This window comes from Tenrec ecaudatus, chromosome 4 (assembly GCF_050624435.1).
Source record: "Tenrec ecaudatus isolate mTenEca1 chromosome 4, mTenEca1.hap1, whole genome shotgun sequence".
NCBI classification, from domain to species: Eukaryota; Metazoa; Chordata; class Mammalia; order Afrosoricida; family Tenrecidae; genus Tenrec; species Tenrec ecaudatus.
The window spans coordinates 157,590,856-157,662,944 of record NC_134533.1 but is presented as its reverse complement, the minus strand read 5'-3'; the positions used below and the strand labels follow the sequence as shown (position 1 = coordinate 157,662,944).

The 72,089-nt window shown below is 43.4% G+C and overlaps 1 protein-coding gene across 1 annotated transcript; it reads right to left on the bottom strand.

The window, feature by feature from the left end:
- Positions 1 to 29,845: 29,845 nt before the first annotated feature.
- Positions 29,846 to 58,258, bottom strand: IQCJ (IQ motif containing J). Its single transcript, XM_075547875.1, has 4 exons — positions 58,193 to 58,258; positions 39,435 to 39,499; positions 35,122 to 35,202; positions 29,846 to 30,137 (listed from the first exon to the last, which is right to left on the bottom strand). The coding sequence occupies exons 1-4, from the start codon at positions 58,256 to 58,258 to the stop codon at positions 29,846 to 29,848; spliced, it is 504 nt and encodes a 167-aa protein (XP_075403990.1).
- Between the last annotated feature and the right edge of the window lie 13,831 nt (positions 58,259 to 72,089).

Genomic DNA, 72,089 nt, shown 5'->3' with positions numbered 1-72,089 from the left:
TTCCCCCTCCCTCCCCATTCCCCCCTCTCTCATATGCCCTTGGTAATTTATACATCGTTATTTTGTCATATCTTGCCCTATCCAGAGTCTCCCTTCCCCCCTTCTCTGCTGTCCCTCTCCCAGGGAAGAGGTCACATGTGGATCCTTGTAATCAGTTCCCCCTTTCCAACCCACTCACCCTCCACTCTCCCAGCATCATCCCTCACACCCTTGGTCCTGAAGGTATCATCCACCCTGGATTCCCTGTACCTCCAACCCTCATATGCACCAGTGTACAGCCTCTGTCCTATCCAGCTCTGCAAGGTAGAATTCGGATCATGGTAGTTGGGGGGAGGAAGCATCCAGGATCTGGGGGAAAGCTGTGTTCTTCATCGATACTACCTCACACCCTAATTAACCCATCTCCTTTCCTAAACCCCTCTATGAGGGGATCTCCATTGGTCGACACTTGGGCCTTGGGTCTCCACTCTACACTTCCCCCTTCATTTAATATGATATATATATATATACATACATATATACATATACACATATATACACATACATACACACACTTATATCTTTTTTTTTTTTGCATGATGCCTTGTACCTGGTCCCTTGGGCACCTCGTGATCGCACTGGCCGGTGTGCTTCTTCCATGTGGGTTTATTTGCTTCTGAGCTAGATGGCCGCTTGTTCACCCCATGTCAGAGTATTATCATAAGAGTATTTATCTTTTTATAGAGGAAGGTGATGAATGGGTGTGAAATGGTTAATTACACCTCCTTTTAAAACCTTATTTACCTATTTATTCTAAATTAAATGTGGCTTACATATCACATCATCGTGTTTGCATTAAACAACTTAAACACCTTTAAAAAAAAAAGAAAGAAGAGAAAAACCTAAGAACAAACAACAGTGAAAAACAAACTAGCTGCCGTTGAGCAGGTTCGCAAACACGGCCACCCGGGGTGTGCTTCCTGGAATGTTCCGTGGCTAAGATCTTTAGCAGCTGAGGGCCAGCCTTTCCTCTGGAGAAATGTCTGGCTGGATGCAATCTGCCTAACTTTAAGCTAGAAGCAAGGTTCTTAACCATTTGCATCTCCACCCCCCATCCCACCCCCAACCCCACCCCAGACTCCTAAAGAAGAGTATGTGCCTGCATAATTCTAAGGCAGAGACGTGGCAATGAGGTCATTGGGATCTTCAAAGAAGATGCCACAAGGGCAGAAGGAAGCGAAGGAGGCATTTCTCTGAGGCAGAGGCGTGGGAACTAGAAGTGGGCCTGGACTACAGGAAGGAAGAATTCCATGTGGCTAGTCCAGCAGGGATGGCGGAGGTTCCCTGGAGTCAGGAGAGGAAAGAGGAAGAGGCTGGTCAAGGGCCTGAGGGAGACCGGAGTGTAGTGGGTCCTGATGAGGTTAAAAGTGTATAGCCTATTGGGTGGGTGGAGGGAAGGTGAGGGAGAAACGGGGAAGAGATTACATGTTCAACATATAACCTCCTCCCTGTGGGACGGACAGTGGAGAAGTAGATGAGGGAGATGTTGGATGGTGTGAGATATAACAAAATAATAATAATTTATAAATTTTCAAGGGTTCAGGGGGGAGGAGGAGTTGGGAGCAGGGAGGGAGGGGAAAATGAGGAGCAGATGCCAAGGGCTCAAGTAGAAAGCAGGTGTTTTGAGAATGATGATGGCAACATATGTACGAATGTGCTGGACACATTGATGTATGTATGGATTGTGATAAGTATGAGCCCCTAATAAAATGATTTTTTAAAGTATACAGCCTTATTAGTCATTTTCCAATCAAGAATGAAATTAAATGAGAACCATTCTATACGCCCTTCACGGACTCATCTTATCTCTTATGTTAGGTGAGTTGTGGATTCGACTTTGAACTATCTGGGGTAATACAATGATACATAGGCTACTTGCTGTTTTCTTTCTTCTAAGATCTGACTGCTGGTCAGTTAGTAACAATCCAGGAGGAAGTGACTGCTTTCTCACAGGTTTGATCTTTGCTGAAATGCTTAGGAATAGTATTCTTACTTCTGCGGAGCCCGTCAGCCCAAAGTCCAGAAATGCTCCCTATCAAAACAGGGCAGTTCAACATGCTAAACCGCAATGTGTGGCCACGCCAGCCCTGCCATCGAATTTAAGACTCTGAGACGTATTTCAGGCTTCTCTGCATAAAGAAAACACCTTGGTGTTTTCCATCTCCTTTACCCTCTTTTAGAAAATCCAAGGTTGATTTGATAGGAGGTCTTTAAAAAGTTTGGAAGGCCGTCGCAGCAAAATAACTGTAAATGCATTTGGCAGGCCTTGAATAATTTTTCAACGTTCAGTAGCACATGCAGACAATAGCCAAATAAAATTATAAATCATGATGTGCCACTCGAGAGTTCTGTTGAAAGAAAAATGCCATCTCAAATCTCATCCAAAAGGTAGGCTGTAAATAAACGCTCTCAAGTTACAATTTCCAAAGTTGCTTCACCACCCAAAGGGGATATTTTTAAAGCATCTCATTGGCAGTTCCATCTTCTGAGAGCTCATTGCAAGCCCAAGTCAAAGGGAAGAAAGCAGTCTCTGTGATTTACCTTGATGTAGAGGCAGAAGTATGCAGACCCTGTGCTTACCAGTACAATCCCTTTTGCATAGTTTTCTTACGTTGCTAGGGAAAATAGTTATGGATTTTAGGGGCACATTTCTTGCCCTAGTATATGGTCCATTCAAGAGGGACAACCACCCAGCTTGAAAACCACGGCACCTTGCAGAGGACTGTCTGAGGAGTTAAGATGGACCCATGATCTTGTTGTTCAGTTTAGACCTTGACTTTGAAAGAAGAATCCAAATCAAACCTTTGTGACTTTGGGTTTTGGGAGGCCTCCCGTGTTGCTTCCGTTTTCCCGTTTTCCCGTCATTCTCTAAGCTGCTCTCTCACAAGGACTTGCTCGCAGTATTCTCTTTTTCTTCTATCCTCCAACTGAGAAAGAGGGAGAAGGTGTGGGGGAGAGGGAAGGAGGGAGACAAAGAACTGTTTTCTGTCCTGTAACGACTGAGTCAAATTACTTGAAAGACACCCAGAGAATAATAGTCTTTCATGTTCCAGCAGCTAATTTGATATCCATGACAATAACCAGAGGAAAGGCGCGACTGGGGAGAGACAAGATAAGTGCCTCCATTTGTCTGAGGTCCCTTTTGCATTAACCACCTGCTCTGTCTCTCATTTATAATTCTTCCAAATAGCCTGTTACTTGGCATTGCAGTAATGGCCTATCAGAATGTCGTTTCAGGTCACAGATTAGAAAGGACAGAGAAAAGAAACCAAACTATGACTTCTGCACCACCTTTTCACCTCGGCAGCACCTTCAAGTTGTCGTACACACTGCGGCTCTCAGGAGGATAGATAGATGGAACTGCTTTGGCTACCCAGACAAAAGCCTCTCCAAGACCTCACGTGGCCTGTGTTAGGATCAGACCGGCTTTTCCTTCTGTGTCTTTCCTCTGACCTGGTGCTGGAGCACAGCTGGGCAATGGATCTGGTTCAGTAGGTGCTAACAAATGGGCACACAGCACACTTCAAGGTGGTGGTTGTTAGGTGCCATCAAATTAGCTCCAGTCTAGAACGAGCCTGTGTGTGGCAGAAGAAAGTACTGCCTGTCCTCCGCCATCCCCACCACTGCTCCTGTGCTTGAGCCCCTTGCTGCAGCCACCGTGTCTGTCAGTCCATCTGAGGGAGGCCTTCCTCTTTGTCGCTGCCTCTCTCCTTGAGCAAGCACGATGCCCTTCTCTAGGGATTGCTCTCTCCTGGAAAGATGCATGTACCTACAAAGCATGTAACATGAAGTCTAGCCATCCTTGCCCTGAATGATCTAAAACGATCTTCTCAGGAAACGTGGTCACTGAACATAGGCTGCCAAGTCCAGCTTCGTAGGGTCCCATCCTCGTCAAGATTTCGGCAAAATAATCCCACCCTCACCTTTGTAAAGCATTAGCATCTTAATGTATTTATTTTGAACTGCTGGCAAACCCAAATGTTACTTATAAAGGCAATAATATATGTGTCTCTGTTGACTAGCCAACTGGCCCAGCCTCTGTGCTTATGTTACCAGGTTATAAATTCAATCTTCTTGTGTGTATGAAAATGTAAGTGTGCAAAGAAAGAGAAAGGATGCGACGATCAGCCCACATGTCCACCCCGCAGATGTAACTACTGTCAAAGGGTGCCGCACATCCTATGTCTTCCTCCTTCCCACAGCTCTTCCACCTTCTCGTCGTTAATGCTTTTCAAGTGAATTCCAGGTGTCCATCACTTCACCTCTTTACATTCCAGGATGCATCTCTGAACTAACAGGATGTTTTTATTCAATCATTATTGTGTAGTCACAGACATTATTGTAATGAAGAAAATAAAAAACACGTTGATATTATCTGTTACATTCATACTCAAATATTTCCAAATATCTCAATTCACTTATTTGAGTAAAGATATAAGAAAGGCTTATATATTTGAGCGATACCACTTAATCTAGAGTAGAATCCTCTTTTTTCTCCTTTAATACTTTGAGAAGAACCCTCTTTTTTCTCCTTTAATACTTTCATGCCATCAATTATTGAAGAACCTAGGGGGCCATAATCTTACAAAGTCTCACTGCACGGCTGCAGTTTTTCTGTTGGTTTCCTTCCAAGGTCATTTAACTCGATTATTTAATCCTCATAGTTTCTACTTATGTAAATTATCCACAAAGACTTGATTAGACTTGGTTTTTACCATTGTACTAAGAATATGTCATATGTGTGTTGTGTGCTTTGGGTTGAATTCCATCAAGAGGGTGCATCGGAGTTATGTTGTAATAGATTCATCTGGGTTGCCCAAATGATGACAGGCTGATATCCCCTTCTGCAGCTTCCTATCAGCCCTCATCTGTGGTTTCATTCACAGATGAGCATTGCACACATCTATAATTTAGTGATAGAAATGACAATGAAGATCTCATGAAGGGACTTTCTAAGTCCAATGACTTATTAATGGCAAATGCCCTTTGGGGAAACATAAATGGCAGCTATATATGTGCACTTCACCAGATGGAACATACAGGAACCAATCATGTCAACTATATTTGTAGAAAGAGACCCTGGAGAAGATCAATACTCCCAGCCAAAGCAACGCTAGGGCCCAATTATGTAACAGATTCTCAAAGGCTCATGGGCAAGTTGGGGTTGAAGTTGAGGAAAATTAAAATGAGGCCATGCGAGCAAAACTAGAGCTTTTGAGTATATTCAACCCAAATTTAGACCTGACTCACTGAACACTAATGACCAAGAACCAGAGAAGTTGTGGGATGTACACTGGTACAGACAGGAACTGGAAACATGGGGAATCCAGGATAGATGAACCCCTCAGGTCCAGTGCTGAGAGTGGTGATACCGGGAGGGTGGAGGGAAAGAGGGGTGGAGGGGGAGAACCAATTATAAGGATCTACATATAACCCCCTCCCTGGGGGACGGACAACAGAAAAGTGGGTGAAGGGAGACATTGGGCCATGTAAGATATGATTAAATAATAATCATTTATAAATTATCAAGGGTTCCTGAGGAAGGGGAGAGTGGGGAGGGAGGGAAAAATAAAAAATGAGGAGCTGATTCCAAGAGCCCATTCAGAAAACAAATGTTTTGAGAATGATGAGGGCAATGGATGTACAAGTGTGCTTTACACAACTGACATGTGTATGGATTGTGATCAGAGTTGTATGAGTCTCCAATAAAATGATTAAGAAAAAAAAGCTTATCAAACATAAAGAAAGCACAGGGGCATTAAAAAGATAGAAGACAAAGGAAAAGAGCAACCTGGATATCATAAAAAAATGCTGAAACTTGATGCTCTTGAGCATGGAGCAGCTAGTATGAATGGAAGATATGATGCTAAACAGAAATTTCTAAACAGAAAATACCCAAGGGCAGTCCAAGAAGACAAAGCCAATTATTATAATGAAATGGACAAAGACTTGAAGTTGGGTAAACAAAAGGGAAGAACACACCCCGCTGAAAGAATTGAAGGAAAAGTTCAAGCCTCAAGTTGCAATGTTGGAATCTGTGGGAAAAACATGGAATGCTGTGGGAATCATCAAAAGAAGGCGAAAGGAATAGACAGTGACTGGTCAGAAATAATTGGTCCACAAGCAGCCATTGCCAGAGGGAGCTACGCTCAAGAACTGATGGTCTGAAATAAGAAGGCTAAACTTCCATGAAAGCTTGGCCAAAAAAAATGAGTTAAAATGTTTCAGCAGATTAATGTTCCTCTGGAAGTGCTCAGTCATCCTAGGACAAGAAATTTGAAGGACAACTACCTGGCCAACTACCTGAAGGAGGTGTTTGTGTTTATTCCAAAGAAAAGTGACTCAATCGAATGGCGAAGCCCTCAGGCAATGTCATAAATATCACACCTAAGTAAAATTTTGCTGAAGATAGTTAAAAAAATGGCTGCAATCATATCTAGACAGGGAACTGCCAGAGAGACAGCCAGAAGAGATGAAAATGTGGAATAACTGACAGCATTGCTGACATCAGCTGGGTCTTGCTTACAGCAGAGACTATCAGAAAGATGTGTGCTTCTGCTTTATTGACTAGGCCAAGGAATTCAACTGTGTAGATCATAACAAGCAGTGGACAACACTGAAAAAAATAGTAAGGCGAGACCATTTCATTGTGCTCATGCAAAGCCTGCACGTGGACCAAGAGGAAGCTGTTGGAACAGAACAAGGCTGTGGGGTTTAACATCAGAGTGTGCTTTAGGGTTTCATTTCCCCACCATACTTCTTTAATCTGTCTGCTGAGCAAATACAGAGGCACAGTACTATAGGAGTAGAGGAAGACTCACTAACCGCCTGCACATGCAGGTGATATAACCTGGCTTGCTGAAAGTGAAGAGGGCTGGAAGCATGCACTGAGCACGGGTAGAGTATGATAAAATTTAGGTAAGGTCCTTTGTGCGTGGAGATTGGGGTCTCAGTGCAAGTGCTGAGATAGTGGGCCAGGTGTAAATGATGGTGATTGAGACCAGGGCGTTTGCAACACGGATGAAGAAAAGTGACAATCAGACAGGCATTATTGAAGGCAACTCCTAAGATTTGGGGCTGGATTTGATGTGCGTGAGGAATATGGGGTGTAATGAAAACAGGAGGGGGTCGTGGAAGCCTCTCTGTGTTCTTTCTTGACCGTCTGACTGGAGTGCAGCCCAATTTGCTGGCAGAGAAGGCTGAAGGAGAAACAGTGGCGGTAGCAGGGATCCTGCGAGCTTGGTGGGGCTGCACAGTCCTCTGATAAACTAGGCAGGACACCATTCACACCAGGAAACCATGCCCCTTTCCCTGTCACCTTGACTTCTGTGCTGCCTTGTTGTGTGAGCTGAAGTAGGTGTCAGCACCCAAGGTCCTCCTCCACCTTTGATTCTAATGTTTGTTCAGATCCGTCTATCTTCTTGGCAATGACTCATCAATGTCGGTGTGCATTTTCATCGTCTACTGTGGCTTCATGAGTATTGCAATGAGATGCAACTGCATGGGCATTGTTTGAAACAAGGAGTCTAGTGGTTTTAGAAGGAATACTGCTGAAGGTGGCAGCCCTCCCACGCAGGAGGGCAACTGAATTGTGAGCTTGTGTTTGAAGTCGGGTTTCCTTCAGACTCGGTATGGAATGAACAACACTGCACTTGAACTCATAGGGCCAAATGTTGAAACAGCGTCATTTCCTGGAATATACCTTAAAACCGAGTACATTAAATCAGATGGTATACATCATCTTGAACATGAGAATTTATAAATCCTGGTTGTCAACACGCTGGGCTTTCCCCCCTTTGATCCTCACATCGATCCATTCCACCCTCTTCCATGTTTTCGGCTTTTGTTTTTCAATGACAGTTTTTCCCACCTTTGCCATTGTTGTAGGATTGTTTGTTGTTGTTTCTTGGTTTTGTTTTTTTATGATTTTCTGTATACAAAATTCAAGATAGGTAAATCTATAGCGACAGCAGCTGGATTGATTATTACCTAGGGGCAAGGCAGGGGAGGTGGTGGGAAATGGGGAGCTGACCCCAAGGCGTACAAGAAAGAACATGTTCTGAAGTGGATTGCCGTGATGAATGCACACCTTTTCGTCACGGGATTGAACTATGAAACTGTAGGATATGTGGATTATATGTTAATCAAACCGTTTCCAAAATTAAAAAGAAGTTCACTGAAATGCTGGCAATAGGGGTGACACCCTGGTTGGACTAAGGCTGAGATGCATATTTTAACTGTCTCCATTTTCTGAAGTGAACACCCAAACCCAAACCCAACCCGTGGCCATCAAGTCAACTCCAGCCCCGCAGGGCGTCGTCACAGTGCTCCGCGGGTCTCCAGAGCTGTGAAGGTCCACGGACTCCGATGACCATGTCTTCCTCCCGCAGAGTGGCTAGGGGATCTGAATGGCCAACCTTGGGGCTAGCATCCGAGAGCTTGAAGCACCACGTGCCACGAGGGGTCTTGAAATGAGCGTAGATAAGATAGATATTATAATTAGAAACAAATAAGCCTTACTTTAAGATAAGTAGAGAATTGATTGCACAGTATAGTTTAGAAAGCGTGTCCTTCCTGCTAGTTTGACGGCATAACCGGTAACCTGCCATTACTGGTAGACGCCATTACCTGTGAATTTTCAATAGCCGAGTGGCCACTGCGCTTTACTATAAAATGCAAGTCATTCCCTTCTTCCGCCGGTAATGTGGTGGGGTCTAGGAAGAATCAAGCCCATTTTCATAAGTGTGAGCAGTGTCACGAACAACAGCAGAGTCCAACGCTGTATTTTTGAGCTCTGACACTGAACAATCTTAACCACTTTCCCTCTAACATCTGCACTGCCTATTATCATGTCGAAAGTAAATGTCAGTATGCATTTGAAACACATATATGGAAAGATATCTATTTGAAAATAATTCCTGCCCAAATAAAGCGAATTATTTAGTTTTTCCAACTAATTATGAGCACATAATTTAAATTTCAATCACAAGGAATTAATCGATGCTTCCCTAGATTCCACAAAGTCCCCTGCCTTGCTCTGCCTTCCAAAATCATTAAAATAAAGTTCAAAACTGTTGTAATTCTCTTCCCTGTCTTCTAATGAGCCCACTCTTTGGTCTCACTGGCAAATGTGTCAGCGGTAGCTCTCTTCCAGAGGACTGTGGTGTGGGTGAACGGGAATGGTAGGTTCGGTGACCGCCCGAGGGATCAGTCTGGCTTCTCAAGCAGAAACCACTCAGCCACACAGGAGTGTGACACACGTGTGCTTGGAACCTTCCTTTTCTATCCCCATTTCACTGCCCTAGCGGATTGGCTACTCACTGGGCTGCTTATGGCAAGGTCAGTAGTTCGAAACCACCAACTGCTTGTGAGACAAAAACAAGGGTTTCTACTCCTGTAAAGGGTTTTAGTCTCAGAAACCCGTAGAGCACGTCTAGTCTGCCCTGCAGGGTTGGCTCACTGTGGCTCAGAAGGACTCAATCGCAGCCTGTTGGGTATTCTGGTTTTTGACTGCTCTGGTGGTGTGATGGTTGCACACTTCAAAGTCATTAACTTAAAGCCAGCAGCAGCTCCAGGGGAGAAATAGGAGGTTTCTCTGTTCTCATAAAGAGCTGCAGCTCCAGAAACCTACAGGATAGTCCTGTGTGGTTGCGATGAGCTGGAATTGGCCTGATGGTAGTGCATTTGGGGGTCTATTATCACGAGGTAGAGGTACGGTCCCAAGTGTGAAATGTGGGTACAAACAGCAATTTACACCGTGCGTGTTGTCTTTTTGCATCTCTTGGTGACATGTCAGACAATAGGCCGGGCACAATTTATCCCTCACAAATGCTTAATGCCATCCCTGGGGACAAGAATATCACAAGCCTCCAGATACACAGCTTTTTAGCTACTTGGGGTTGAAAAAATTCCGGCAACGTTCCAAAAGCCCTCAAAGCTAATGTTGAATTGACAAAGTGCCAAAAATCTCTCTGGCATTAAATTTCCACTCTTTATTTCCCCTTCAGGCTAACAGCTTGTGGAAATAATAATGTGCTAATGCCACTCTGCCTTCCGAATCGCTGGAAGCACCATCGTGTTAAGCCTCTCAGTGTCCCTTTGAGACTAATGGGAAATCAGCCGGTTTATTCATTTTTCACATGAGAGCACCCCACAGGAGCATGTCACATGCCTGGGTGATGGCCACGCAGACTTATCACGCAGGTCAGAGGTCTGGATTAAGTTTTCCAAACAAGACCACGTTCTGTAAGAAAGAAAACAACCGAATAGTGCAGCTTGTATCAGAATGGGCCAGAGCAAGAGTCACACAGGGTGTGAGGCTGGATGGGGCAATGAACAGAAGTGATCAGAAGACAGCCCAAGAGAGGCAACAAGGCATATGGCCAATGAGAATCAATGAGAGCCAGTCGATCTAATGTGGCATTAGGGGCCCTGAGCAGTAAGAGCACAATGGGTTTCTCTGATTGTTTTACTTGCCCCGCATCTGAACCCCTTCCCATAATTATAGAATCTGCTGTAGTGGGAGTTTCCGCAAGGAACGAGGCTCCATCTCCCACTCAGAAGTGGCTTCCTTGCTCTGAATCCTAGCAGCCTGGTTTTGAACCCTGTTATAAAACCAATCATTGGGGTGGCCCTGCCTAAGACTTTGAATCTGGAGCAAGTGTTTCCAAGAAGCACGGGGAATTTAGAACTGTTCGTGGCCACTGCATCCAATGTTCACGAGTGCAGCAGCACCCCAAATGGGCTGTCCCCTGGGCTGCCTGTGCCTGGGAGTCTACTCACACAATTTGCTGCAGTTCCTCCAGCTTCTCTGAGTCAAATCTCCCTCTTCTGGTGAGGAAAAGTTCACTACTTTATGAGAAAGCCATTCCAAGATAGCTTTAAATGCTTTTAAATTGTATTTATTTTAGGTTTTTTTTCCTTCAATTTCCCCTGTCACTCAGAATTGGGATCCCTTGGTGATTCACATATTGTAGTAGAAAGGTGTTGCCCCCCATCCTCCCCGCCAGTCAGGAGACCTGTTTCCTAGCTCCACCTTTGCAGCAGACCAACCGTCTTCTAACCTTCTGGCACGTTTGCTCTCTTCTCCCGGTTGAACTATGCTCCACAATGAAATAGGCATATGCAAAAGAGTATATGTAAGATCACTGATAAAAATAGGGTTTATCAAGGAAACTATTTCCCTTCCCCAAGCTAACTCGGTATCTTTAGTTAATACGAATGTGAACAGACTATATTCAACTAGAAAAAAATTGTCAATTATTACTATGATTTCATTCAAGGAAAAATGTGTAAAGTCATCCTGAAGTCCAGATACAGTGCTGTCATTGCGAGGCATCATTGAGCCAGCATTGAATCATAGCCACCCAAGGCATGAGCCGATGAAACCCTGCCCTCCTCCTGCACCACCCTCACAAGCATGGGGCACTTGGTGCTGCCACTCATCAGTCAGTGCATCTCATGGAGGGGCTTCCTCTTTGTCACCTGGTCATATGTTCAAAGTATAGGACACAAAATCTCAGCATCCGTAAGTTGACGGATCATTACAGCTACACTTCCCAGACATATTTCTGTATTCTTCTTGAATTCTATGGTATATTTAATATTCTCTCCATCAACATCTGCATCTATATCCCTAGTGATCCCAATAAGAATTAACCATGGGCAAAGTTGTATGACTTCTAAATTAGCTAAGCCTAGTGTTCTCCATAATTCCTCTCAAAGAATTAGCCTGAGAATGTTTTGGCTATTTAATAAAGTATATAGATGTTTACTACATCCTAGAGAGTCAAGGGGCATGCTCTCTCTCGCGACACCATATTCTGGGCATGTATAACACTAGTAGAGGTCCACCCATGTAAATGCACCCATAATTGAATACGAGGTGGGGAGATGTTTCTTGCCTGCCATTATGTCAGAGATCACAAAAAAGCAGGGTCTGGGAAGTATGGTACGGGAATTCCTTCATAATACCAAATTTAAAGTGCGTGTTCCTTTAAGATCACCAGTCATCTCTCAGTTTGTCACACTGTGATGCCTTTCACTCGTGTGATGCCGGAAGCTGTGTCACTGGTTTTTCAAAGACCAGCGAGGTCACCTAGGATGGACAGGTTACACCTGAGCTTCCAGACGAAGGCAAACTCGTAATAAAGAACATGCAGACCACTTCTGAAAGGTTCGTTACTGAGACCTTATGAGCAGCACTGGAACGTAGTCTGAAATAGTGCCGAAAGATGAACCCCTTGGATTGGAACCCCCTCAAAATACAGCTCAGCAAGAAACAAGGCCTTCCTCAAAGTAGAGTAGACCCTGAAAGACAGGAATAGAGAAATTCTTTCAGGATCATTATTGGCTGATGGAGTAAGACTCATAATAAGAAACAAGAGCTGAAAACGTCCATTAGTAATCGAATGTACAAAGCATAAGTTGAGGAAAAATGGAAGCCATGAAAAATAAACTGGAGCACATAAAGATTGACATGCTAGGCATTCTATTGAACTTCCCTCTCATGGAGTGGATGCCAACTCCAAGTGACCCTATGGGACAGGGTAGAACCGCCCCTGTCAGCAAGTAAGACATCCGTGCACTCTTGAAGGCACTGGGGGAAAGCAAAGTTTCAGGAATAGAGAGGACGCAAATCAAAATGTTGAACTAAACTGACCTAGTACGAGAAGTCCTTGCCAAGAAAATTTCAAGGCAGCTACCTGCCCAACAAACTGGAAGACATCCATATTTGGGCGCATTCCAAAAAAAAAAAAAAAAGTGGATCTTGACTAAAAGCACAGAGTACCACATAGATGTTTACTGTGTGGATAAAAAAAACTATCAATAATATTGTGAAGAACAGGAATTCTAAAACACTTACTAATGCTCAGGGGGAACCTATACTTCCAACAAGAGCTTGTCATCCACACCAACAAGGTGATACTCCATATTAAACACCAGAACATGTATGTGGAGGGGGTGGTATCCATTCATCATGCCGACTCATTCTGCAGCCTGAGCAAAACATCCACGAAGCAGTGCTCTATCGGGATGAACATGACATCAGGATGGGAGGAAGGCTAACTAACAATCTTCAGTATGAAAATGAGCTCGTCTTATTCTCTGGACCCCTAGGGAATTGAAGTGTTTACTAATGGAGGTCAAAGATTTGACCTCGCCATAAAGAAAATCTCTCGGTTATGGTCCAAAACACACCATCATAATACAAAGAGAAAAGATCGAACATCAAAAGGCTAAAGTGACCAACACAGGGGCAAGTGTCAAGAATTTTATTTATTTATGTTGGGGATCCAGTATTAACACCCATAGAAACAGCAGTCATGAAATCAAACACTACATTGCATTGGGCAAATCTGCTACAAAAGATCTTTTTAGTGTAAGAGAGCAAAGATGCCACTCTGAGGACTCAAGTGTGCCCGACCTTACTTTCAGTCACCTCACATGCACGTGGAAGCCGACCGTGAACAGGGGAGATCACAGAGTGGATTATAGGATTGGTGAAGACTATTAAATATATCATGAATTTTCATAATGATGAACAAATCTGTTTTGGAATAAGAATAGTCACAATGTTGCTGAGATGGCACGACATCATCTCATGGACTCTGGCCATCTTCTCAAGAGGAGCCATTATGTTTGGTAGGGTCAAAAGAGGAAGATGTACACTAGGATGGATCGACACAGAGAAGACATTACAATAATAGACTCATAGATACCAATGAATGCCAGGTGGCACAGGACCAGGCAGTGTTTCGTGCTATCCAAATGGGGTCACTGTGAATGGGAGCCAACTCATGGCATGCATCACCAGTGACAGCATTCCCAAAAGACGGTTTTTGTTAATGGAATTAGGGATTGCTCCATGTAATGTGTCAAATGCTGAGGTACAGATGGGATGATGTAAAGATCTCAGAAAGATGAGTGTCCGGAGCACAGGATAAATCAGACAAGCTAGGAAACAAAAACAAACAAATAAACTCATTGCCATCAAATACATTCAGAGCAACTCTCCAGAACAAGGTAGAACTGCTCTTGTGAGTTGCTGAGACTGTAGCTCTTTATGGGAATCTAAAGTCCTGTCTTTCTCCCCCTGAGCAGCTGGTGGTTTTGAACTGCCGATGTTGCAGTTAGCAGGCCAACATGGAACCACTATGCCATCAGGGCTCCTGCAGACAAGCTGAATGTAGCCTGAATTAATGCAAACGATCAGACCTCAGTGTATGTGAAAGCGTTTCACATACTCGGTGTTCAGTTTATTTAAGTGAGAGAATCAGATTCATGTAAAAGGAGCTGAATTTGAAGGCCTAGTTAATATTTTAAAAATCATGATCTTCAGGCTGATTTCTTTGGAAGATATTTCCAGTCTTTCAGTCATGGGATATCTTCTTGGAAAGTCTTTAAGCAATGTCCAGTTCCCTGAGCTCTTACTAATTGCTCCATAGTCTTCAGTAATTTTCAGTGATCATAATATCATATATATATTGCTAGCACATGCTAGGATACACGTCTGTGATTTTAAAACTTACATTGTCCCTTTATGAGAAATCATATCCATTTCCTGCTGGTGGGTCATACTGTGGACAAACATGATTATTGTTACTCTATAGCACTCTAACCTAATGGATTAGATTATCCGAAGGGGTTTCTTGGAGGTTGAGTAGTTCAGTGGGGCCTGTAAAGTCAACTCAGAATTATAAGCCTTGGGGGAAATGAAACGAAAATAACTAAAATCATAAATTTACTCTTTCATATTACTGAGCTCTTTTAAATACTGACATCAAGCAAAGAAATCCCATTCTCGGACTTTCTCCTTCTAGAACTGGTCCGGGGAAGTAGCTGGAGAAGCTGCTTCTGGTAGAAAGCTGCTTCTGGTACAAGCTGCTTCTGGTAGAAAGTCACAGAATTGGATCGATGAGGATCTTACATAGGAGAAATATTCCAAGATGAGCATGTATCTCATGCAAAACCAAAACACCGCTGCTGAGTCCATTCTGACTCAGCGACCCTAAGGGACTGAGTTGAAGGGCCACATAGAGCTTCCAAGGCTGGAAATTTTCATGGAAGCAGACTACCGTATCTTTCTCCCACAGAGCCATTTGTGGATTTGAACTCTCAACCACTTGGTTATTAGATGAACATGTAACCACTGTGCCACCAGGACTCCTTCCTAATGTCCCCATTGATTGAAATCCGTAGTAAGAACAGCATCTCTCAATTCAGTTCATTTACTATCTAGCCACTCTATAGAGCATCTCAACAAGGTTGGTTTTCACTCAGTCAAGATGCCCCCTAGATCCTCTGCAGCCCAAACGTTCCAAACCCTTGAAGCATGAACAAAAAGATCTGCGAGCATATGCTTACATTGTGAAGAAACACAGAATGGCATTCAACTGATATAACACTGCTCACATGCATCTGCTACCACCAGAATGTTATTAAAAAATGAGAAAGAATAAAAAAGAATCCAGAGAATACACACATGAAAGAAGAAAAATGAAGAAAGGAGGGAGGGAAGAGAGAGAAAAAGAAATGTGAATAGCTCATAGCCTGGTTCTGGGCATGTGTCTACTGTTCAGGTGACTTATGCTGTTTCAATAATGATGGAAAGTCTATGAAAACACAAGTCAACACGTGTTTACAATTTGTCACATAACAACAATTCCTGGCTAAATAAATACATAGACACCCATATCTCAACTGCAAAACGTGCATGCTAGATAGCTGTGGTTGTAAATACATCACAAAAATGTTTGCAAAAGAGCAACAAAAAATAAAATGTTCCACTCCGACAATATCTCAAGTGAATCATATCCTTGAGAGATAGTGACAGAGATAAAGATTGATAGAGAATACATTTCTAAATCTGTTACATTTCCCCCTATCTCAGAACATAAAGCAGATGGGTGCTATGAAATGAGAATAAAATCCTCTAGATTAGAGGGCTATTGCCAAACCAACCAGAATGACTTGTCCAGAGCCTGCTACAAACAGACAAGGGACACAGTTTATCATAAGGGAACCATCTAAGAGTGAAACCGTGGATGTGTATGCAACAGTAGGCTAAAGGCGCTGCTTAGGTACCTGTGATATCAAAGAAGACTTATGAAATATGGGAAAATGAAACCGCAGTAACTGAATTCATAAATGTATACTTTCTTTTATGTTACTGAGCTCTTTTAAATACTGACACCATTAAGGAGATCACCAATGGCTCCATTAGGCAAAGCTGACAAAGATGTATGACAAGATCTCCTGGAAATGGAAAATGAAGTCAAATCCTCTAAAAGTATGCACTCCAGAGAGTGCCACCGTGTAAGCACCATTCATTGGAGAATCACACGCCAGATTACTGAAGAGCTAGAAGCAACAGCAATGCAGCAGAAAAAGTTAGCTCACTAAATGACATTTTAGACTGATACATAAATATATGGAGAACTACTGAGGGGAATGAATTTCATACTGTAAGAATACAAAGAGATATCTTCATTAGGCCTTAAAAATGGCTCGGCATAAATATCCTTTTCCAAATTACACTTACCTGGCTGGAGAAAAGAGAATTATTTGTTAAATAACTTTTTAGGATGCTGTCTTAGATAAAAATCAAATAATTAATCAAAATACCTGTTGGAGTCCATCTTAGTAGTAATTTAAAGTACTGATTCTTCATTTACTGTATGAAATCAAAGTATCATATGAACTATGCCTTCACGGTTTTAACAGGAGAGTTAAGAGACATTTTTGAAGAAATTATATTCTTCATTTCTGTATGAACAGTTCAATTGGGCTATTTTGAAACTAATTAAATATTTCTAATGAGGTCTTAAAATACCTTCTCAGTGGCCTATATCTGGTTTTATAAAGGACCTTTTCCAGTTCCCACAGGCGCTTCCCACATGTGTGTGTTTAGCAGTAAATTCAAGTGTTCCTAGTTAGTAAAGATCCCTCCTGTGCCCAGATATACTATTTAAACATTATCTCTTTAATGGCTGAAAGGATAATGTGCAAACCAAAGTTTAAAACTGGCTCATTTCCAAATGGGACAGAATCTAAAAACACAGAGCAGCAAATGGCTGATCTTTGTAAACATTTGGAAGTATTTCCATGTGCTCCTACGAACACTATTTTCAAATCAACTGTTTGCTCAACTGCAATGAATTACAATAAAAATGAAGCAGATTCTCAAAATGCAAAGCACCTTAGATTTTAAAATGGAAATCAAAGAAACATTCCCACCCCAACTAAGGCATCAGGCCAATTTTTTTTCCAATCACTCTCTTTATATTTTCTCATCTTTTTAAATGGTCAATCCTGAACGTATAGCAAAGGCAAGTGCTTTTAGTAGCGTACTTTTGACCTGACTCAGTTAGGCGTTAGTTTCTTCCCTCCATATGAAAAGTACGATGCACCCACGATAGATGAAACACACGCGGAAAAAAAAAACTTACATTGTCAGACTGTTTTCCATCTGGGCAGTCCCAAGCCATCACACGCTGCCCGGACCTCTCCATGGTGCTGAAGGGTTCCTCTTGCCCATTTGAGAGAGAAGCGTTGTTTATTAGAACTGGCTTAGAAAGAAATCCGTAGAAGGCTGCCTGTGTTAGCAAGTAAAGTTATCTGAGGAATTTCTAGAACGCATACTACAAAGGAGGTGCTTTTGCCATTCAGTTCTCAACCACAATGCTCAGGCAGCTCAAAGTTGATTCTGGAGCAGAAATCTTCAAGTATCCACACACACAAAAAGAGGAAGAGCTCTTTGGGAGATGAAGTTTGCTGATTTTTGTCAGTCAGTTTTCTCTAAAATAAACACACACACACGACAAGGCTACTCAGTGGGGGAAAAGGGATACTGGAAAAGTTCTTGACCTTAATGCAGAACATGACCTCCCCTTAGTCCACAGCAGCCAATTTGCTTCATCTTATCCCTGTATCTACTTTTAGATGAATATATATATATATATATTAAATAAAACTGAGAATTCCACACTGCATCGCACACACTCTATAAGCAGGTGTGCCTCCTCTGGCCCCAGCCTGCCTGCTGAAGATGATCACAGAAGAAATCAGGCTCTTGTGGCTTGCCCAGATTATCCCTTCCTGAGGCTGAAACATTTAAAGAGCCACATGACGCCCAGTGACGTCATCTCTAAAGCAGGTCACAGTGGCTGCTGTATGTAGATGAAGTCCTGCTAGTGAAGTGTTCAGCAGAGTGATTTTCTTGAAATTCTACTTGCATTAAATAGCTTGATCTGCTACCAATGCATTTAACCCTATCACCCAGTACCATGAAGATAAGATCAATTCACTGCTCACATGTGAAACAAAGAGTCATTTAAAGCGATCGTTACCGTCTGATTCAGCTTTAGGAAATGTATTGCTGAAATTAACACAGTGAATATAGTGAAAAATGGCTTATTCACCCCACCCCAGACACTGTGGGAATCTGAGGAGCTATACAAAGTCCCATTTCTAAAACATTGCTCAGAAGTTTAGGCAAGGTAAGAGGAAATTAAAAATTAATCCACAGGGCCTGCGAAATAAATATTATTGTACCTGCCTCTGACTCCTAGTAGCATTTTATTTAATGGGAAAGAATATGGACTATACGCATACAGGAAAGTCTTACTAACCCTATCTCTTAACAGATTTGAATATTTCATCCCTTGATAGGAAACTTTCTTCAATTCAAGGTTTTCGATTTTTTTTTTTACAGGTCTAGCTAATACAACAATGCAAGTTCAGCTATATGCCAGCTGATAGGTACACACAGCTGGTGATCAACTATAAAGAGGTATTAATTTTAAAGATTATGCTATGAGAGATTCTCACTTCCATTCTATGTAATATATTTCCTTTCTCTTTCTGAACTATGGAGGCACATGCCTGAATTTGAAATCTTCAGTCATCATTAACATTCCTGTTAGCTAACAGTTAAATCATCTAATCCTTTTCATGTCCACTAATTAATCTTCTCCGACAAAGTGAAGAGTTACTCATAATCAATCTTATCAGGGCTTATTGAATGTCTGAAAATAAAGAAACACATACAAAATGAATCAAACAACAGAAAACTTCTTTGAAGAGCACGGTACTGTCATATTTTTGAGAAAAGATCGTAAAACTGAGGGAGCAGATACATAGGTGACAACAATACTCTGGGGATATCCTATTAACACTGAAGAGATGGCTTTGGCACAGGGCTAGCAAAGTGTTGCTTCAGCAGCTCCTCAAGGCCTTTCTGTACAACACAAAACCGTCCAGATGAAAACGAGAAAAAGCATCTACCGGGGGCGTGGGGGCCAAGCAGATGAAGCCATGAATGTTTCCTGAATGGAATTTATTCTGTTACTTAGTGCAATTTCTACCATGCAGTGTTTTCCAGACCTGAACAATGAGCAATTGCCCAAAGGGTATGTTTAAAATATAGATGCTCAAGTTTCTCCCCTGACCCCAGATAATCTGATAGTACAGGTCTGGTATGAATCTTGACTTTTCCTTTAGGCTCCCAAAGTAGTTTTTATTTGAGAAGTAAAGAATACAATTCTATAAAATCAAAATAAGTAAAACTGACTTGATAGGTTGTTGTTGTGAGGTGCCATCAAGTTGGTTCCGACCCATTGTGACCAACAGAACGAAGCACTGCCCAGTCCTGCGCCAGCCTCACAATTGTTGCTGTGCTGGAGCTCGGTTTTGGATACCTAAATGTTCCATGCTGGAGGACTGCTTGTTATTATCATTATTATTTCATCAGGTTTCCATGAGGAAGCCCGTTCCTAAGGATTCCAGCCTCCATTGTCCACCCTGTACTTTTGTGTGGGTAGCAGAGTGACTTATCATTTCGTAAAACTCTGGATGTAAATGTAAATAAAATATTGAATATGCATAACACAGTGCTATGGTAGAGTTCCAGAAACTTTAAAACACACAGTTTGGGGCTCATGCTAATACATTAGCAGTAACATAGAAGGGCAATGGAAAAGAGGAAGACCCACGACCAGCTAGATGGACTGAGGCCGTGGCTGGGACAACGGGCTCAAACTTAACAACAATTGTGAGGAGGGCCCAGGGCCAGATGGTCCTTCCTTCAGTCGTACCTAGGGTCGCTGTGAGTTGGAACTCGCTCTACAGTACCCAACAACAACAACACAACAATAGCAATGTAGTCTTGAGCCATTTAGACAGCAACTCGAGCTTCTGGAATGTTTTTCCCAACAACTTAGAATGCTGTCTCCCCTGAGTGTTCCACAGATCAGTCATGTTCAATAGTAAGTTACTCAGAAGGGAAACGAATGTTCCACGGTCAAAGAAGTTTGGGATATATAAATACAGTACTTCCCCCCCAAGGATTTGTCACACGTATTATCTTAATAGGACTCTTAAGAAATTCTGAAGTAAACAAATTGGTTTAAATTTCATCCTTTTCCCAGTTACCGATCCTATGAAACTCATATTCTGAGTAATTCATTCTAGAAAATTCTGTTGTGAAAGATGTTTCAGCAGACAGATGTGCGTTCATAATACTACTCAAATTTTCTATACAACTTAATCTTATGTCCTATGTGTTACCAACACATCTTACAAGACCTGCCAACCATAAATGGGTAATTACATAAGGTCTACAAGGGAAGGGGTTATGGGTCATCACTTCTGGATTATCATTGTATTGTCCGGAGAGATCAGTCCCTGATAGAACATCATGCTTGGTAGAGCAGGGGGTTGGTGAACAATAGAAAGGCCTTCAGCAAGATGGATTGACACAGTGGCTGCAAGAATGGACTCTGACGTGACCACAATTGTGAGGTTGGTGTAGGACCTGGCTGAGTTTCCTCCTTCCTTCCTTCCATGGTTCATGGGGTCCATAGTAAAGGCACCTAGCCACATTGTATTGGCGGTGTTGGGCAAAAAGACTGTCACACTCACTCAGATATCAGTTGAAAGAATGAAAGAGTGAAGCATCCCCTCCTTGCCCCTGAAAACTACAATGTCTAATCCAGGAAAGGAAAGTGGACAAGAGGCTTAGGCCACAGAGCTGTCCGGATGAAAGGGGACACTGTAGCAGATGATGCACCAAGTTCATCGCATCCACTTTCTCTTTGTCTACACTGCCTTTCACACTGGTCAGTGAGCAAATGCTGGCCTGTTATAATGAAATGGGATGACCTGTATGTGACGGCGGTCTGCTACTGTCCCTTACCTACAGGGTCACTATGAGTGGGCTGGTTGGCTGTGAGTTTGAGCTTTAGGCTGGAGAATAAAGTTAGGGATCTCTCCGAGAACCAGACTTGAAGTGAAATGAAAAGAAAATAAGTTCTTTTTCAACTATCTTTTATCAAATCAGAGGAGCTTACTGCCCAGATTTTTGCATCTATATACGTACTTATTTTAGACTGCTAAAGCAGACTTCTGTAACTACAGATAAACAAGTCAATGATCCAACAGTGAATGATCAATTTTACATACCATTCTGAACACAGGTAATGTTTAATGTTATCACATGTTTATTTTTAAAATTCCAAAACAAAAACAATACTCCCTCTTTAAAATCAAGTTTTTTTCCAAAAAAACTTCAAACTATTAAGTTTAATGAATAATTTGAAATACATATATAATATTAGTGGATATTGAATGACATGGAGGAGATATTTGCGGTAGGAAGATATTTTTATAGGAAGAGTACATTTATGCACACTGTGATATAAGGGTTTTGGGGTGGTGGTATTAGATGCCATGCAGTCAGTTATGACGCATAATAACCTCATGAACAACAGACCAATACACTGTCTGTTCCGGGGCCATTTTCTCAATTAGCGCTATGGCTGAACCCATTGTTGCAGCCACTGTGTCAGCCCATCGCACCGAGGGTCTTCCTCTTTGCCCATCACCTCTATTTCATGAGCCATGTAGCCTGGTCCCTCTTGGGAACATGTACAAAGTACATGACATAAAGTCTTGCCACCCTCACCTCCCTGGGTCCTTTTATCTGTCTTTCTTCCAAGACAGATGTGCTGGCTCTTCTGGTAGTCCAAGGCATGTTCCCTATTCTTCACCAGCAGTATAATTCCCAAAGATCAATTCTCCTTTGGTCTTCTTTATACATTGTTCGGCTTTTGTATTCATATGAGATGATTGACAAGACCATGGCAGGCAGACTTCACTACTCAAAGTGACATATTTGATCTTCAATACTTTAGAGAAGTGTTTTGTAGCAGATTTTCCCAAATGCAATAGTAATACATCATCTGATTTGTTGACTGCTGCCTTCTTGGACATTGATTAGAGACCCAAGTAAAATGATGTGTTGATAACTTCAATATTTTCTCTGTTTATCAGAATGGTGTTTCTTGGTCCAGTTGTGAGGGATTTTGTTGGCTTTGTGTTGGTATGTAGTTCTTACTGGAGGCATCCCATTGAAGTCTTTTATCTTCATCAATAAATGCTTCAAGTCCTCTTAGCTTTCAGCGAACAGTGTTGTCTTACCCACATATTGTTAACGAGTCTTCCTCCAGTTCCATCGACTCATTCTTCTTCATACAGCTCAGCTTCTTGGATCATAGAGTCAGCATACAGACTGAATATGTGTGAATAAGAAAGAATACAACCCCGTCGTAGAACTTTCATAATGTGAATCGCATACTGTCCCCTTGTACCCTCAGAAGGGCTGCATCTTAGGGATATGTACAGGTTCCACGTGAGCACAAATAAGTGTTCTGAAACCCCTGTCCTTTGCGAAGCTACTCATAATCCGTCATGATCCACACAGTTCCATTCTTTTTCATAGTCAATAAAACACAGATGTTTATCTTCATGGGTGTTTTATCCTTTGAGCTAAAATTCCTCTGACATCAACAGTGATAACCCTTGTTCCATGTCCTCTTCTGAATGCAGCCTGACTATAGGGTGACATATTATATACCAAATTTCCAATACTTTGACAAATAAAACACATTCTGTAAGATACTAGTTTGAAAAGAAGAGAAATGCATTTGCTTTCGTGTAAATATGAAGAAGCCTTCTCTTTTGATATATTATTCCTAAATTCTTGGAACCCAAAATTGAGACAAATCAGCTGACCCAAAATGATTGTTCTAATTAGCGTCCTAAGAGGCAGAGAAGGAGACAAAGCACAGATGCTTGAACAACTCACAGAGCCGAGAGTTATAATACAGCTGAACATAACACTATCCCTTGCCCCTGACCTGGAAATTTAGGGTATTAAATTACAAAGTCACAGAAGGCTGGCATGCTTAAAATTTTATAGCTCTCAAGATAGTGTTGGAAGGAAGCTCAGGAAATGCTCATTTAATTAAGTCCCGAGTTCCTGTATTAGTGCAGGTAGACTAGAGGCACAAATCCAGAGACACTCATCTGTGTTTACGAAAGAGCTTTATATACGAGACCAATGGAATATTGAGAAAACATCCCAGCCCAGTCCAGATCAAGTGCATAAGTCCAATATTAGCCCACATGTCCTATACCACTTTATAAATTCCTCTTCAGACGCATGAAACGCATAGTGAACTATTTATCTCTGTGGCATCTCCAAATGGGGTCATCAAGCTGTGTCCAGGCTAGATTCCACCCCATTTGCAAGAGGCCACCAGATTATGTAAATACCACAATACCCCCCAAAACCGAGATCATTTTGTAACAACACTCTTTCGCTGGAGTCACCAGAGTTGTCCAATAGCACTTAAACCTAGATGTTATAAGCCTAAAAAGGGGCAGGAAAATTTGAGGGTGAGGAGGTTTGGAATGTAGGTACAAATGCCAAGATTTGATAGTATAGTTGATTGTGCTAAATTTTAGTGGTGTGTTTTGAAAGTTTGAGTGGTTTACATGGTCACCTCCTGGCTGAGTGTCCAACCATTCCTATTAAAAGCCAAGACCCCTGAGTTAGTTAGTTTATTGTGCCAACCTGGCCGATAAACACATGTGGGATTAATTGAAAGGCAGAGAGATAAATGGCTCAGCCAGCCTCACCTTTCTTGTCTCTCGCTCTTTGATCATCGGACCAGTGTGCGGCTGTCTTGCTTGTTCTTTGCTTCAATTTACAGGCTACACTGCCTGTGGGACACCTAACCCATGGACTGTGTCACTGTAATTTGAGGTTCCTTCAAGACCTGCTTCACCATGCAATTGGAATTTACATCTCTTGAGCTAGGGACTGTCGGACCCTGTCATCAGGCTGACTATTGGTGACCTGCCTTGCTGTTTGCTGCCTGTGCCCGGATACCCTGAATTGCTCTACAGAGGACTACCCAGTGGCCCTCAAGACTTGAAGGACTGCCAGTGTCTCACAACTGTCTCATGGGAGTGAGTTGCACTGAGCCATTTGTACTCCTTTATAATTTAACTGTTTATTTCTTATGTTATCTATCCATCTAGCTGTATAAATATATATAAAATTATTAGTGTTCTGGTTTTGTTTCTCTAGAAAACTCTGTCTAACACAGCCCCTCAAACCCGACCTCAAACTCACTGCTCTTGAGTCAGTTCTGACCCACAGAAGCCCTGTGGGTTTTGAAGACTAACTCTCTAGGGGAGTAGGAAGACTCATCTTCGTCCCGCAGAGCAGCTGGTGGTTTCAAACTGATGGCCTTGTGGTCAGCAGCTCATACCCACTACCATCAGGGCTTCTTCCAAGCGGCTCCCTAAATGTCATAAACAACATGGATGACACATGTGCGACCCTGTTTCCTAGGACTAGTAAGGAAACACAAGGAAACCCGTGTTAGCCTTGCTTATCAATCCTCACCCCTGTCCGGGATACATGTGAAAAGAAGCTTTGATTCTGTGGGAAGATGCTGTGGCGGTGGGAGAGGCATATGCTAGCCATACCTAGAAGGCGAATCTTTGATGTGTGAAATTGTCACCTACAGATTAGTGACTGGGTAAGTACAAGCGAACCTGTGATTACCTGTTTTACTGGGAAATCTAACACTCAAAATGATCTCTCAAGTAATATGTCTTGGACTCAAAGATTGTTTTAAACCTAATTGTTTAAAACTATTAAGTCAGGTCTTCTAACCGAGCCCAGCCTCATTCCGTGTGCCATACTGCCCCCTACAGGCCAGAACACAGGACTATGGAAACTGTGGGGAGAGAGGGAGGGATGTGGCCACAAAAGAGGGCAGGACAGAATGACTGGACACAGATCACCCGAAAATGGGAAGATTGCCAAACACAGTAAAGACCTTTCTGCATCTATCTGCAAGGATGTGCTTTCTGAAAGGATGGTCTATCCAGCAATTTAGAGTCTAAAATTTCTTTTAGTGATAGGATTAAAAAAAAATTTTGTTAAATCGCATAGTTTATTTAGATTTCTTTTTTTAAGATCACTTTATTGAGGGCTCTTACAGCTCTTATAACAATCCATACATCAGTTGTATTAAGCATAATTTGTACATATGTTGCCATCATTATTTTCTAAGTATTTACTTTTTATTTGAGCCCTTGGTATCAGCTCCTCTTCCTGTCCCCTCCCCCCAAGCCCCCTTGTGACCCCTTGATTAAATTATAAATTATTATTTTCATATCTTACACCACTGTCTCCCTTCACCCATGGTTTCTTCCCCCTTCCCCCTACCCTCCTTGTATCTCTACTCCCATTGCTGTTCCTGAGGGGTTTATCTGACCTGGATTCCATGTGCCGTGAGCTCTTACCTGTTCCTGTGCACATGCTCCAGCCTAGCCCACAGTGAAAGGCAGGACTGGGGTCATGATAGTGGAGGTTGAGGAAGCCTCAAGGAACCAGAAGAGCATTGTGTTTCATCGATGCTATACTGAACCCTCGTTGACTCATCCCTTGTGACACTTCTGAGGGGATGTCCCATTGTTTACAGCTGGGTTTTGGGTCTCTGCTCCAACCCTCCTGTTCTCAACAATATATATTTGTTTGTTTGGGGTCTTCTGATGCCTGTTACCAGGTCCTGGTGACACCTCATGATGACACAGGCTAGTGTGCTTCTTCCATATGGGCTTGTTGCTTCTCTGCTAGATGGATGCTTCTTTAACTTCAAGCCTTTAAAACCCCAGACACTATATCTTTTGATAGCTTTCGTCACCACATTTGCCTGTGCACACATTTTGTCTTCAGCGATTGTGCCGGGAGGGAGAGCATCACAGAATGCCAGGTTGTTAGCACAAAGTGTTCTTGCATTGAGGGAGGGCTTGAGCCGAGGCCCAAAGTCCATCCACTTCCTCAATGTATTGCCTTATAAACACATGTACATAGGCCAATAGCTCCACTTATGAAATAAAATATTTACATAAGTACACACCTATGTTTATACCTCTAAGTAATAGGCGTTTTTGAGAAATCACAAATTTCCTTGCGTGGACAATAAATGTGTGCGTATCTGAGCATATGCAAGCAATTACTAGAAACACACTACCAAGTCTTCCACTATCGCATGATTTTTAAGGTAAACATTTCACCTCTCCTCTTTTTCTTTCTCTCCTCGCTTTCATACCAAAGCTCTGGTCCCCAATAACAGCCGCTATTCAAAAGTATTCTTTCTGCGCCTTTTGTTTTCTGTTACCGCATGATACATTGTACTGTAAGGACACTTAATATGCAAATTGCTAACATAACTTCATATTACCGTCCCTCCTGTTGCTCTTTAATTTGGCTTTGAGCAGCAGAGGTTTGAGGCTTTAATCAAAGAGCGTTGAAGGTGGCAATTTATATAATCAAATGAGGGGGTGGGTTGGTTGTGCGTGCCCCCGCCCTTACTCCGCTCACTGCTTGCACATGGTGTGTGCACATCCTAGAATAGTCTTAGACGTGCACGGCAGGAACGCGCCTCCTAGAGTGCTGTCTGAATGTGGGCGTACGCCCAAGCGGTGCCGTTCAGTGTGTAACCCGGGGCAAGTGAGTTCTCTCCTTCGTCTCCCTTTCATCGTCTGTAAAATGGAGCTAATAAAAATAAGGCCTCCCTCACACGGTCATGGGAGGATTAAGTGCCACAATGCTGGGGAGGCATTAACAAGGGCCCCGCCTCATGACGATCATGAATCTGAGAGCTCGCGGAGAAACATGGCAGTTGTTGGAGATTGAAATGCAGAACGATCCTAAGAACTACAGCAGCCAGGCAGCTCAGTCCAAACAATCCACGGAGGAGCCTGCAGAAGTGTCATGCTCCCGCCAGCCCAGGGACCCACGCGACTCAGGAAGCTGATTTCCAATTGGGTGGGAGGCTGGCCAGGCAGCTGGTAGGGCCTTAGCTGCGGCTGTTATGGGGGCTGGGGGCAGCAATGACAAGCAGCTGGCAGAGCCCAGGCCTTAGGTAAGGGTAGGTTGGCCTCCTGCTGAGGCTGTTAGAGGTTAGTAGAGGGAAGTCAGGCACTGTGGACAGGACAGGCAGTTGATGAGATTCGAGAAGACAGACAGCGATGTAAGCAGTGGCAATGGGGTAGAGCAAGCCCAGGGGAGGAAGCGGAGGCTCACAAGCCTAGCAGGGATGGAGGAGCGGCTTCTCCAGTGGAGAGCTGGCCTAACTGACTTTCCTGGACACTTCTAACCCTGCCTCCCCAAGGGGAGCCCGTGGTTGTTAGGAAAGTTCATATTTACAAGACAAGCTTTGCCCACATGGGGCAAAGTCATCTGTATCCCCCACAAGCTGGAAGCCCACCGATGAGAAGTCCAAGTCTTCCATTCTGGGGTTCTTTGAAAGTCTGTTTGAAAAAGCAGGTCTGGCAGGGGAGTCGAGGTGGGAAAGTACCCCTTCCTTTCTGCAGTCACTCATCCCCAGGGGGGTTGCGCTGCTGGCAGACCTGAAGGAAGATGCAATTCTCAGGCTAAGCTATGGCCACGCGAGAGGAGACCAACTTGGCCGTTATAGCTGCAAACAACCCAACACGATGTTTTCAAAGATTATGACCTGGATATTTTACCTACCTGTCAAATTGGGACCACGGAAGCTTTCCAACATCTTACATGTTCATGTTTTAGTTCGTGTTTCACAAAGCCTAAAGTTCCATGATTCCCCTTTCCAGTCGCCTGATCTTTTCTCTCTACACGTTGTATTTTACAAATAAAGGACGGTCAGCCGATTCTTGCATTCCTTCACTCTGTGCTCCAAGGTCCTTAATCTGGCGGCCTGGGGGCCACAGGTGGCAAGCTTGTTTTGCTTGGCAAGATATACCCACCTGGATTCCCGGCATCCTCTGAAGAAAAACAATCTCCTTGGGCCACACCTGTCCTGCACGCCAACATGGACTCAGCTCTCTGCCATCATCGATAGCAAGGCCGCTGCTATATAATGTAATCAATAACCTCTATTAGGATTCTGGGCAGAGTCATTTGCTTCCCAACAGCTAATTCTAAGGATGCTCTTTGTTGTTGGTCTCACGTTTCAGGAGCCAGTCGGACCTGGGCACCATCCTGCAGAGGGTGGAGGTCATGGTGGACAGTGGGCTTCATCCAAGCTCAGGCTGCCCATTTGAGGGTAGGGAGAGGAACCAAATTACTAGGGACAATGGCAAATCTCCTGTACCACACAATGGGGCGAGCTGGGGCTGGCCTGAACTAAAGAAGGGGAAACTACCCAGTGCCAGTATACCTATCAAGGTGAGGACCCGTAAGGGGTGTGGGGGAGGACATTCTAGGATCAGTACTGCAGTGTGTCAGTGACACGCTAAGAGATTCTTTTGGGGCTTCCATAAAGCCAACAGGTCGACGGTCACACCACACCGCGGAAACCATGAAGCCTGGCTCAACTCCCTAGCCGTGTGTGTTGGTTTGGAGTGAGGCTGAGGGAAGGGACCCAGGCTGGAAAGTCCAAACGTTTAACCGCACGGGCAGTGTGGTTTCGGGTACACGGTCTCCATCATTCCAATCAAACCTTCAGAGTCATTGAATTGGCGCCTTATTGGCATTCCTGGCCGAGGCACCCTAGCGCTCACGTTCGCATTATTTTCTACGCACAGGGCCGCAGTGACTGGATACCTTGGTCCAGACCTCTCCCAGTGCGAGTCGCTGGCGCCCTCTGGCGAGGAAGAGCAGGTACAAGAAGCCCGTCCTCCAAAGAGCTAAATAGAAAGCAGTGCAGATCCAGGGAGCTAGAAATTCTACTGTCTACTCAAACAGACCTGCTGCTGCTGCTGCTATCTACGGACTCACCCCACTCCGCTTTCTCTAGAATCCACCACCAAATAAGACTGGTCACTGAAGAATATGCAACACCACCCCCTGAAACCTTTCTCCAGGGTCACAGTCGTGAACACTGGACTGTGAATGGCCGCACATCCGCAACGCAGCAACAAGCCCCACGGTAGCAAAGGCTCCCAGGAAGGATGTGCGTGTTGATTAATATACTTCTATACTTAGGTCACTTCTCTTTCTAGCTTCTCTGAGCATGCCAGCCACATAAAGCATCACTGATCAATCACAAGGCCTCCATGATTCGCATCCTCTGAAGAAAACCAAGCTCATTGGGCCACACCTGTCCTGCACAGCAACATGGAAGACTTACCCAGGGGCTGCGCAGGGCTCCCCTGCGCAAAAGGTTTGTCCCCGGGCAGCCAGTCACAACCCAGCCCCCACTTGTCATGTGGGCTAACTAAGTTACACAGCGACCATCTGAGTTGCAATCTTACACTTCTTGTGAATGCTCTCATGTCATCCTCAGGCCTTATCCAACCCGATCCCATGCTCCTATGAGGTGAGTACCAGAAACAGAGATAAAAGAGAGGGGGGAGTTCTTGCTCCAACACGAATCAAAACACACAAACGAGCAGTTTAGGTTGGTTTAAGTGCACTCCGTTCCCCCCAGACTTAGCCAAGTTGATGCATGGTTCTGCATCACGCGTCTTTGTTTCCAGATGACAAAACTCCTGCCTCAGGTTCCCGAGAGCACCAGAGATCCTCCTGATCACAAACCATCTGCTCACCACGCAAGCATTCGCGCTCAGCTGCGTGGCGGGTTGGTGGGCGGCGCAGGGGGAGTGGGGCACTCACGGGCGTGCTGCTGTCGGAGAAGGTGTTCATGCTGACCGAGCTGCTCAGCTTATCGGAGGACACCGACGGTGGGGATGGGCTCCGCTTCTCCAGGGGGTCCTGCCGCTGCAGATACTCGCGCCAGGCTCGTTGGATGCTGCAAAACACCAGCAGACACACGGTGACTTACCCTGGGGACTCACAGACCCCGAGAAGGACCAGGAGCCTCAATGCAGCTGAGTTGGAGACAGGGAATGTGGACTTACAGAGAAGGTGACACAGGTGACAGAAACACCTAAACTCAAAATTCATGTCGGCCCCTGAGACAGCCTCTCTCATTTTACTGGTTTGACTCCACAGCCTCCACAGGGCTCAAACCACATAGAAGAGTCAAGTTCATCAAAAAAGTCATCAGTCAAAGTCAAGCTAGTAGGTGCATGTAAATTCCCTTTGATTTATGGGGAATAGAAATCTTCCCATTTCCCCACCTGTATTCCACAGGAGAATGGCAGCAGGATGACATGTTATTTGCTCATTGATTCGCCATGTGGTTGCTGAGGGCATCCTGGGTGCCTCTGTTTGCAGAGACCTCAAGGTGAAGGGTATTCCATGGGTCTGCATGCTCAAGTGCAATGGCCCTGATTTGAGGTGGAACAGAAGGCCCTGAGAGCCCAGCAGCATGGGTTTAACACGCAGTGGAAGGAAACAGGTAATATGTATATAGGAAATAATGACATGAATAACTCACATTATCAGTCAGGGTAGAACTACCCCTGTGGAGTTCCAGAACCCTAACTAATTACAGGAGTAAGAGGTTGGTCTCTCTCCCACAGAGGGGCTAATGGTTTCCAACTACTGGCCTTGGCATTAGCAACCCAATATACAATCACCAAAGCTCCTTAATGAAATGAATCTGAACACAAAGCCAGAACCAAGTCCAATGCCATAGAGTCAGTGCTGACTCAGAGTGTCCCCTGTGGGGTTCTGAGACTCTATAGGAGTAGAAAGCCCAGCCTTTCTCCCACAGAGCCGACCGACCACCAGACGGCAGCCCAATGAGTAACCCTACACCGTTAGGGTTAGAGAAGATTACATGTCTGGAAGAGGTCAACACTATCTAGAGATAACACGTGATTTGGTGGTCACTTAAAGTCTCCCAAAGAAGCTCTTCTGTCCTGCCATCAGTGTCTTCCTCTTAGGCCCTCAGAAGCCCTTCCTTGGTGGAAGCGAAGGATGTCTTCCTCCCATGGACTGGCTTCTCATCGACGTCATCTTGGAGATTACCACCTGGATTTTCACAGTCAGTGCACACAAGGGACCTCACCCAGGCTTTACTAGGCCCACAGATCAACGTGAGGATCCAGCTCTCCAAGGAGTAAAATCATCACATCAATTCCATCGGCGCTCCTTTAGCGTCCTGGGATCCTCTCATCCCCTGTGACTCCTCCACACTCGGGGCAAGCATTTCAGCTGTTGCTGTGTGAACAAATGGATCAGCCACAATGGTTCAAGCCCGTTCGTGTTCTATGGCCAGTATCAGGAAGGAACACACAGAAAGCTACCATGTGCTGGTATGTGGCTCCTACTTCGCCAAGGCTCTGTGAATGAGCCCGCCGGGGGGAACGGTCCAGAAGTTACTATGAGACCGTGTCTTTCAGGGGCTCTTCATGGTTTGTGTAAAACTTGCCAGAGGAAGATCTCATTGAGGTTTCAAAACTGACCCTTGTGTGCACAGAAGCAGGCCTGGTTCTGCCTTCCTGTGACTGCGCACGCACTGTTTCCATCAATGCGGGCTCAGAACGCATGCTTATTTTCCTGGATTTAAAAATGCCCGGCAGGATGTCCAGCAAAGTCCTGAGCCTGGTAGTCACTGCGGCTTTTCCCTGCACACGTTTTGTTTGACCTCAGCCAACTTTGGGGAGCTGTGGCTTCCAGGACGCCTAAGGCACTGGCTGGCGGCCTCCCACCACCCTGCAGAGAAGCCGTGGGCTAGAAAACCATGTAGCCACTGAAAGAAAAGATCTAAAAGGTAAAACGTGTCGACCACACCGCATCTCCAGAAAGCATCTCTAAATTTGAGGTATTTTTCATACTATCCTTTTTTTTCCCACCTCATTTCTTTCTCTTTTTTAATAGCTTTTAATTTGAGGGGAAAGACTGACTAGCCTCTAGGTGGATTGCATTTCAGCTTCTTGAACACAGGAGGGCAGTATAGCGCCTTCAGAAAATCAATGTCAAACCAGAAGGGTCCCAGGTTTGAACTGGGGGCTCAGTCGTTTCCTTACATCGGAGACGCCTCATTTCCTTCATAGAGGACACGAGACCGTGACAATGTTCTGTCACTTCCAGATGAAGACTGCGTCTTAGCCCACCCACTTCCTGAACACAAGAAATATTGTAGTTTTTAAAATATTTGCTTTACCGTCTTTGGCAGCTACACACACAGAATGAACTTTACTGAGCTGAAAGCATATTACACTGTGTCTTATTCCTTCTTCAATGTGATATATTTACATTACAGCACAGATGGTTTCTATAATCTACTCAGCCTTTATACGTACAGTTTAACGGCTGTATTTAAGCCAGTGCCAGGGTTCTAGGTGGCTGAGGACTTAGGTTCCAGTAAGCTATCAACCCAAGGCCACACATTGCATTTCAAATGGTGGACCCATGCTATTGTGGCTCACTGTGTCAGAAAGGAGTGGGTACACCACACATGAGTTACTGTCCTTTACTCACACGCACAATATGGCCTGGGGAGATTACGTCGTTCCAAGTTCTCTGAATACCACCTCCAAAGGCTACTGTACCATAAGAGGAAGTTGAAACAAAATGCCGGAGCACCTCTGTCTCGGCCGTGAGAAATTACTCTCCTCCCATCCGGACAAGCTCCGAAGTCTCCAGGAGTGTGGGGTTCAGTGTCCTGGCCCCCACAACCCCAGGTCTGGAGGAAGGTCACAGTTCAGCTGGTCCCCAACAACACGATTCAGAAGACGTGAACAGAAGGCCTGTGTCCTTTGCAGGCAACCCTGGCACCTGTCATACCCAATGTTCCCCAGGGAAGGCTCAGCTGGGGGCCACAGCTCTCTCAGTGCAGACAAGGGATACAAGTTCAATGGGAGAGAGCTCAGTACCATCAGCGGGGGCTCAGGAGAGACCTACTGTCCCTCTAGTCCAGAGTCCCCACCCCTTTCTGGAAGCATGGGTGTTCACATCATGAGGAAACCTGGGGGAGGAGACAGCGACAGCAGCGTAGGAGGCCAAGAGGAAGGGGGACAGGAGGAAAGAGTAGACGGGGTCGGGGGCCGCCTATGGAATTGGAGGAAAGGTCGGACAACTATGGGAGTTAAGAGTTTAATGATCAGATTAAAGCAAGAGCACTGGACTGGACCAAATTCCCGATGAAGCTCAAAATCCTTTATTGGGCAAGATCAGCCTTTCTCTGGTGTAGTGATTATGTGATAGGCTGAGATCCCATGGTTGGCAGTTCAAAACCACCAGCAGCTCCATGGGAGAAAGTTACAGTCTCGGAGACCCACAGGAGCAGTGCTACCCGGTTCGGTTCTAGAAGGTTGCCATGCGACAGAACTGACTGAGTGGCAGGGAGTTTGCTTTGAGTTGTGTTTCTGAGTGCCATTTCTGTTTTAATACCTCAGATCAGCAATAGTTTATCATTGTTCAAAGTTACACTCTTTGTTTCTGTAAGATAACTTCTTGAACTTATAAAAATATAATAAAAATCCAATGACGTAAGCCAAGCTCGCCCATGTTTCCATTCTCCAGCTCATGCTTTTTGGACTGTTAAGTCAGTCTCTCTCTCTCTCTCTTTCTCTCTCTCTCTCTCTCTCGCTCTCTCGCTCTCTCGCTCTCGCTCTCTCTCTCCCATCATGTTATGCATTCTTTCACTGACATCTTGCAGGGAAGGAAAACCCAGATGAGTCAGCAACACAGGCAGCTGGCATGTGCCTGTTAGAAATGGCTTTCAAGGACATTCTGATAGGCCCCTTTCCTTCCTGAAAATTAAGTCTAAAGCATTGATATTATGGTCTGTAATAGCCTATCTCACTTTAGATCTTGGTTTCATGTTTTTCTTCATATCCTGTATGGTTTGAATTATTTTATGCAGTCAGCATGCATATTGGTGGAAGATGGCTCACATTTGGTCTTATGAAGAGAGGAAAATAAAGATGAGGATAAAAAGAGAAAATGAAAAAGAGATCTTTTATTTTTAAGAGAGCTGGAATGAAAATACCCTGTTTCCCTGAAAGTAAGACATCCCTCAAAAATAAGACCTACTTACAGTTTGGCCTCTTTCTGAAATATAAGGCACCCCGAAAATAAGACCTCCCCCAAAATAAGCCCCCTGGAGGCTACCATAACTCTGGACTGTAGCAGTGCACTGCCGCACAGCTCACTGTTGGCTGCAGCGCAGCCAGAGCAGACAGGAAGTGTGAGGTCTCTTTTCAAAATACAATAAAAATTGTGTACCATATTCTTATTCATGGAAAAATAAGACATCCCCTGAAAATAAAACCTAACGCATCTTTGGGAGCAAAAATTAATATAAGACACTATCTTATTTTTGGGGAATCGGGGTAGGAAGATGAGGAGAGTTTAAAAAAAAAGGTGTGTGCCTAATAAAGCGATGACCCAAGGTAAAAATAACAACGTTGTTCAAATGAAAATGCAAAATAAACACGAGTTTGAAGAACTATAGTTTGTCTGAAGGGGAGGGGGAAAACACCCAAACACAGGTGGTGCAGATGACGCTCCACCAATAATTCCCGCAGTGTCCACTAGATGGCGGTGTCTATCCAGAGTAGCCTTCTCTCTGCCTCCCTTTCACAGGAGGCCCTGCCCAACAGAGCAGAACTGCCCTCTGGGTTTCCAAGGTTGTAAGTCTCCATGGGAGCAGAAAGCCTCGTCTTCCTCCTGCAGAGGCGCTCCTGGGTTCAAACTGCTGACCTCGAAGTGTTCAATGTGTGAGCTGTGGCACCACTAGGCCGCACTGACCAAGCCCAGGGAGGGAAGGATGGGCACACTGTTCTCACCCCATTCTTGCATTCAACAAGCAGAGCGGCTCAGAGGTCACAGAAGAGAAAGCAGGCTGACGCCTGCGCATCGGCTTTGCCATAACTTACATTTTCACCTTTGATTCCAAGGGCTGTAGGTTGAGGCGATAGTGTTCAATGTTATCCTCCACGTCCATGGCCACTTGGTGACTAGAAGCAGAAACAGTGTCTCAATGTAGCACAATACAACAGAGGAACAACGCCCGCTAATTGTAACTACTGTAAATGAGAGATACTCAGTCAAATGTGCTGATTTTAACGAAGCAGCCCGGTCTTACACGTCCATAGAGATCGGGGGTGGGTCCATCTCCACACGGTAGGACAAGGTGGCCTGGCTCCGGGGCTTCAGAAGAAAGGCGGGGTGGCTCTAGAGACCCCGGGAACGGTTTGGCTCTGCCATGCTGGGGGACAGTGAGTCGGAATCCACTCACCAGCCTGGGTTGCGTTTTGGGTTCCCAGGTGATGCACTCTGGGGTTTATAATGACGTTTCATCATTTTCAGAAAGGGCAGCCGTGACCCACAGAATGACTGTCCAGCCCATCGGTGGTTCTATGGCGGCAAAGCACCACCCCCAGAGAAACACAGAGCGTTTTTGAGGACAGTGGATATGATGGATGGGCCGGGTCAGGATGGTTTGAAATGAGGGTGAAAGAGGTGAGTAATCCAGACTAGTATTGCGGCGATAGTTAGAAAAGAAAAAGAAATGTGTGCTGGAAGCATCTTTAAGATAAACAATGTATTTTTCTTCTCTTCTGAAAGAATAGCCAGATGATAAGATGATGGTAGATAAGATACCTTGCTCCGTGACCATCAGCCCAAGGTGGCTTGGTGGGGGCCCCGCCTGGCTGTGTGAGGGTAAGGAAAACCAGGCCCCCCTTGTTTCTCTATGCCGTTGGTAGTCCTGGACCAAGAATTCATTTTCTGTCACCCTTTGCTTTATAAATGTGCGTCCCTTTTTGTGCCAGATGATGCAAGACACAGGGGCTGTGGTGATGCAAATGCCTAATGGGGTTCTTGTACTCATGGTCTCACAATTTAGAAGAATATACAGTCAGTAAACCGGTTTTTAACAAGCCCTGGTAACACAGGAGTTACATGTCGGGCTGCTAACCTCAAGGGCAGAGGTTCTAAACCACCAGTTCCTCTGTGAGAGAAAGATGGGGATTTTCACTCTCATAAGGAATTACAGTCTTGGAAACTCGTAGGAGAAGTTCTGCTGTCCTGTCCTATTTGTAAGAGTCAGAATTGACTGAAGGACAGTGAGTTTGTTTGAGACTGTTATTTAAACAGTGATGGACATTAAAGAGGTAAAAGACAGATCTAAGTCAAGATAGGTAGGACAGGGAATGCGTCACTTTTTAATCATTCTATATTCACACAGAGATGATTGCTACAGAGGTGGCCATGATGGAGGACAACCCGGGCGCAATAGGACAGGATGCAGCTCAGTTTGTGGACCAGTCCATTGTGATTTACAGGACGTCCACTGGCTGATGTTTGGAAGCAGATAGCCAGGCCTTTCTTCCTAGTCCCTCTTAGTCAGGAAGCTCAGCTACAACCTGACGGACTGCTCATGAGGTGCACTGACCAGGAAGCAAACCTGCATCTCCCACATGGAAGGTAAGAATTCTATCTGGTAACCACCACTGCCTTTTGGAGGTCTGGCCGTAGTGGTGCAAAGGATCAGACTTGGTGACTAACCAAAAGGTCATTGGTTTGAGCCCAGCAGCCACTCTGAGGGCAGGAAGATGAGGCTGTGTCTTTTCATAAAGAACTATAGCCTCAGAAAGAACTATGGGACAGTTCTGTCCTGTCCATAGGGCCACTGTGAGTTAGAATCAACTCAACAGCGATTAGCTTCATTTAGTTTATACTAAGAATAGTTTAAGATTTCACAAAGTAACCCCTCTTATTGAGAATGAGCAGATGGAATAACAGAAATATGTAAGGGCAGCTTTAAAAAGTTTCAGGGGAAAATTCGACTACCTTTTCATTTCATTTCCCCACGAACTCTGGAAGCCCATGGTACGTGAGTGTGTGGGACCTTGTAAATGTGCAACACTGAGAGAAAACAGGTGTTTTCAAAAGGAGAAGGCACTTTTATACATCTAACCACTTCCCTACTTTGAGGTTATAATTTATGTATCCTTAATAAACTGCAAGTTCCACAAATCTGTTGGCTTGAAGCATATAACTTCCCCGTCAGCAACTGCCTGTGAGTCATTAAAATAAAAAAGTCAGACTTAAATATCACATGTGACTTGCAATCACATATTTCCTACCAGAAACTCAATTTGACTCCATATTCCCAAGGAATGGCAGTCAGCCTAAGGTCTTCCTTCAATGAACATATGATTATAAAAAATAATAGTTGTAGGCAGTCTCCTAACTAATAGCCTTACACATCACTCCTCGCTGTTGATGGACACACCCACTGAGTGAGCGGGTGTAGACAAACACAGTCCATTCTTGCCGCCTGGGTCTCCAACAGAACAGGGGTGCTGTGCCCCTGCCTTCACCGACTGTCGACCACCTAGTCCTGTTGAGCATTCCGAGTACATGCAATGCTCCATAGGGGAGTAACACGTCTACTGCTATGGCGCTGCGATCACTGAACTCACGGTCATGTCCAGGAGTGGAGATGATTTCCATCAGCTCCTAAGTCAGCTACCCGCTCTAATGAAATGCCTGATGTGGGCAAAGTACGCCAATTATTCAGTCAAATCTGACAGTGTTCAAGGTCATGGGCCTGCCTCAAAATTCCAGGAACATGTCCAGAATTCCAGGCAATGGAACATAGTGGCTAGGGTTTGTGGCCTCTGCTGCTTTCTCTGTGTTCTGGGCAAAGAGTAGAGGAAAGAGGAGCCCACTGGCCCATCGGCTCTGAGGGAGAAGAGACTGATGTCCTGCCCCTGGAATTCATAATAGAGGCGGGGGGGTGGGGGGGGGTGGGCACCGGGGCGCATCAGATGGACACACCAAGCAGACGGGGCCGTTCGTAGAAGCATATTGTTTTCCCAGTGTCTGGATAATGAGGATGAGGATGGGGTGGGTGTGTGTGAGCCCACCCAGGTATCATCAATCATCAGGTTGCTTCCTGAGCCCAGAGAGCTGGGAAAGACAGATGCCGGCATCGGTGAGAGGCTTAATAGAGACCCGTGGTCAATTAGCAGGGACAAACAGAGGCAACGCTGGAGTTCACTTCCTACATTAAAATCAATCACGAAAACGCAGCCTATCAAAATTTGATAAATAAAGGGGCTGAGTATCCCAGAGAAGGCAATTAAGCGGCACATGAAGCTGAGACTATTGGTTCTCAGCCCTACCTCCACAGCAGAGTCACAGACTGGAGCATTTGAATAAACGCTGGTGCCCGGGCCGCACCCCCAGTGGATTCTGTTTCAGATTTTAAAGCAGGACATGTTTGTTTTTCCCCTGCCCACCCCTCCTCCCGATTTAAAAACCTCCTGGGTGACTCTAAGTATCATTGCCATGAAGAACCTCGGACCAGACCCAAGGTCTTTACCACAGAGAAGGCCACAGAATACAAATCTTTATGCTAAGTTCACCCTTAAGTACTTCATTATTTTTATGTGGTGGTCATGAGAGGGAGATCAAGCTCTTTTATTCTCATTTATTTGTATTAATAAGACCAAGCACAGCAGACATCAGTTCACAGGCAACTTGGAAAATGGTTTCGATCCAAAAACTGGACGCTCCAGTCAGTGTGATACGTCAAGTTCCTAGAATCACAGAGATGAACGTGACACGCTGTCTCATCTCAGCACCATCCAGAGAAAAAGAACAAAGAGCCAATATTGAAGGTGCCCTGCCATCACAGGGCGTCTCAAAGAGGTGGTCAGGTCAGTACTGGTAGATTCAGTTTAACCATGAGGAGACCAGGACTTTAAAAACCAAACGGACTGTCATGAATTCCCACTCAGAGTGGCCGTGTAGGGCAGAGGAGAACTGCCCCTGGGGGTTTCCTAGGCGGTCACTCTTTACAGGAGTGAAACACCTCTTTGGCCTAGTTAAATATGCTGGGGGGGGGGGCATTCCTCAGATTCACAGAGCTAGGTAAAAGCAGAAAGGGGAATTAAATGCAGACAGGTGGTGCTAAGCTTCAAGGGCGCAGGCACGCCACCCGAGACCTGTCCAAGAGTCGTGGGACTCGTCATTCCCCAGTGCAGTCTGCGTCATCCTGCAACTAGCTGTCCATGTGCCGAACTAGCTCTCAAATGAGCCACAGCTCCGTGCCCTGACCACCATGATGTCACAAGAAACGGCCATATCTACTCATTCCTCTTTGCCACCCCAGGCAGTTGGTTGTTTTCATGCAAACTTGCAGACAATGTCACCTGTTTGAGTAACGCTGACTTACTTTTCAAGGACACATTTTCCATCCTTCACTGGGTCTAGAGGGTTCTTCAATCTTTTCAGCTCTTCCTGCGGAAAAGGAAAAGAGGTGTCTTACACGTGGGCCCGTACATGTCTGAGCAATGGGGCTGGAAGACACTGGTGAGCTGAATTGGGATAACACGCTTTCATGAGTCAGTCTGGATTTTGTGATGGATAAGTATTTAAACACACAGTGCCATTGAATCCATGATCAAAGAGGAAGACAGTACTGCCATTCAAACTGTGTGTTTCCTTTCATTCTTAAACATCATGCTTTCCATTATTTTCCCAGAGTGGGCTTATGCTTAGGTGGATCCACCCACATTCTTCAATAGCATCGGTCCCTGTGGTGGTTTCTGGGTGAGGGGCTCTAAATGAATGTGTGCTGGGTTTAGTAGCCAGTAGCCATGCTTTCTCATTTCTTGGGAACTGTACCCCTCCCTCTTGAATCCAAGTTCTCAAACACACACACACACACACACACACACACACACACACACACACACACACACAGTAGCCATGCTTTCTCATTTCTTGGGAACTGTACCCCTCCCTCTTGAATCCAAGTTCTCAAACACACACACACACACACACACACACACACACACACACACACACACACACACACACACACACACACACACACACACACACCCTCCCCTGAGTTTCAAACATATAGACTCCTTCTGTAGCCACAATATGATTGGTGCAGGGATGGCATGTGATTTAAAATAGGTCTAGTTTCCTGATGTTTTAAAAAAAATGCTTGTGTTTCATCTTCTCAATCAATCAAAGCCTTCAGAAACTCTGTTACTGAGGTTGGACTAAAGTGACCCAGGAAGAAGCCCCAATTAAAACGCGTGCCCTTAATGACAATCAGAACTATAGAAAAATGCACTTCAATCAGAAAGAGATGAATACCCTAATTAAAAAGTGAACAAATAGCTGACCAAAGACAACCTAGGAAGAAACACTCATGATCACTAGCCATCCAGGAGACGTAAATTACAGCTACCATGAGATACCACTTGACACAGTCAGTGACAGCCTGGTTTAAAGCATTAATCAATTCATCAACGCTGTGGAGCAGCAGGGAGACTGGAACCCGCATACACTGCTGGTAAGAATGCCATGCTGTGGAAAGTGATAGGGCTCTTCCTCCAACCATGGGGAATAGAAAGTCCCTACGACCCAGCAATCCCTCGGCTGGATAAACATCCTAAAAGAGTAAGAGTCAACACAAACTGATACACACACACACACACACCCATGTTCATTGTAGCACTTTTCACAGTAACAAGAAGATGGAAGTATCAGTAGAAGCAGGGAGAAAGAGACTTTGGCACACACACAACTCGAAACACAACACAACATAAAGAACAGTTTACCTCCATAGAGTCAAGGCCACCTCACAGCGACCCTATGGGGCAGGGTGGAAGTTCCCTGTGAGTTTCTGAGCCTGTAACTCTTTACGGGAGTAGACCGCCCTGTCTTTCTCCCAGGGAGTGGCTTGTGGCTGGTGGTTTCAAACTGCTGACCTTGCAGTTAGCCGCCCAACACTACCAGGACTACAATAGAATACTACACATCACTAAATTACAAAGATGAAACCACAAAGCATATCATGACTTGGATGGACCTGGAGAACATTATGTTAAGAGTGGAATTAGCCAATCACAAAAGGGTGAAATTACACAAGGCCACTGCTTCTCCTCCTCCCTTAATGCAACCCCTCCCTTCTGTGTCTCTCGTCTCCAATAGCTGCGTGTTGGAGTGCTCCCCCAGCCTGGTCTTCTCTCCTTTGATTGCCTCACTGAGGAGATGCCCATCCAGTACCGTGAATTTACATTGATATTTCAGTCTGACTCCTCTTCTAAGCACCAGTCTAACATACTCACCTGAGTACTCCACTAGTCTGTGCATACGAGGGGGCAACAACAACAGAAAATAATTTTTAATAAGCTATATATTTAGGGTTTTTTTTAAAACAAAACAAACTTATCACCTTCAAAGTACTCTCCATTACACTTTAAACATTTGTCAAACCTGTGATTCTATTCTTGGAAACATTTTAAAAACTCATGTTTGGATGGGTGACAGCACCTCCCTCGTTTTTTCTTCACCTCTTCTACGTCATTGTCACATCGCTATCCTTTCATGTCCCTCTTCATTCACAGGAACAAAAAGAAGTTGCACCGGGCAAGGTCAGGTGAGTCAGGTAAGTGGAACAAGAGAGACATGCTGTTTTCTTTTTTTTTTTTTTTCTCATTTTTTTTCTCTTTTCTTCTTTTACATTTTATTAGGGACTCAAACAACTCTTACCACAATCCATACATATACATACATCAATTGTATAAAGCACATCCATACATTCCCTGCCCCAATCATTCTCAAGGCATTTGCTCTCCACTTAAGCCCCTTGCATCAGGTCCTCTTTTTTTTTCCCTCCCCCTCCCTCCCCTTTCCCCCCTCCCTCATGTGCCCTTGGTAATTTATACCTCGTTGTTTTGTCATATCTTGCCCTATCCGGGGTCTCCCTTCCCCCCTTCTCTGCTGTCCCTCTCCCAGGGAAGAGGTCACATGTGGCTCCTTGTAATCAGTTCCCCCTTTCCAACCCACTCACCCTCCACTCTCCCAGCATCGTCCCTCACGCCCTTGGTCCTGAAGGTATCATCCACCCTGGATTCCCTGTACCTCCAGCCCTCATATGTACCAGTGTACAGCCTCTGTCCTATCCAGCCCTGCAAGGTAGAATTCGGATCATGGTAGTTGGGGGGAGGAAGCATCCAGGATCTGGGGGAAAGCTGTGTTCTTCATCGATACTACCTCACACCCTAATTAACCCATCTCCTCTCCTTAGCCCCTCTATGAGGGGATCTCCATTGGCCGACACTTGGGCCTTGGGTCTCCACTCTGCACTTCCCCCTTCATTTAATATAATATATATATACACATACATATATACATATACACATATATACACATACATACACACACTTATATCTTTTTTTTTTTTGCATGATGCCTTATATCTGGTCCCTTGGGCACCTCGTGATCGCACTGGCCGGTGTGCTTCTTCCATGTGGGCTTATTTGCTTCTGAGCGAGATGGCCGCTTGTTCACCTTCAAGCCTTTAAGACCCCAGACACTATCTCTTTTGATAGCCGGGCACCATCAGCTTTCTTCACCACATTTGCTTGTGCACCCATTTGTCTTCAGCGATCCTATCATGGAGGTGTGCAGTCAATGATATGATTTTTTGTTCTTTGATGCCTGGTAACTGATCCCTTTGGGACCACTTGATCACACAGGCTGGTGTGTTCTTCCATGTGGACTTTGTTGCTTCTGAGCTAGATGGCCGCTTGTTTATCTTCAAGCCTTTAAGACCCCAGTCACTATCTCTTTTGATAGCCGGGCACCTTGTCAAAAGCTGCTGCACTGAGATGGCTGCATGGGCAGGTGCATTTTCTTGGTGGCAAATTCACCTTCCCATCTGCCACAAATCAGCCCTTTTTTGTCGCACACTGTTACTCAATATTTCCTGAACCTCTAAATAGAAAGCTTGATTAACAGTCTGGCCTGGTGGAACATGCTGCAAATGCACCATCCTTCCCATCAAAAAAACAAATGAGCATTGTCTTGGTCTTTGATTTCACTTGAGGTTTTGGCGGGTGAGGTGACGATGGCATCTTCCACTGGCTTGGGTAATGTTTGCTTTCGGGGTCTTCAGAATAGCACCATGTCTCATCACCAGTAATGACCTGGGGGGAAAGTCTTGGTCCCTTAGGAGCTGTTCTTTCAAAGTACAGCATGTTTCCACTCAACCCCCTTTTTTGCTGGTCAGTCAGGACCCAAGGCACAAATTTTATGGAACTCCTTCCTCACTCCCAAATCTTCTGTTAAAATTCACTGAACCCAACTCCAAGATAGTCCAGATAACTTCCCCATCTCTTCAATGGTCCATTTTCAGTGTTCAAGCACAAGTGTGTGGATTTTGTCAACATTTTCATTTGTTCAGAAAATTGATGGAAGTACAGAATGTTTTAGACAGGGTTCTCTAGAGAGACAAAACCAGATTGCTAATAATTATATATATATATAAAGCTAGATAGATATATAATACAAAAAATGAACAGTTAAATTATAAAGCAGTACAAATGGCTCAGTGCAACTCACTCCTGTGAAAGAGTTGTGAGGCACTGGCAGTCTTTCAAGTCTTGAGACCACCAGGTTGTCCTCTTTAGAGAGAGCTAGGCTATCCCAGCAAAGGCAGCAAACAGCAAGGCAGGTCCCCAGCTCAAGAGATGTAAATTCCAATCATGCGGTCTTAAAGGGACCTCAACTTACAGCAACACAGTCCACAGGTTAGGCATCCAACAGGTAGTGCAGCCTCTAAATTGAGGCACAGAACAAGCAAGGCAGCCACATACTGGTCCGATGATCAAAGAACAAGAGACAAGAAAGGTGAGGCTCACAGAGCCATTTTTCTCTCCGCCCTTCAATTAATCCCACTTGTGTTTAACAGCCACACTAAGCACAATAAACTAACTACATTTCACATTTTTGAAATTAGAAAACCACTCATACATTTGAGTATGCCCATAGTGCTGTCCATGTAAGTTGTGTTCAATATTACAACAGTTTCTGCGGCACTTTTCCCAAGCAGGAAATAAAATTTCGCAGCCACCCACTGTTCTCTTAATGGGCCAACACAAAAATAGGTTCCAGCAAAACTGCTTTTATCAACAACAACAAAAAATCACTGTGTCCAGAGAGAACCTTCCCAGGCAAAGCCACTGGGCGCACTAACTCAACGAGTTCCAGGGTGCTTGCCTAGTGGGAAAAATGGGCACTACAAAAGCTCTGTCCAGCAGAGCTTTTTTTTTTTGGGGGGGGGGGATACCCCCTCGTATATGAAAGGCATATAAAATTCAAAGTTTTCATTTTATTATGTTCTACCCCTGAAAATTGCTTCTTCCCCAAATCTTACTCATTTTAGCAAACAATATCATTATCTACCCAGGTATGGCAGGCAGTCTAAACCTAGGAGGCACACTTTACTCTTTTCTCCCTCTAAAAATCCATATCAATCAGCTAATCTTGTCTCCACTTTCAGAATCTATCTAGAACAGGACTATTTCTCAGCCTGGTCCAAGACACCTGTGGTGACAGCCTGTCTCCCTAACTGCTTCCCAAGACAACTCCTTAGCTCCCTTCGTACAGCAGCCGGAGTGATTTGATCTTTCTTATTCAACATCATATGCTGATATTTCATCAACAGATCTTTTGTTTTGTATTGCTGAATGATATTCCACTGTATAAATAGACGGCGATTTATTAGTATTTTTTCTTACTGATGGTCAATGTAAGTTGTTTCAATTTTTTTACAATTATTAATAAAGATGCTTATGAGCATTCTTGTGGAACTGTTGTGAGAGATGCACGTCTTCTTTCTCTTTAGTAAATATCTAGAAGTAGAGTTGCAAGATCATAGAGTAGATGTATGTTTATCTCCTTCAGCAACTTCCTGTATTCTAAATGGTCACACAGTTTATGTTCTCACATGCATGCAATTCATGAGAGGCCTCGCTGCATTTCACCAATATTTGTTGTTGCAGTTTTTTTCATTTTAACCGTTCTAGTGGCTTTGCTGTTTCCCATTGAAGTGTCGATTTTAATTTCGCTGATGAGTAATGATGCTAAGTACCTTTTTATGTGCTTATTGGACATTCATTTATCTTCCTTTTGAAGTGTCTGGTTAACATTTTGATCAATTCTTTAAAACTGGGTTGTATGTTTTTCATTTAACGATTTGTAAGATTTCTTTGTGGGTTTATGTATGCATGTATACTAATACATCCTCCCAGCCGGTGGCTTATCCTTCACGTTTTAAACAATGTCATTCATTGGATGAGGAGCTTCTCCTTGTGATGAGATACAACCTATTGCTGTATTATCATTATTTGCTATTTAGTGCTTCCTGCAGCCTGTCCAAAAAAGGTGTTACTCCAAAGTTGCAAAGATAAACCTGGTCGCTATTAAGTTGAATCAGACTCATGGTCACCACAGATGAGTCAGAGTAAAAACGTGCTCCACGGGGTTTTCAGTGGCTTAGTTTCTGAAAGTTCATCACTAAGTCTTTTTTTCTGAATCACGTCTGGGTTAGCTCAAGCCATCAACCTTCCCGCCTGCAGCTGAGCATGCTAACTATTTATATCACCCAGGCAGAGAAGCATCTAGGTTTCCTTCCAGAAGTATCAACTTTCAATTAATTGTTGTATGTGAGATGAGGTCAGGATTGAGATTCATTTTCCCCCATATGGATATGCTAGCATGCTCCTACGGAATAGGAAGGACTTTTATAAAAACTGCTTGCTTTCTCATGAAAATGTATAAAATCAGCTGTCGTGTGGTTTGTAATTTTTTGCCCTTCCCTCTTTCCCTTGTCTGGATCATAGTCATGAGAAGCCATCTGGGAGCCACAAGGAGGAAACTACACCCAAAGGATGGCAAAATAGAAAATTTAATGGAATTATGGAGCTGCAGTCCCAACTCTGACCTGCCAACATCTGGACATTTTGTAATATAAGCAAACCAAACAGCTAATTTATATGAGCCATTGTAGTTAGACAAATACTACATTCCTACAATTGATTTACACTTTGCAAACATTTTCAGTATTTTCATCTCTCTTGAAATAAAATCCAAACTCATCCCCATGTTGTATATAGAGATCTAAGCAATATAAACTCCCACCTATCCCTGATGCCATCTCTCCCCCTTCTCTATGTACTCTTTTCTAGCCATATTTATTTGGGACATTTTAGAATCAGCCATGCTTTTCTCACTTCAGATCATTTATCTCTGATGCTTGCTTTGCACAGGATACTCATGCCTCACTTCACCCCCATCTCTGCTTACATATTGCCCACTCGGAAACACCAAGCCATCCGAATGTCACTGTGTTAGACAGGGCTCTCTAGAGACACAAAACCAGGACATTTATGATTTTAGATAGATAGATAGATAGATAGATAGATACAACACCAGAAATAAACAGCTAATTTGTCCACAGAGCAGTACAAATGGCTCAGTTAAACTCCCTTCCATGAGACAGTTAATACACTTGCAGTCCTTCAACTCACGAGGGCTGCTGGGTGCAAATCAAGGAAGCAGACAGCTCAGTCTTCTGTAGAGCAATACAGTCAGTCCAGCCACAGGCAGCAAAAAGCTGGGCAAGTCACCAACCATCAGCCAGGTGACAGGGTCTGACAGTCTCCAGCTCAAGTGATGTATACACCAGGTGTGTGGTGAAGGAGGTCTTGAAGGAACCTCAAACTATAGATACACTGTCCACAGATTGGGTATCCCACAGGTAGTGTAGCTTACAAGTCAAGGCAGAGAACCAGCCAAGGCAGCCGCACAGTAGTCTGATCATCAGAGAGCAAGAGACAGAAAGACTAGGCTCACCGAGCCAATTATCCCTTTGCCCTTCAATTAAACCCCAACCTTATTAATCCCACATGTGTTTATTGGCCAGGTTGGCACAATAATCCTATCACGGTCACCCATCTGGCAGAATAATTTGGACAAGGTTAGTGGTAATGGTTGTATAACATGATATAATCATGTAAAATTTATTTAATTAGTAAATGTTTTGTTATATATAATCTTAAAAACAAACAAACAAACAAAAACTCACTTTCAAAGTGTTTGAGTCAGTGCAGACTCATTATGGTCCTACAGCATTGGGTAGAACTGCTCCTGTGGGTTTCCAAGACTGTAACTCTTATTGAGAGTAGAAAACCTCCTCTTTCGCAGAGCAGCTGACAGTTTTGAACTGCTAATCTTGAGGGTAGTAGCCCATCATGTAGACTACTACACCATTAGGGCACCTTTCATCTTCCCACAATTAAATCAAGAGTAAAAAGGGAAAGTTACTCAGCACTCACCAGATTTATGTTTCCACTCATTGCTTCATAACTTTTTATCACATCTTAATATATAACATATGTAATATTATGTGCCTCTGTCTACTAGATAGTAAGGGAGCAACGAGTGGTTCAAAACCAGTGGAGGGAGGGAATGAGAGGACTGGTAGGGAGTGACCAAGGGAAAGGTAACGGAGAGGAATTACTGAAACCTGAATGAAGGCTGATCATGGTAGTGGGACAGGAGGAAAGCGTAAGGAAATAGAGGAAAGGAGTAGGAGGCAAAGGGCATACATAGAAGCCTAAATACAGACATGTACATATGTAAATATATTTATGATTATGGGGGGAAATAGGCCTATGTGCATACATTTATAGGTTCAGTAGTAAGGTAGCAGGTGGACATTGGGCCTCCTCATGCACACTCCCTCAATACAATAGCACCTTGCTCAGCTGAACAGTCATTCCATGATACCCACCTTCCTGACATGATCGCTGAAGACAGACGTGTGCATAAGCAAATGTGGTGAAGAAAGCTGACGGTGCCTGGCTATCAAAAAGATATAGCGTCTAGGGTCTTAAATACTTGAAGGCAAACAACCGGTTATCTAGCTCAGAAGCAACAAAGTCCACAGATAAGAAGCACACAAGCCTAACTGAACACAAGGTGTTGAAGGGATCAGGTAACAGACACCAAAGAAAAAAAGCCATCATTGTGTGATCACCTTCCCCACATAAACGCTGAAGAGGAATGTGTGCATAAGTAAGCGTGGCGAAGAAGGCTGATGGTGCCTGGCTATTGAGAGATATAGTGTCTGGGGACTTAAAGGCTTAAAAGTAAACAAGCGGCCATCTATCCCAGAAACAACAAAGCCCACATGGAAGCAGCACACTACTATGTGTGATCATGAAGGGCAGCGGGGACCAGGTTTCAAGCAACAAAGGCGGGGGGAAATCATATCATCATGAATGAGGGGAGTGTATGATTCGAACCCAATGCCCATCTGCAGACAACTGGACATTCCTTGCAGAGGGGTAGTGGGGAGAAGATGAGTCACTCAGGGTTCAGTGTAGCAATAATGAAACTCACAACCTTCCTCTAGTTCTTAAACACTTCCTCCCCTCCATCTATCATGATCCTAATTCTACCTTGCAAACCTTGTTACACCAGTTGGGATTTGGAAACACAGGGAACCTAGGACAGATGAACCCCTCAGGACCAACGGTGAGAGTGGCAATACTGGGAGGGAAGGGGGTGTACAAAAGGGGAACCTATCTCGGGAAACTACATATTACCTCCTCTCTGGGGGATGGGCAACAGGAAAGTGGGTGAAGGGAGACGTTGGGCAGCATAAGATAAGAGAAAATAATAATTTATAAATTATTAAGGGCTCATGAGGGAGGGGGAAAGGGGGGAGGGAGGGGGAGGGAAAAAAGGAAAATGAGTTGATTCCAGGAACCCAAGCAGAGAGCGAATTTTGAGAATGATGAGAACAACAAATGTATAAGGGTGCTTTACTCAATTGATGTATGTATGGATTGTGATAAGAGTTGTATGAGCCCCAATAAAATGATTTTTTTAAAAGAAAGTGAGCTTTGTCATATCGGCGTCACTGTATTTTCAGAACCTAGGATAATGCCTAGCTCACACAGTGGTTCGACCAATGCATATTGTTTTTCTGGTTCTTCACCCAACCTCTGAGGCTGTAAGGATGCGAACCCTGGAAATGCCATAGCTGTATTTGTTGTCATGGAAGTGTCTAATGGTAGAAAAGAGGACAACACATCATAAAGCAGGGGTGACCCCCGAATCATCTCTACCAGCTAACATCACACACCTCACCATAGAGAAGCAGTTCCAACTGTTTCATTGGGGGGTGAGCCACTGAAATGTTTGACCAGCCTCTGAATGATATAATAAATATCAAATGGCCCTTGGCAGAAAGCAACAACAACACGTTTTCCCACCCCTTCCACAGAGGACAGAGGCAAAAGAAAACAGTCAAGGAGATTGGGCCTGTTGATGCTGTGACCCTCCAGATAAAACGGATCCTGAGATCCAAACAGTGCTTGACTTTTCAGTTTTGGGGACTGATAGAATCTCTCCTTTGCTTGCATAATTTTTGACTGGATTTTAGTTTTTCACAGTGGAAAAAAATCCTAATTCAAAAGTTCAAGCCATACCCTAAGCCAATTGAATGAATCATGCTTGGTGAAGTGGAGGCACATGGAAGAAGAAGCCTCTCTAAGAGGTGGACGGACACAGTGGCTGTAACAATGGGCTCAAGCATACGAACAATTGTGCGGATGGACCAGGACCAGGCAGTATTTCATCCGGCTGTACACAGGGTCACTATGAACCGGAACCACCGTGATGGCACCGAACAACCACAGCAACACTGAATGAACAAAGAAATTGAGCCACAGAACTGTAAAGGATCAGAACTAGAGAGGGCTTTTGGTTTTTTTGTTTGGGCAGAAGACTAGTGGATAAAGATCTTCAGTGAGTCTCTCAGGAGTCAGCAGAGAGAGAAAAGTGTCTCCCGCCTCCAAGGAGGAAATACATGAGTTCCCAGAATCCTCAGGAGGCCACGCCCACACAGAGGCCTCATTGGTTATATCTTGATTTGCACGCCAGACTCCACACCTTCACTGGTAATCCTCTCAAATTGACACCAGATTATGTAACTACCACAGCACCCCTTTATATCTAATACATGTCTGTTCTTCAGGTCGAACTTATTCTTCAACCTTTTATACCTGGCTCCTTTTCTAAGAGCAGATCTCCACATCTATCGATCCCTCCTACTTAATATTGTATCACATCCCACCCACCTCCAGGGCCATAATCAGGAGATCCAGGTCATGTAGAAGGTCAGTCTTAAGTCTGCTTTTATACAAAGGAACTACGTTGTGTGAGAATTCTCAGCTATTCTTGAAAACTCAGGTGGATTCTTAGGTCACAGATGTTTTCTTGTCATGCCCTGCGTTAAAGTTAGGAAGGGGATTGAGCTGTTGGTAGTTCTGGTACTTCTGTAAAGCACAGTAGTTTTGTCACCACTGTTTCTTCTTCCTATCCGCCCTGGGTCCTGGGGCTCAGGAAGGAAAGGGTTTGGGGCTCTGGGCCAGCCATTCTCTTTCCCTTGGTTCTTTCCCTGGGTGGGGAGGGCATTGATGCAGCACTTTATTCAACCCAACATTCCACGTTCTAGGAAATCATATTAAGCATAAGGTCAATGACTAACAAGAGCTTTCTGAACAGCTGTGCTGCAGACAATTTGGAGGATTGATTTCATCATTTGGTTATTTAAGCTAACTGTACGAAAACACTTCAATCTGATGGGCCTGGAAGTTCCAAGCTATGCCTTCCTTTTATAGGAGATGGATCAGGAAGGTAGGATGCTCAACAGACCTGCCTTCTGAGTTTATTCTTCGAGAAAGTTCTGTGTCAACTTACCATCGAAAATGTTTGCACAATGGCAGTTCCCATCACAAGTTCCTTCTCTGGGCTCCATTTAGTTCTGATCTCATATTGGCAATGCCATTTTCCTACTGAAAGCTGTCAATCACTCCTGAGTTGCCTGAAGAATAGATTTTAGACTCTTTGGTCAGGCTCTATGGAACAGGGCACAGCTTGTCTCTCCGGGTTCCATCTAATAGGCTTCCTACCTGCTCCCGTGCTCCACCTCTGTCTATTCATGATGAAATTCAATGCAGCCCAGAACTCACATGCTATCTTAGTGGACACCTCAAGACAAGCTCAACTCTTCTACTGGACACTCCATTCTCCTTTCAGGAAGCTTACCAGACATTTTCCGCTCCCACACTGGTTTCCTTACTGAACAGATGGGTTGGATTCCTTATCCCTCCATTTCCTCAGCAACTTGCAGTGACAGCTATTATAACATCAAGTTTTAAAGCAAATGAACAAACAAACAAACAAATATGGTTGTAGCCTAGTGTGAGATTAAGCAGAGGGCAGCTCCCTCAAGGCCATGGATTTGGAAGTCAGTGGATTTGTTTCAAATCTCTTTCATTATTTGACAATTTAAGCACTTTCTACATGCTATTTTCACTTTTTTTTTTTGCTTTTTGTGACACGTCAGTCCTGCAGATATAGTTTTGCTTCAGTGGATGAGCATTATTGAAAAGTTTGCCTTGTGTCTAACATTCATCACTCTATTATTGTTCCAAATTTAGGTTTTTAAATTACACAAGTGAACATCCCAAGTATTTTCATTTAAAAAGCTTACACACACACACACTTTCCTATCCTCAGCAGTACTTTAAATTTTATACCACTGGCTAGATTAATGATACTACTATTAGAATTATAAAATGTCTCATGGAGTTTACTTAAATTATTTCTCAACAACTCACAATATTGCCTCTAAAGTGGACCAGGTATGTATATAAACTTTAGATATATGAAGAGATGTTGAGCTTGACATAAACCCTAATCTAAGAGCAATTAATTCTTACAACGTGGCCCTGCTCAATACTTGGCCTCAAGAAGTTATCCCTAAAGTTATAGGTGCTATAGAAAGACGTGGTGAAGAAATCCAGGTGGTGCTTGGCTATCAGAAAGAATAGCTGGGCTTGGAGTCTAAAAGATTTGTCATAAAACAAGCAGTGAGGTGTTAGCCAAGTCCCCACAGGAACGCCCCAGTCTGTCTGATACAAATATTGTAGATAATAAAATTCAAGATCAGAGGTGGGAATTGCATTAGGGCTGAAGTTCTGACACCTGGTTTTCAGAAGGCAGTGAAAGCCCAAATTCAGATAACAATTAAAACCCAAATTCTATTGGCAGATCCCCCCCCACAGATCAATTCTTCATTGCATTCCCTCAGATCATGTCCACGGATGTGAATAATCTCGCCTTCACAGAATGCATTAGAAAGTGGTTTACTGCGAATAAATAAGGGAGGTTAAAATAATATATTATCATTTGTTTTCCCTTTTGACTTATTTTTAATTTTCTCTAGTTTCTAGCTTCTGTTTTCACTTGGGTTGAGGTTTTATTTTGTTGTCTTTGATGGAAATTTTTGTCTGGTTTTCTTTATGTCAAATCCAGGATAAGTAAATCTATAGAGACAGTAACTAAATTAATAGTTTCTTATGGTTCTGGAAGGTAAGGTTGGGAGGAACGAGGAACTAATAGCAATGAGTACATAACTGAAGAAAATGTTCTAAAATTTATTGTGATGATGATTACACAATTAATTTCATATATCTAAATTATTGAATTGTAAGCTATGTGAAATATACATCAATGACAGATTGTAACTCTTCCAAAAATTATATCTCGTTGCAGTTTGGGTTCGAGTATATGCAAACTACATTCTCATTTGACAATTTCTCTACAAAGTATTCAATGACATTACTTAGATTTTCTCATTTTGTCAGCATTCACTTTGTGTTCTGGTTGTTCCATTCCTGTTTTCTAGCTTCCCTGCCCCTTATCTTCTCATCTTAGCTTTAGAGTAAATGTTGTCATTATGATCTTAATGGATTGTTTCTAAGTAGAGCACCGTACTTATAGTTTATCATCTTCATTTGTGTGCCCCTGGGCTATTTCGTCCAAAGGGAATCTCAAAGAATATTTCCTGTTCAAGGTTTAACAGCATATCTCAAAGAGATAGTCTCGGGAAATCCTCTGGACTCAACTGGTCCAGCCAGCCTGGACTTTCTGAGATGTTTGAGTTTTGTTCTTCATTATCTCTCATTCTAACTGGGGCCTTTGGTGCTGATCTTGGTCAGAATGATCAGAAGCAGTAATTGGGAGGGAACCATCTAGTTTTAGAGTATCCCAAGGCTATGGCTCATGGAGGCTGTTAGGTTTGTATATTTGGTTTCTTGTGTGATATTTTGGTTTCCTTCTTACTCTTAGGCTTCTGATGAATAGAGATTACTAATTGTATTTTAGATAATTACTCACAAGATTTCAAGACCCAAGATATGGAACTATATCTGGAAGAGAAAGGGCAGGCATGAAATTCTGTGTGTTTATTGGGGTGGGCTGGGATGGGGGGGCTCACTCCCATTTTATTCCTTTCTATATTCCTATAAATGTTCCCTTCTTTCACCCTTTTATGATCTTTCTTTTCCTTTGTTACTGTGCTCTTTCCAAATATCGTTAGCCCCAGATGCTTCACCATTTCTTGTGGCTTCTTACTCACATCTTTGTCGACAGACACTTCAGTTAACTCATTCAGTCACCCTTAAACTGGGTTGCCAGTCTTCTACCTAGACCCTGACATGAGTGACACTGTTTGCTCATTTTGTTAAAAAAATGTTTTTCCCTATCTCTGTGATTATTTTTATATATTTAAATAATCTGGGTTAATAATATTAACTGATCAATTCTCCTAGGAATTGACGGAAGAACATGTCCACTTTGATGGCTCATCCTCAGAGAAGGAGCTGTCCTGCCCCAGGGAAGCCAACCTCTGACTCGGTTTGATTCACCAGGTAATGATGCAGCTTCTACCACGCTCTATCTAACGTCTACCTTTTATTTTTATTTTTATTTTTGAAATTTGGACTAACTCCCTCTGCAAAAGACAACTTGAATTATTCAAATACAACCCAAACACATAAGTATTCTGTATTCCTGAATGCCATTTCTCCAAATGAAATCTGTTATTATGAGTGGCAAAGAAATGCAGGGCATGCTAGTCGGGTGAATAATTGGTTGACTATTTTGCTCCAGCCCGTTTCCCAATGTCATAGGAGTTCATCTGAATTGGGGCTGAACTGAAACAGGACATGGGATACGGGGGTTTGTTCTTTTCCTGTCTGGCTGCCCATTCTGACCCTAATCCTACTTTTTTTTTTACACAAACAGTGGAAAGCAGCTAAGAGGTTGGACAAGGTCAGATCTGCTACCCCGTAGTCAGCCACTTGACCTTCCCAATCATAAAATACCCCCCTTGTTTTTGTTTTTTCTGTCTCTACCACTTCTACTGTCTCAGCAATTCGGACCATGCTCTTTTGACAGTTTGAAATCAGGAATCCACTCAAAATTGCTTTTTTCTCTAAAGTGCACTTGCGTCTAAATGCTACCCTGTTCACTTTCTGGTTTACACCAGGCCTTCTTGTTCCCAGCACGTCCAGGATTATTCCATCTCACTTATGTGAAAACAATTGGCAATTGACTTGATTGCAGGGCCACAAGTGACAAAAACTGTGCCACTTACATACATCCTTTTTTTTTCTTTGCCTTGGGAATAATTTCATATTAACCTCGGGTAACTGTTCCACAAAAGTTAAAAAACAAAATTGCTCTTGATGTTTTTGATTAGTCAATCATTCCATTAACTATCATCAGGCTTCCTTGTCCCCCTCCCACTCCACTCACAACATTTTTTTTAATGGACGTGTAATAAGGGCACTCAAGAAGGGGTTACTGATGTTTGCATAATTTGGAAAGGTAGAAGACATAAAATCTATACTAATTTTAGCATCGCATCATTAAACATGAAATATTGATTATTACCCTTTGCAACAAAATTTATGAAGCTAGCTAGCTGCTGTGTCCACATAAAGTGATTCTGATGCCTTGCCCTCGGACCTCCGTGGCTGTAAATGATGCTCCCTGGTGACAGCTGGAAGGCCAGCATTCTGATCCACGGCTTTGGGAGATACATTTTCCAGATTAGACCAGGAATGACCCAGCTGCACAGCCCACCTTCAGAAAATTAAATTGGAGGGAGTCCAACACGCTGTTGAAATAACTGCGTGAATTACAATCCTTCCATGGGCCTTGTTATAATGTGAATATGCTGTACAATTTCCCTCCATTTCCCTCCTCCCCTGCTGTGACTGTGGCCATTAATAGTCATCTCATATATTTAAAGGCAAAAAAGCATCAAAAATAAAAATGCAAGATTCATGTTTTCTCCCTTTGGAAAGCAACGACTAAATTTCTTTTCTTTCCCCTTTCCTTCCCTCACCCCCAAAAGAGCATAAGTTTTGTTTATGTATTATGCATCAATGTGTTTTATGGCTGACAGACCTGTAAATTTCACACAGGGAAGTTACCTTGCAGTGGAACATTAATTTCTTGGGGGGCGGGGGATAAAAACAAAATGCTAATAGGACACCAACAGCTCGTTTAAAGGCTCCTTTCAGGTAAACCATGGGCTCGTGATGCACATATGATACAGTAGACTTCTAAAAGAGATTTACCGAGTTCTGGAACTTTATGGTGAGACTCCATCTCACGAACTTTGGACATGTTGTCAGGAGAGACCAGACCCTGGAAAAGGACGTCATACATGTCAAAGCTGAGGGGCAGTGAAAGAGAGGAAGACCACCGACCAGGTGAGTGGACACAGTGGTTTCTGCAGTGGGTTCAAGTCCAGGAACACCTGTGAGAATGGCGCAGGACCCAGCAGGGTTTCGTTCTGTTGTGCACAGGGCTGCTGTGGGTTGGGACAGACTTGATGGCACTGAACAACAACAACAGTGCTTATTGGGTATTCCGAATGCCCCGTGAGCTCGAGAGGGGCTGGGGGTTTATGACTATGATCACCGAGCAAGGTAGTCCTGGGCTTTGCTGTGTAGGTTCACAGTGGCATTAGTATTGGATACCATCTCATGCAAAGAGAACCTTCTCAAAGTAAGGTAGGATGAGAGTAAGAAGCATCGGACAACTCATCCTTTATGCTCGTTTGATCAACAAAGTTATGTTACTAGGCATTAGGACATAAAAGCCCTTGACTGCCAACTGTACTAAAAAAAAAAACAGGCTCGCCATCCTCCAGTCAATTCTGACTTACCATGACCATATAGGACAGAGTTGAACTGCTCCTATGGGTTTTCAAGACAGTAACTCTGTACGGTATAGAAAGCCTCATCTTTCTCCCTCAGGGCAGCTGGAGGTTTTGAACTGCCAGCATAGAGGTTAGCTGCCCAATGAGTACTATGTGACCAGGGATCCTTATAACCTAAAATCCAGGATAAGGCATAAGGATCTTCTTTTGCAGGAGCCCTGGTCACGTAGTGGTTATGCGTTGGGCTGCTACCCACAACGTCAGAAGTTTGAAACCACCAGCCACTTCATGGGAGAAAGACAGGGCTTTCTACTCATGTCAAGAGTTACCATCTCCTCACCTTTCCCCTCTCTCCCCACCCCCTTCCCCTCATGAACCTTTGATAATTTATAAATTATTATTATTTTGTCATGTGTTACACTGTCCAATGTCTCCCTTCACCCACTTTTCTCTTGTTCACCCCCCCCCCGGAGGGGTTATATGTAGATCCTTGTAAAAAATGAGGAGCTGATACCAGGGGCTTGGGTGGAGAGCAAATGTTTTGAGAATGATGATGGCAGCAAACGTACAAATGTGCTTGACACAATGGATGTATGTATGGATTGTGATAAGAGTTGTAACAAGGCCCCAATAAAATGATTTTTTTTAAAGAGTTACTATCTCAGAAACTCACAGGGGCTGTTCTACTCTGTCCTATAGTGACTCTGTGCATCAGCATTGACTTGATGCCAGTTAGCATGAGCTTGAACTTGATCTGCTTTTACAGGCCCTATTGTATCTCCATTCTAGTGCTCCCGATGAGGTAGTAAAACCCACTTTGGGAAACACTGCCCTACACTAACAACCTTGCTGGATCCAGCATTGTCAAACAGCATGAACCAGCCTATTATTATATTGTTATTTTGAAAAACATAAATACCTTCCCACTATCTTTCCCAAGGGTATGCAGAATCTGAAGAACACTTTCAAGTTTTATAACATATGCATTCTGAAGCTTTCATTGTAAAATGAAGATGATCTCATTAAAAATAGTCTAAATATTAATAGAGCTAGGACATGTGAAATTAAAGCACAACTAGTGATGATTTTAAAATGGTCACTTTACTCAAAGTTAACACAGCTTGGCAGCAGGACAACCACAGAAATTCAACTGAACTTGAAGTATTTCAGGACAGCCACGAAAGTGGGCCTATTTTTGCATCTTAAATCTATCCATTTTCTGTAAAAAAAACTTAGAGGCCATGCTTCTTGCTGAGAACTCAAATGTAAATAAGAAACCAAGCCAGCAAATAAACATCTCTCACCATGCAGACAGAACTGTGAATGCGGATAAGCAAACCCACACCTGGCTTCCAGTGCCACAGAACAAAAACACAATGCAGGCAATCAGAGCCGCGGGTAATTCCCACGCCACTTATACCTGATATGACAGTGCATTTCCTTATAGAGGAGCAAACGGCTTCCAGATTAGATCTTTGGCTTAGTACAAGTGGAAAATGAGTTTGTATTGCTTATGTACTTGCTGAGTTGCGTGTCGGCAGCCCCCGGCATGCTCAGCAGCACCTCATAGTCCTTCATCTCATCTCATCCCCAGCACCACTGCCTTTGTGGAGGGCTTGCTAATGCTAATTGACATTGGTGAACTTCTGCCTAATGGCTTTTCTTAAAGTCTCTTTTAGAAAAATTTTTAAATATTTTATTGATCTATAATTAACAGATCATCCAGTTTGGTGCATCCTGCCAAGAAGGGCCATGCACTCACCGAAGTGCATTTGTAATCCTTTAACTCCTCGACTCGTGACCCTAAGGCAGCGCAACAGCAGCTCTCGTGGAGCCGGGGAGTTGGAGAACTTGACAATTGATTCCCTTAAAGATTACATCCTAGAAAACTCCCCGGGTGCTCCATGCTACCACCCGGGTTGCTATGAGTCAGAATCAGCTTGACAATAACCAACACCACTCATAAACCCTTTGCCAACCTAAACACAACTGCTTTTCAAGATCAAAAGTGTCCCCTTAACCCCTCTCACCTGTACTTTCAGAAATCCTGCAGCGATCATTTCACAGGTGATTCTAGATATTTTCATTTCCCCCATTGTAGCTATCAGTCCTGGTGGTGAAGTGGTGAAGCACTGGGCTACTTCACCACAAGGTCAGCAGTTTGAAACCACCATGCACTCAGTGAGCGAAAAGAGGAGGCATTTGACTCCGGTAAAGAGGTATAGCCTTAGAGTCTCAGAAACTCACTGCCCCACGGGGTCACTGAATCGACATCAACTGTATGGCGGTGAGTTTTTGGCTTAATACAGGAAACCACATGCCATTCTTGGAACTACTGATGCTATTGCTAATGTTTATTACATTGAACCAGATTTTTGGCCCTTGCATAAATAATCATTTAAAATTATGACTGAGCCCCTAGGAGATATAGTTATTATTCTCCTTTTCCAGATGAAACAGAATGAAAACCTGAGTAACTCGTGCTAGAAACTCCAGCAGAGTTCAGATTTTCTCCCTAGAAGTGTGATACCAGAATCTAAATTTAACCCCCACTCATGGCCCATGAATCTGGCCTGCGTTTCTGGAAGCTGCCTGTTGACGCATTGTTGTATCCATTGAGCTTAGGCAAAATTTTACCAGCATGTGACGTCATTGATACTGCTCTCCCTCCATCTGAGCATTCCGTTGGGTCATCTTTCTTTGGAATGGGTACAACTATGGATCTCTCTGGGTCAGTTGGCCTAGTATCTGTCCTGCACATGTCTTACCAAAACAAGTGTTTCCAGTGCTTCGGTCAGTGCTTTGTTGAAACATTTTAATGGTCATTTCATCAACTCTTAGCCAATGCCTTCAGTGTCGCATGGACTCCTTCCTTCAGCAGCATCGGTTCTTGCTCACACACTACCTCCTGAGATAGTGGAAAGTTGATTCTTGATGGTACAGTGACTGTATTCTTTCCATCTTCTTTTGATGTTTCCTGTACTGCTGAATATGTTGTCTATAGAATCTTTCAATACTTCAACTCGAGGCTTGAAGTTTTTCTTGAGTTCTTTCAGTTTAAGCTATGCTGAGCCTGTGCTTCTGTTTTGGTTTCCTAGTTCGAGGTCTTCGCACATTGCATTAGAATATTTGTCTTTGTCCTCTTGAGCTGCTCTTTGACATTTTCTATTCACTTTCTGGACTTTATTCTTTCTTCCATTTGCTTTAGCTACTCTACAATTTAAGAGCAAATTTTAGTGTCTCTTCTGACATCCTCCTTGATCTTTTATTTATTTTTTGGTCTTTTTAATGATCGTTTGCTTTCTTCATGTCTGATGTTCCTGATGTCATCCCACAGCCCATCAGATCTTCTGTCATTTGTGTTCAATTTTAGGTGGGGTAGACTCAGGTGGGATTTTGTCTCTTGTGGACTCATTTTCATTTCCTTCTGCTTTATCCTGAACTTACATATCAAGAGAGGGCCTCTCTGTAGATGACAGCGCTACAGAGGACAACCCTGAAGCTAGAGTTTAGGGAGAGCGGCCAGTCTGACCCACCCACCTGGGGGCAAACTGAGAGGAGAGTGCAGCAGACCAGTGATGGAAGTGAAGCCACAAAGTCCCCAAGGAATCTCCACTATAGACTTCTGACTCAGAAGGCGGCCCTTGCATGCCATGGAACTGGTTGGGGATTACTCACTAGGGGCAACTCTGAAAGTCTAAAGGTGTAATGGGAGAGGGGCACTAGTCTGATCCATTCATGACTACAGAAATAGCAATGGTGACTTTTAGGATGCATGCCCTTCTGACACGAATGCTGAGGATCAACAGGGCGAACATGTTGTTAGGTAAGCAGGGCCCAGGCTATCGAACCCTGGAAGGCAGGGGCCTGGATGGTTGGATTTTAACAAGCCCTCCGTATTTACCAGAGAGATATTCATCTGCTTTTGTCAAGATTCCAGAGAAACTTGTGACTCCTTGTATTCTCTCTCTCTCTCTCTCTCTCTCTCTCTCTCTCTCTCTCTCTCTCTCTCTCTCTCTCTCTCCCTCCTGTGTTTATACCAGATAGGCAGGATTGGCATTCCTACAGACTGTGACTGGACTGACAGTTCCTGCGGGGATAAAAGGGGAGCAGAGTGGTGAGCCAATAATATTGGGTACAGGGAATAGTAAGGGTCTTAAAACTGATAGCAGCTTTTCTGGTTGTGTCTGATGAATAGAATTGTATCTGAGAGGAATTCCTGAGGTGTGGATGATGGGTAAACATGATAGTGGGGCAGTAGGAAACAAAAAGAGGAAATAAGAAGAAACAGAGAGAGAGAGAGAGAGGTACCCCTCCAAAAAGAATTTTTTTCAAGGTCATGTATTTAATTTCTTTCATATAAAACAATCTTATCACCTTCAAAGTACTCTCCATTACACTTAATACATTTGTCCAATTTGCAATTTCATTCCTGAAAACATTTTTCAAACTTATCTATTTGGATAGATGACAGCACCTTCTTCAGGTTTTTTCTTCACCTCTTATACATAGTCAAATTGCTTCTTTCCATGTTCCTCTTCATTTACAGAAACAAAAAGAAGTCACAAACAGTGAGGTCAGGTTAGTCAGGTGCGTGGGAAAAAAGAGGCATGCTGTTTTTCCAAAAAAGTGGTGTACTGAGATGGCTGTGTGAGCAGGTGCATTGTTGTGGTGGCAAAACCAGTCCCCATATGCCACAGATCAGGCTGTTTTTGTTGCACACTGTTACACTCTATCATCAGAACCTCTAAATAGAAAGCTTGATGAACAGTCTGACCTGGTGGAATGAGCTCCAAATGCAGTACGAGCAGACATTTTCATCTGTTTGGAAGTTGACGGATGTCCACAATGAGGTTTGTCATGAATCAACAGTTCACCTTTTTTGAAATGAGACAACCGCTTATACACTTGAGTTTTTCCCATCTTGCTGTGCTTGTAAGCTGTGTTCAACATCACAACAGAGTCTGCGGCACTTTTACTGAACAGGAAACAAAACTTCACAGCTGCAAACTGTTCTCTTAAATTGGCCATCCATCATAAAAAGCAAGGTTCAAGCAAAACTGCTCTCATGAAAAAATTCACTGTGACCAGAGCGAACCTTCCCAGGTGACACCATGGGGAGCACTAACTCAGGGTAAGTTGCTAGATGCTTGCCTGGTGGGAAAAATTCATGCTATGAAAGCCCCACCCAGTGGAGCTTTTTCCATTTATGGGGGTACCACTTGTATGTGTAAATGTAAATATATACATATTAAAATATAGGTATATTTGTTTATACATGTGAATGAAAATGCAACAAGGAAGCAGGTGGACTTTGGGTGTCTACTTAAATCTTACTTCAGGACAAGAATAGTTTGTTCTAATAATGTGGCATGGTATGATATTTTACTGACATAAGCATGAAGACAAAACGGGTGCATAAGCAAATGTGGTTAATAAAGGTGATGGTGCCAGACTATTAAAAGATATAGCGACTGAGGTCTTAAAGGCTTGAAGTTAAATAAGCAACCATTCCACATGGAAGAAGCACACCAGCCTGTGTGATCATGAGGTGTCAATAGGAAAAGGTATCAGAAGTTCAAAAGTAAGCAACCAAACTGATGTAAAGGGTGGAGTGTAGTGGAGACCCAAAACCCATCTGCAAGATAATAGGGCAGTCCCTCACAGAAGGGCCACAGGGAAGGGATGATAAATCTAGGGAGAGGTACAGCACTGATGAACCATATAACTATCCTCTAGTTCTTTAATATTTCCTCTCCTTACTATTCGGGTTTTATTTGTTTTATCTCATTAATTATGTTAGAGTTGCATATATGTTCATTTTATAATTAAGAGAGTTTGATACATGGAAACAAAGACAGACAGTCCTCTAGAAACAGTAATGGAAATAATGCTCCCTGAGGGAACAGGAAACAAGGGGGCATGGGGGCACTGATAGCCGTTGGTGACTGTATAATCCCACTCAGGAGGGGCAACAGAATTGTAGGCAGGGATGTGGTGGATGGTGTAAGATAAGGGTTCCTGGGGAAGAGGGTTGGGGAGGGAGGGGGTAAATGGGAGTTGATATCAAGGAGTTCAAAGAAAAAAAGGTGTGTTGAAACTGACTGATAGCAATTGCAAAATACTTGCTTGATGCGATTGAACTTTGAAATGTTATGATATCTGTAAGCGCTCCCAAAAATGATAAAAAATAAAAATAATGACTACATTTTAAAATTCCACGTTTGGGTAACAGGTTTTTCTAGTTAAAATCATGTTTATTAAGAGACCTAGATAGACAAGGCAGACAGAAGAAAAAAAAAAGGTGTTTTTGAATCGACCTTTCCCCATGATAAGATTCACCATCACCAACAGAAATGATGTTTACTTTCATTTTGTGTTATAATCTACAAACAGCAATTGAGTACTACATTGTGTCTAGTAACACATAAGGCAGATCATGCAGAAGAACCAATCTTTCATCATGAGTTGAAATCAACTCCATAATATTTTGATTTTTAATTTTTTGAAAACTAAGCTCATCCATTTTAAGCTAAATGCTATCTTTTAGAGAGAGATATACATATGGAAGGAAAATTACATTAGGTTTCTATAAGCAGACCATCACTTTCAAAATCAACAAGACATTTCTAACCAGATGTCTTTATTCTATGCATATTCAGTTTCTCATAAATGCATAATCGCAGTAATTAATCCAAAGTGTTTCATAACAAGATAAGAAGTACACTATTATGACTGACTTGGTATTTTTATTCCAGCATAGCTATACAATAATGTTCAAAAAAACATCAAAGTTGCAATAAGGAAATTAAACCTTAGCCGAGACCTCTGCTAGTAAAACTATACATGTTTTGGATGTGTGGTATCTGTGTGCTTGAAACATGGTGATGTAACTCATCTGAACACCAAGTGGAAATTCTACAGGGGAAAGGGGTGCTTTGCTAAAGCCGGCGGGTGACTTAAAGGAGCAAAGGAGCAAGAACAACAACAACAAATCACTGGAACAAACATAGAACAGCATTTCCACTGTTCTAGACTGCTTAAATCCACAAGTGATACTTTCATGCACAAAACTCACTGAATCTCTGATCCTTAGCCTGGTGACTTCTCTCTTTCTCCCCATTCCTGTTAAATAGACTTAACTATGCCTACCCTCTCTGTTCTCAATGTGAAATTGTTATTATCAATATCACGAAAGTCTTCAAACTGAGCGCACCAATGACTCTGCTTTAGACTTATGACATGCCTTCTCTGTAACAACCATATTCATAATGGAAAAGCGCGCCTGAAAACACATTACTTTCTTTAGTAAAACATTGACTCTGAGTAGAGGTTGCTTTAGTGCTATGTGAAACTCTCGCCGAACCCTCTTAGAGAAGTGCTCTCAGCCCAGGGTGTGGAAGAGAACGTGGATGCCCACAGTAGACTCCACCTAGTTACAAAGTGTTGAGAACCTGCAGACTCTGGATCTGGCCACTTTCTCCACAAGTAGCTAGGAGTGCGAAGGTGGGCAGAGAGCCATCGCATCCCCAGCCCCACAGTTAGAGGTCATTACAAGAATTTCCACAAAGCCTTCGGTGGTACCCATAATTTCCACTTCTCTCAGGTTGACAGTTCAAACCCCTGCTGGCATCTTGGAAGATACGCCTGGCAATTAGCTCCCATAAAGATCACAGTCCCGAAACTCCAGTGAAGCAGTTCCACTCTGCACACATGGTGCTGCCCTGTAGCTGCTTATTAGCCACTATGGGTTTGGTATTAAAATATTTCCCAAATGCAAATAAGGTAAAATGCATTCTGGGACATTCACTTAAGGGAAAGAATCCTAATATTCTATCCCTACAAAAAATTAAAAAGATGCTCACTCTCGGTATGAGATTCTTGAAAATATCAATATAAGTGGTTATAAGCTTTTATAGACCTTGGAATCCAATTAGCTACAGTTTTATGGTGTCTTAATAATTTATGATAATTGCAAACTCATTAGATTCTAATGCACCACAGCCAAACCTATGGATTTCCTGGTATCTTAAAAAACATACATTCTCAAGGTGAAAACAACATTGCCTATGTTCATTAGTACCAAGATAGTCTACTTTTAACAATTTAGAATGCATCCCATTACTTAAACCTGGATCATTTGGAGGTTTTCCCTGTTAATGCACAAACATAAACCTAAGAATGTACACCATCTCATTAAGCCGCCCAACTTCAGCAGCTGGTTGTTATTAGCTAAGGCAATCTACTGCTTAAATGGCCTCTGTTTACCTTTTCCTCTGCTTCTCGCAGAAAAGCAAACCCAGAGAAAGTACAGATACATATAACGCACATCACACACACAAAACCCAGCACAGATAATACACAATACTTACATTTAAAATGTATGGGATCGCTTGGATAGATTTTTGCCAATGCAAGAAGTCTTTTAAAAGTTCCTGGAACGTGTACATTGTGAAATAAATGCATGAATGTCAATTCGTTGCACCAAAAATAACTGGTACTAACTTGTTGCAACATATCTAAGCGTGATCTAGCTTGAGACACTGAGAAGAAAAAGACATCCGTTTTAAAAGAGTCCCTTTCAGAGCCAGATAAATTCTGCAAAAAAAAATGGAAGCAAGAGAAAACATCAAATGGTGAACTTCAGTTGAAGAATGGTGAATTTATTGATGCTTTATGAAAAGTTTATAGGGACAATGTCTCAAAGAAATCTGCAGTTTACAAACAAATAACTTACTTTAAGGACAAAATTATGTTGGCGGTGATGCCTGCTGTGGCAGATCACCCACATCATTTTTTGGAGGAAAAATGTAACCTTCTTCATGTCCTAATTGAGTAGGACAGATGATTAAGAGTAAAAATAACAGCCCACACGGTAGATATCTCTTTTCGTTCTACTTACACCATTCTGACTGAAAAATTAAAGTTGAGCAAATTTTCTGCTCAATGGATGCTCTTGCATCCAGAACAACTGCAGACAAGGTAAGAGCTTCTGATGAAAATGTCAAAGAAATTATATTTAAATTTTGAAGCATTTCATGGAAGAACTGTCAAAGGAGACGAAGCATGGCTTTATCTATGAGTCTGAAGACAATACACGAAGCACTGGCTTCCAAGAGTCAGATGCAGCCCAGCTGAAGTAGAAGTGGACCAGTAAGAGCAAAGGTCTCGTGGCAACAGGTTTTTGTTTGTTGTTTTGGTGCACAAGGCATTTTACTTATTGACTTTCTGATGTACCAAAGAATCTTAACATTTTCTTATTATGATAGTGTTTGAAAATTTAGCCAATATTTTGCAGATAAGCACCAGGAAAGCTACCCAGAGAGCCATTCTCCACCACAACATTGCTCCTGTTCATCTTTCTCATCAAACAAAGGCAATTTTGTGAGAATGTCCAGGGGAAAAGGAGTCCCAGTGATGGGGTGTGCTATGCATTGAGCTGCTCACTGAGAGGTTGTCAGTTCAAATCCCCCAGAATCATATGGGAGAAAGCTCTTAAAGATTTGAAGGCTCCAAATGCCAAAGGGGCAGCTCACCGCTGCTGTGTAGGGTTACCACGAGTCAAAATCCACTCATTGGTGGTGGGTACGTTTCAATAGGAAAACATTAAGCATCCACCTCACCGTCCTGACTGGACTCCATTTGACTTCCCTTGCTTTCCTCATCTTAAGGAAATCTCTAGAGGATACATACTTTTCTTCAGTTAATAATGTAAGGAAGACTGCATTGACATGGTCAAATTCTCAAGACTCTTGGTTCTTTAGGGAAAAACTAAATAGCTAGTATCATCAAGTACAAAATTATCTAGACCTTGATGGAGCTTGTGTTGATAAATGAAGTTTGTATTTTTATCTTTTCATTCAATTTTTGTAAACTTTTTGAGGTCCTAACATACATGGAAATATAAACAAAACAAACACCATCTTCACATGGCCCATCCTTGTGACAAAAGTCTTCATTTCTCCTCCCAGAATGAATCATTACCCTAACTTAGACAGTGACCCCCTCTGTACATTTCACTAATATATGATCACCGAGTTTTGCATATTTAATTGCTATTATTAAGTCTCACCAACATCTAATAGCATTTTATTTTGAAAATAATTAGAAATTCACAGAAAGTTGTGAAAATATACAAGGAGGTCTCATTCACCCTCCACTCCTGCTCTAACGCTATCACTTCACACAACTACAGTGCGCTATCAAGATCATGACCTTCACACTGGTACAATCCACTGAACTGGTTCAGGTTTCTCTAATTACACAAGGACTCATCTGTGTGTATGTGCAAGTATGCTCTCATGGTCCTATGCAATTTTGTGTGTGTTCTCTTTTTAAAAATTTTTATTAAATACTTTTACGGAGGGCTCTTACATTTCTTATCTCAACCAATACATTCATCTATTGTGTCAAGCACATTTGTACATTTGCCATCATCATTTTCAGAGCATTTTCTTTCTACTTGAGCCCTTGTTATCAGCTCCTCATTTTCCTCCTTCATTCCCCCCACGCTCCCTCCCTCCCTCGTGAACCCTTGATTCTGTCACCTCTTATCTACTTTTCTATTGTTCATCCCCCTGCGAAGGGGTTATATGTGATACCTTTGATCAATTCCCCCTTCTCCCCCTCACCTTCCCCTTATCCTTTTAGTATCTCTATTCTCATCATTGACCCTGAGGGGTTTATCTATCCTGGATTCCCTGGGTTATCTGTAGCAGTATGCATATTCTGGTCTAATCCAATTTGTAAGGTAGAATTGAGGTCATGATAGTGGGTTTGGGGGAGGAAGCATTAAAGAACTAGAGGAAAGTTGTGTGTTTCATTGGCGCTATACTGCACCCTAACTGGGTCATCTCTTCCTTGTGACTCTTCTGTGCCTATGCGATTTTTATTACACATTAAAACGTATTGTTTTGTATACCCACCACCACAATCAAGATGCAGAATCGTTCCACCATTGCCAGGTTGCCTCCTGATTCATAGACATCCTTAAGGGGTTTATTTCATGGGTCCCTAAATAGGCACCAAGTTCTCCTCTCCCAAACCCGATCCTCTGGCAACCATAAATATGTCTCCGACATTTAGAAACCATCTTTTTTGTGCACTTAACATAATTTATTTGAATTTAATGTAGGTAGTCATGTATATCCATAGTTTGCAGTCTTTTATTGTTGAGTAGTATTCCGTGGTGCACGAAGACTAAGACATGGCATAAGGGAGATCAAAGAAGAATCAATGCATTTGAATCGTGGTGCTGGCAAAGAATATCATAAATATCATGGATGTAAAAGAACAAACAAATCTGTTTTGGAATAATTACAACCAGATTGCTCCTTAAGGGCAAGGATGGGGGAGCTTCATCTGATATACAATGGACTGATTGTCAAGAGAGACCAGTGCCTGGAGAAGGACATCGGGCTTGGCAGGAAATAAGAACGAGGAAGGATGAATTGACAGGATGAATTGACACAGTGGTTGCAACAATGGGCGCAAACCTAAGGATAATTGTGAGGTTGGCACAAGACCTGGTCGTGTTTTCTTCTGTTGTGCACACAGGTGCGATGAGTTGGCTCAGACTCAATGGCCTCTATCAGCAACAACAAAACAGCATCCCATGGTAGCAGTAAACTACCATTTGGTTAACCTACTGGAGAAAAATTATATTGATTCCAATGTGGAGCTATTATAAGTAAAGATGTCACAAGCATCCATGTGCAGGTTCTTTCGTAAACATAACTTTTCATTTATTTGGTATCAGTGCCTGAGAGTACAATTCTCGGTCATGGGATTACTGCTGTGAGGTGCCATCAAGTCCATTCCAGCTCACACAGACCCTGCGTACAACAGACGAGCGCCGGTCCTGGGCCAGCCTCACAATTGCTCTAATCCTGCTTGAGCCCGTGGTTGCAGCCATTGGGTCCAGTCATCTTGTTGAAGGCATTCTTTCTCACTGACCCTCAACTTTACCAGGGAATGGTAATGTCCTTCGCCAGGGAATGGCCTCTCCTGACCACATGTCCAGAACATACAAGATTAAGTAGACTGCATCTAAGAAAAGCTGAACTAGGATGGAAGCTGGTGGAGTAAGTTCAGGCTATTTTCAAAAGTTAGCATAGGTTGTTTTCTGGACATTGAATCAAGAAGAAGAATGGATGTATTTGAATTACGGTGTGGACAAAGAATATTTAAAGCACCTTGGACTGCCAAAAGAATCAAGAGATATATCTTGGAGGAAGTAAAACCAACATGATCCTTAGAATGGAAGATGGCAAGCCTTCCTCTCCTGCACTTCATACATGTCATCTGGAGAGACCAGTGGCTGGAAAAGGGCATTGTACTCAGTAAATTAGAAGCTCAGCAAAACCCAGGGAGCCTGTTAAGGAGCTGGATTGGCCTAGCGGCTGCAGCAATGGGCATCCACACAGAGGAACTCTAAGGAGGAGCAGGAGCCGGTGGCCTTGCCCTCTGCTGTGCACAGTGTCTCCAGGAGCCAGGACGGTCGGGCTCCAACGCGCGTCTCCACATAGTCTGCATGGAGGCCCACTGGCTCAATGATTGAGCACTGGGCTGCTAACCCAAACGTTGGTGGTTACGACCCACTAGTGGATCCATGAGAGAATGACACGGTCCTCTGAGTGTGCTACAACTTGCAGTGTGGAACCCGCTGGCTTCGTCCCAGTCAGTCTTATGGGGCCACTGTGAGTCCGTTCCGAAGTTGACTGGGAGGCAGTGGGAGTGGCTTAGTTACGATCTGGTTAAAAGTAGCGAGACAGCAGAGATTTGACTTAAAATCTGGAAGAATTTGGACCAGAGGGACAAAAGTAGACAATGACACATGATCTATTTTGAAATCTTCACAAAATAGTCTTTGCCGTGTTCAGCAGGGCATCCTGTGCCTCTTAAAGCTCTCAATATTTGCCTCTAGGATTTTAAAATGGATAGCATCAACAATATTGAATAATGACTTCATTCCCTACAGGAAAATACTTGGGGCAATCACCTTCTGATGTCTTTCAGGGACTGCAACAGAGTTACAAGCAAGTTTTCCGAGAAGGACTACTGAATTCTTCATGATTTCTTGTTGAGCATCTGTTGTGGTGGGGGAGGAGTGCTTTGAGGCTCCACAGCAGGGGTCCTCAAACTTTTTAAACAGGGGGCCAGTTCACTGTCCCTCAGACCCATTGGAGGGCTGGACTACAGTTAAATAAAACTATGAACAAATTCCTATGCACACTGCACACATCTTATGTTGAATTAAAAAAACAAATGAGGCCAAAACACCTGGCGGGCCGGATCAATGTCCTCAGTGGGCCGCATGTGGCCACCGGGCCAGAGTTTGAGGATGCCTGCTCCACAGAGTCTGATGCCAGGCTTCTCACACTTCTTATATTATTACATTCCCTCAAAGTTTGTAAGACTATTTTATTTTCTGTCACTCAGAGATGCAATAGAGAATATAACACAACCCCAGCCCTCACATGAGTGGGCTCTTGAATCACGTCTGTTCTAGCTCCAAAGTCATAAACCGCATCACCTTCCGCGTGTAAGACTCCCAATTCTGGCCACTCCGAGAGGGGTCACCACAGGAGGTCCTCGGGAGAGGAGGAGCAAAATGTGGGATAAAACACAAGAGGAGAAACTATAAAAAGAACCGGTTTACTGGTCTGATCAACACTGGTGACACTCCTGAGACTATGCCCTAGCCACTCCTTAACCCTTTACACTCAGCTTTCTGCCAAACAATAGACACGTCTATAAGGTGGACAATAAGACCAGAGAAGCACACACTCTTCAAAAGAACCACCATGTGATCAAAGGGCATCTGCCTAAGGATAAAACTGAGAATGCAGGAAAGGAAAGGGAAGAGGGAAGAACAGAAAAGATAAACTCAGCAGGGATGTGGGAAGAGAGTTGTTAGACGTGAGGGTTGCAACCAGTGCCGTGAATTACAGAGCATATGCTCTGGATTGTTGAAGGAAGGCCAGTGGGATCTGTAAGTATTCACCCCAAACACAGAGAGTTCAATCACACACACACACACACACGCCTGCTTTCTGTTTTTCTGACTTCCTAAATGACCTTTCCCTGCTATTTTATTCTAATTTACTTGGGAAATATTCTTAACTCGACAGTGATTCTCTCCATAATAAAGTTTTGATTCGTATCATTAGGGTTTCCCTGGACCCTCTCCCCCAAGTTGGAATTTAAGCTTTGAAGTAACCATCTAGGTAAATGACAAGTGCTGTTGAAGCAGCGTGGTAAAGTAATGGATGCTTGAAGCCAGGATACAGAAAAATGTGGGTTCGTCACTTGAGCTGTCAGGTTGGTTGTCCAAAGTTTCAGATGAAAACAGTTACAACAATGCTCAGCAGGTCGGGTTTGGAGCCCTCCCTGAACTTCGTCTTCTAAATCTACAAGGTTAACGCTGTCCATGCTGCTGGCCCACTTCAGACCCCCACCAGTGGGTTTGTGTTTGGGTGTCTTTGTTCTGATGATGGGACCCGGACCGATGGAGCAGCCCTTGTCTGCAGTGTGCCCAGTGCCCACGGCAGAGGAAAGATGTCATTATGGCCAACGAGGCACTGGATTCCACCCCACAATCCTCTTCTCACTTCCAACCTGCTCAAAGTCTGACAAAGTGAGAGTGAAAAAAGAACTATTAAAGACGTAGGGGAGCACATGCCATCGAAATCTGAGCATGAAGGAGAAGGGAGGCAAATACACAGGCAGAAGAGTCACCCTTTGTCCATTAGATATTTTTTTCATGCAACAGAGAAACATTTCAGCAACATAAAGGGCAAAGAGAAACCTCCTCCAGAGAGAACCCTGCATGCGGAGGAGAACACCCCGTTTGAGTAAGCGTTCTCTCTCACGTATTGAGGGCTCCGTCCTGCGAGACTGGCAGTGAAATAGTATTGCAGGCTTAGATGGGAAGTGAGAATTATGAAGACACAGCCGTAGCCCAGACCAGACGTGATTTCTGAAGTATAGAAACACAAGCCACTTTCCATATATCTCCTGATGAGATCAGTCAACACACTTAGCAGAAAATATCAAAATCTCTAGCAAAAAAAGTTTAATGTTTCACTGAATGAGTACTGTGATTCTTTCAAAATATCTATAAAGTCTCCTTTTGAAGTGTACTAATTACATTTTTGACATTTGCTAATATGCACATGTGGGTGTGTGCATTTTGTAGTCCTAAATTTTACACACACACACACACACACACCCGGCCCTAGTGATGCTGTGAGTTACATGGTAGGCTGCTATACACAAAGTCAGTAGGAAAAAGATGAGGTTGTCTGCTCCCATAAATACACACACACACACACACACACACACACACACACACACAAATTATATTTCCATCGTAGGCAGTTGAAAACCACTACCAGCAGCTCTGCAGGAGAAAGACTGGACTTTCTACTCCAGTAAGCAGTTGCAGTCTCTGAAATCCATAAGGGGTGGGGGTTATATGAGTCACCATTGAAACAATGGCAGGGAGTCTATAAGGTTTTGTAATGTTTATTTCCTTAGTGAAAACTGACTAAGACATTTACTCACTTTTGTTGCCTGTCACATGGTCTTATCTTTCCCATTCCAGTGACAAGAGTATCAAAGAAGTTGCCCACCCCCCACCCCTGCCTCCAGAGCACTGGTCAATAGTCAGACCCTGAAATAATCACATTCACTATTCTCATGTATCACTCATGGTCACTGAGTCAATTCCAGCACACAGTGACTCCATAGTACAGAAAAGAACCACCCCTGTGGGTTTCCGAGATTGCAACTCTTTACAAGAGTAAAAGCTGCATCTTTGTCCCCCAAAGTGGCCGGTGGTTTTGACCTGCTGACCTTGCAATTGGCAGCCCAACTTGTAACCAGTAGACCACCAGGGCTCCTTGGACATCTTTAGGAGATTAT

Coding starts and splice junctions, on each gene's coding strand:
- IQCJ (XM_075547875.1), bottom strand. CDS start 58,258: ATGGGGGAAATGAAAATATCTAGAATCACCTGTGAAATGATCGCTGCA. Junction 39,500..58,192: donor CAGGATTTCTGAAAGTACAG/GTGAGAGGGGTT, acceptor CCTTTTCCGCAG/GAAGAGCTGAAAAGATTGAA. Junction 30,138..35,121: donor TTGGAATCAAAGGTGAAAAT/GTAAGTTATGGC, acceptor GGTGTTTTGCAG/CATCCAACGAGCCTGGCGCG.